Source organism: Panthera tigris, chromosome C1 (assembly GCF_018350195.1).
Source record: "Panthera tigris isolate Pti1 chromosome C1, P.tigris_Pti1_mat1.1, whole genome shotgun sequence".
In the NCBI taxonomy this organism is placed as follows: Eukaryota; Metazoa; Chordata; class Mammalia; order Carnivora; family Felidae; genus Panthera; species Panthera tigris.
The window spans coordinates 16,547,362-16,616,964 of record NC_056667.1 but is presented as its reverse complement, the minus strand read 5'-3'; the positions used below and the strand labels follow the sequence as shown (position 1 = coordinate 16,616,964).

The window sequence follows — 69,603 nt, the reverse complement described above, 5'->3', positions numbered from 1 at the left end:
CCAGTGCCCAGTGTAGCAACTCAACAGACGCTCAACAGACATGGCCTCAGGTATTTATTGTAGGAAGGGTTCGAAGAGATCAATCTCCTTACAGCGTGCAGCCAGCGGCAAGTTCTAGGGGCCCCGGGAGCCAGCCCTCTCCCTTCAGACAGCTCAAGCAACAGCACCCCCAGGCAGAGCAGACCATAGCAACCAGAGAGGTGGAGTGAGCGGGCCAGAGTCACACAGAAAAGGAAGCATGTGAGGCCAGGGTCGGGAGGCTCCTTCCCTGGTTCAGATGGATGGGAAGACGAGGAAGCCACTGAAGACGCTGTCCACCTCAGGGCCCTGGTAAATCCGGCCCTGGGCGGGGTCTCTTTCAATCCAGACCCGATCGCCGCGCTGTAACTTGAGAACCGTGCTCCCGGACAACACCTGGAAGATTCCCTTGCCGTTGGCGTCACAGAAGCCCAAGGAGCGCTGGGCCTGGTCCCTCCCAGAGGACACGATGGACAGGCAGATGTCCCACTTGGACACCACCTGGAAAGTGAAATAGTAGTAGCCGGACACAGCACAGATGAACTGGCCCGTGTTATTGTGGTACGGGCCTTCCTGGTTGGTGACGACCGTGTCGAAGATGACGACGTTGCCACTCATTGGTGGGTTCCGCCTGATGGCCGAGAAGGCTGGCCGTGGCTGGTCCTTGATGTTGCCCGGGTTGCCCTTGATGCCTTTCACTCCCGGGGTGCCAGGGAGACCCAGGGAGCCACTGGGCCCAGGGAAGCCCATGTAGCCAGGGTTTCCAGGGGGCCCAGGGTCCCCCTGGTCTCCTTTAAGGCCCCGGATGCCCGTCCGGATGCCAGGTGCCCCTGTGGGGGAGAAAGGCCAGATCTGGAGTGAGAGTCCGGTGTTCCCTAGTCCTCAGGGAGATGGGAGCTGGGAGATGGCCCGACTGCTGTGCAGTGGAGGATGGGGGAGTGCCTGGGCCTTTAAGACCTTGACTCTGGCTGGCTGTGTGACCTTGGGCAGATGTTTCAACCTCTGAGCTGCAGCTTCTTTATCTATCAAGTGGAAAGAAGTGCAAACAGGCACTTGGGAAGCTGTCAGGTCCTGGCAAAAGCAGGACACTGGCTCGTCCACTGTGCTTCTGGCCGGCCGTGAACTCCACACCCCACTGGGCCACTGACCCCGATCCCTTTAGGTCAGGACTACGTACAGGACGCCTGGATGCAAATGCTTGCAAGTGTCTCTGCAGATCTCTCTGGCCTGCTGCCGACTGGGAGGTTCAAGAGAATTCCCTGAGACTTCCTTCTCCCACTCTGGGCACGTCCTCCTCTCCCTTCTCCTTCACCCCCAACCTGTTTTCTAGACTGTGAGTTTCTGATGCCAGAAGGGGCTGGCAATGGGGAAGCAGGGACAGAGTTGGGTGTGGGGGGCTGGAAGGAAGCCGAAAGGATAGTTGCCATCAGTCGATCCTCTCTGTGTGCCAGGTGGGGTTATTTCTTCGGTTTACAGATGAGGAAACTGAGGCTCAGAGAGGGTCAGTAACTTGCCTGAGGTTACAGAGCAAGAAAAGTCTCCTGAGTCTAAAGGCTAGCACCTTATTCGTTCTGGTAACTTAACAGCCCAGGAGTGTGCACTTTTCCAAGACCTTTCTCATTCATTGCTTGTAGTGGTCCATCCTCCAGGGAAGGAAGGTGAGGCCAAAGAAAGAGGACTCAGGCGCCTGGGTGGCTCAGTTAAGCGTCTGACTTCGGCTTGGGTCATGATCTCACGGTTTATGAGTTCAAGTCCCACATCTAGCTCTGTGCTCACAGCTCAGAGCCTGGAGCCTGCTTTGGATTCTGTGTCTCCCTCTCTCTCTCTCTCTGCTCCTCCCCTGCTCACTGTCTCTCTCTCCTTCAAAAATAAATAAACATTAAAAAAAGAAAAAAAAAAAAGAAAGAGGACTCAGGCAGTAAGGGGGATATGGAGGGGCCTGGCAGGCTGGGGACATGTCCAGAGAGAAGACTAGGCCCCCTCAGCCTCTGGGACCAAGTGTAGAGTGAGCAGGCATCACGTGGGGGCCCAGGTAGATTCCCGCTTCTTGGTGCCACCCCCAAGTCTCCACCCTGGAGGCCAGGCCAGGCCAAGGGAGGAGGGGCTGGGGTCCAGAGGGAGGTACTCACCTGGCTCCCCTTGCTCCCCCTTGAGGCCTGGCCGTCCAGGTCGGCCAGGCGCTCCTGGGGCCCCAGCCTTCCCATCTGGTGCTCGGCACACATCCTCGGTCACTGTAAAGGTCAGGGATGTGGCCAGCACGCAGACCACCAGCCAGCCCCATGGGGCCTCCATGATGCCACTGTGGAGACATGGGCCAGAGTGGGCATCACACCCTCACACACACCCAACTCATACATTGAACCCTACGCCCACAGTGTTCTGTACACATCCCCCCACCACCGAGGCACATACACTCCCTCGAGGGCCTCCGAAGTCTGCCTTCCACCCAGCTCCAGGGACCCCGCACACATACGCAGAACCAGAAATTTGCCCAGACACACACACACACACACACACACACACACACACACAGCTGAGCACACCCACACAGTTACATACTCAAACACACAAACACAGCCTCTCATCCCACACCTGCACACCACGGCGAGCGAACTCAAAATCCACTGCACGCTCCTGGAGGCACAAACCGACACCCAAATAGACTCCACCTCTCACTCCCCCAGACACACACATTCATATACTCCTACCGATGATCAATCCCATTGAACAAATATTTATTGAGCGCCTACGCCTTATTTAATTCACACTCTCTCACCCAGATGGCAGAGCTGTGCATACGCACAGGGATTCACAACCCCCTGACACAACACATGTGCTCACTCCCCTACACATTCGGCCCCTTTCAGCACCCGCTGTACCCTCTACGGGGACCCCTCTGCTGGCTCCAACACCCCTAGCCTCTCCCCAGCTTCCTGTGTTTTGGGGGGGCCGAAACCTGGGAACTCTGGCTAGAGCTGATGTGTCTATATTACCACCTCCCACCGTCTCCCAAACCCAAGGAATAAAGGTCCCCCCACTCACTTATTCCGGATCTTGGATCAGTGCCCCTTGCAACCCTGTCCTGGCATAGAACCGGCTGGCAGTGTTCTTCCTCCCTCCCGCCTCGATTGTCCAGCCTCCTAGGTCAGCTCCCCGGGCCCCCACCCCCTCAGGCGCGGGCCTCACCTGCCTCAGCTGGCAGTCAGTTCAACTGGATGCTCCTGTCCTCCACCCAGGGACCCCTGTGGGACACCCAGCAGGGGTGGTGCCTGTCCGGCTGTGGCCAAGTTTCACATCCCTTCTGACTTCCCCTTCTCCTTCCCTGGACCTGCCCCCAGCATGGCCCCAGGGGTCAGAAGCCTACCAGGGACATTTTGAGCAGACCTCAGCAAGACTGGGACACTGAATGTCCTACCCCAGCCGCAGCTGGCGTGGGGGCAGGGACAGCAAGGCAGGAGTCTGCAAGGATGGAGGCGGGGGGGGGGTGGGTACTGGGGGGATGTGAGAACCAGAGAGGCAGAGAACATCAGGGCTGAAGGAATTTTTTAAAAAGTCAGGAACTTGGACTGATCGTCAAAAGCTTGGAAAATACAGAAGAATACAAAGGGCAGTGTGGTAGTGATGGGAAGCTCAGTAATCAGCTTCCTAGACCTGCCACTTCCTAGCTGCCCTTGGGAAGTTACTTAACCTCCCGGGGTCTCAGTTTTCTTTTTTCTTTTAAACTTTTTTTTTTTTTTTTAACATTTATTTAGTTTTGAGAGACAGAGCATGAGCGGGGGAGGGGCAGAGAGAGAGGGAGACACAGAATCCCAAGCAGGCTCCAGGCTCCGAGCTGTCAGCACAGAGACCGACGCGGGGCTCAAACCCACAAACCGTGAGATCATGACCTGTGCTGAAGTCGGGGGCTTAACCGACTGAGCCGCCCAGGCACCCCAACGGGGCCTTAGTTTTCTTAATCATAAACTGGGAACGACGGATTCTACCTCATCGGATTATTATAACATTTTAATGACATAAAGTGCATACAAAACTTGGCACATGGTGAATATTTAATAATTAGCTTTTATTGACATTTAAAAAACAGCAACAGGGGCGTCTGGGTGGCTCAGTCGGTTGAGCCTCCGACTTCGGCTCAGGTCATGATCTCACAGTCTGTGAGTTCAAGCCCCACATTGGGCTCTGTGCTGACAGCTCAGGGCCTGGAGCCTGCTTTGATTCTGTGTCTCCCTCTCTCTCTGCCCCTTTCCCACTCACACTCTACCTCTCTCTCTCAAAAGTAAATAAACACTTAAAAAATTATAAAAAAACAGCAACAAAGCCCATGAATTCTACCATCTAGAGAGTTACCGTTACCTTTTGGCCGGATCATCTAGCCTTACTTACTTATGCTGACAGGGTGCTCACCACCTGTCAGCCCATCTCACTTCACCAGTTTGGACCTGGGAACACTCTTCTTCGGACTGAGCTACTCTGTCTCTCCCAGACTGGAGACCGATGTGTTCAGTCCTCGGCTGACCATGTCTTTCTGCTTCTTCCCATGATCATGTTTGGTTTTTGGGTTTGTGTGTGTGTGTGTGTGTGTGTGTGTGTGTGTGTGTTTTCTTTCCTGAGTATTTTACCAAAGGGAAGAGGGGAGGAAGAGGAAGAGGAAGAGGAGAAAATGGAAGGCTATTGACCTGGTCAGATGGAGATGGGCTAGAGCCGACATTTTCAAGCTTCTGGGACTCCTTTTTCATTTGCAATCTTGAGTGGCACCCCCAGTATGTATTCGATAGATACAAATGGGGGTTCTCTGGATAAGAGTGTGGGGGCCCAGAGCAACTCCTGCCAGCCCCTCTCTTGCCCCCGGGGATTCAGGAAGTTAGGAGAGATGGAATCTCATGGGCCATGCCCACATATAATCACCGTGTGACCTTAGGCAAACCACATCATTTCTCTAGGCCTCAGTTTCTCTATCTGTAAAACGGGGATGATACAGGCTCCTCATTGGGTGGCTGAGGATCCTCTGGGGAAGTTGATGCTATCAAACACCACATTAAAATAAGTCACCATTATGAACCATGCCTGTGTGACCTTGGGCAAGTTACCTAACCAGTCTGAGCCTCACCTTCTCCATCTAGCAAAGCGAGGGAGTGGTGGGAGGCAGGAAGATCGCGCCGGGTGGTCTGTGACCCCTGATCCAGCGCCACCTTCTTTGATTATAGTGTGTCAGCCTTGCTTTCCTGCAAGAGGAGTTAGAGGGCACCTGGGTGGCTCAGATAGGTGTCCGGCTTCGGCTCAGGTCATGGTCTCACGGCTCGTGAATTCGAGCCCCGCATCGGTCTCTCTTCTATCAGCACAGAGCCTGCTTCAGACCCTCTGGCCCCTTTCTTTCTGTCCTTCCCCCGCGTGTTCTCTCTCTCTCTCTCAAAAATAAATAAACACTAAAAAAAAATTAAAAAGAGGGGCACCTGTGTGGCTCAGTCGGTTGAACGTCCGACTTCAGCTCAGGTCGTGAACTCATGGCTCATGAGTTCGAGAGCCCCAGATGGGGCTCTGTGCTGACATCTCGGAGCTCGGAGCCTGGAGCCTGCTTCAGATTCCGTATCTCTCTCTCCTCCTTTCTCTCTGCCCCCCTCGCTAGTGCTCTGTTCTCTCTCTCTCTCTCTCAAAAATAAACTTAAAAAATTTTTTTAAATAAAAAGCAATTCGAAAAAAAGAAATATCACACGTCACATAAAGACCAGAGACAGAAACACTCGCCCAAGGTCACAAAGGAAGTAGCAGAGTTGGCATGAGGAAAAACCAAATACTGCGAAAGGCTTCTCACAGCATAGTTTTCAAAACTTGAAATACACCATCCTTAGAGAAATACATAGTGACACACGTGAATGGATTTTTTCCCCCAGCTTATTAATGAAGGAAACGGCAGGACAACCAAACCAGTTCAATGAAGGATGTGAGAAGAAAATATTTATATGTACCTATGTATGGAGAGAGAGAAAAGAGAGATTCAGTAAAAACAAAACCAACAATAACCCCAAAACTAGAATTCTGGAATATTCATCAGCTTGCTAAGTTAGATGCAAAACTGGTTAATGTTTATAGGGCAATAAAATCGTAACGTTGGGGGGTTGTCTTCTCTATTGGAAAGAAATCATTTGCATGATTTCTTCACTGGCCAAAAATGATTTGTAACTTATCAGTCTTCTACCAGCCAACGGCGATCTTTACAGAGCCTGGACCCTGATCAATAGTAAATAATAAGTCAAGTGAAGTGACATTCCCCTAGAGTGTCAGATGACCCTTAGGAGGACTTGTTAGACAATGTTTTAATTTGACTTTGAAAGGACGCTGGTTATCTATTTGCCTTATTTCCAAGTGTTGGATGATTTTACTTATCAGGCTGTTGCAAGAGTATAAACACTGCTAAAGAAATAAAAGTCATCGATAGTAATGAACATATCATTAGTGTGAAAGTAAACGGGTCAGCGATAGCCCTGTGAATGTCACAACAGGGACACCTTCAACCAGAGGGGATGGATGGTATTCCTCCTCTTTTCCCGGAGCTCCGACTCCCGGAGGGGAGGCAGGAGAGGGAGGGATGAGAGCCCCCGCCCTGTAATGCCTGTGGAGTCACAATCCATGAGGCCCAGGTCTAGTTAGGAGTTCGAGTAAGAACCAAAATCTCCATTTCTTTATGGTAGAGTCACTTCTCACCCGAGGGTTGCTTGGGTTCCAAAAATCAACATATAAGGCAAAAATTGTAAATGGTCAATATTACCACTGGAGAAAACGATCTTAGGAGTGCAGCATGTTGGAGACCATATGATCACTTCTCTATAGCCCTATGCTGTCAGTTTTGGCTTTGACCTTAGAACAGAGTTCTCTTTCTTCAGTTGGGTACCAGCTGGCTAATGTATATCCCCCTCACCCCCCACCCCAGAGCAGGAATTGAATCTTTGAAGACTGGAATCACACAGTGCTGAGGTGTTTCGACCATGGTGGGGAGGGTGAGGGGGGCGCTCATGGGATCTGGGACACACTTGGGGACAGCGGGTCCATTCGGGTCTCCCTGTCCATGCTCATTCCAGAAATAGGCTCCTGGAGGGCGTGAAGTGAGGGCGGTACCCCCGCTACCTTATTTAAATTGGTATTTGTAACTCTTTCTCTCTCTGAATCTTATTAGGCAAAATGCAGACAGTCAACTGTTATAAAACGTGGCTCTGAAGTTCTTGTATTTCTTTTTTTTTCATTAAAAAATTTTGAGGTATCATTTACATACAGTAAAATGCAGAAATCTTAAGCGCACTGCTCAGCGGCTTTCCGTGCACAGGAATACATACCCTTTACCACCACCCAGATCGAGAGACGAACACATCCTTCACCTCAGCAGGTTGCCTAGGGCGCCCCCTACCGCCAAAGCGAACGGCATTCTGACTTCTGTCGCCACCGGTCACTTCTCCCTGTTCTTGAACTTCCATGTAAATAGAAATCATTCAGTGTGTGTTCTTTCGTGCTGGCTCCTCTCACGTCATATGCTTGTGAGACTCATCCGTGTGGTGGCGGGTCTGTTCGTTTCTTATTGCCGAATAGTATTCTTCCATTGTATGCATTTATCACACCTTACCTGGCCCTTCTCCATTGGTGGGTATTTTTGGTCATGATGAATAAAGCTGCAGGAGAACCTGCTGGTACAAGTCTCCCCCCCGCCTGTCCAGCCCCTGAGCCTACAAGCCATCCACTCTGCTGTGCTGTTCGAGCACCACGAAGGAGGCATAGCGTTTACGCCCATATCTTCCCCTTCCCCTGCCTCACACCTCTCTCTTCAACACCCCGTCCCTCAAAAAAACGCAAACCTCCTGGACCCTCTTTGCCTGAATTTCTTTTTCTCCTTCTCCCCCTCTACTCCCCTTGCTCTTTATTATGGAGATGGCCTTAATCACCTCTTTGTGGGGGGCTAACTCCTTCCCCTCCTCCTGGGCCTTCCCGGGTCTCTCCTCGTATTCTCCTTCTTCCCCACCCAATAAGATCAGGCTTCTCCTTGGCAAGGTTGGGGGGAGGGTTGGGAATTGGGGAGGGAGAGCTGTCAGAGGCTGACACTCGTCTCCAGTGCCCACTCTTTATTCTTTGCCTCTCTCGGCAGATAAAAGCGCTTTGGGGGATTGTCTTCTGAAAAACGGAGGGGATTGTCAACAACAAATAATTTGTCGGGGGGATGAGAGGCAGCATGGGTTCAAATTCAGCATCTGCCCTCTTTTTGGTATGTGCTTTTGCATGATAGAACTCCTGTGTCTGGGGTGGCAATTGGCCCCTCGAAACTGGGACAGGTGTAGCTTGTCCCTGGTGTGGGGCAGGCACTTAGCAAAAGTCCTGTCTCCTTCTTCCCTTACCTGCCAGACAGGGGGCTGGGGCGCACTGGCCAGTTGAGAAGTTTGGGAAAGAAAATGTGAAAGGGAGACAAAACAAGGCAGAAGCAATTTTGCTGGGGAAGGGTGAAGAAAAACAGGGAGAAAACAAGCCCCCTCCAACGCTGGTGCCAGCTGGAGCCCAGCATCCTGGACGCCCGGAGGGGCCCGGGGGAACCCTGGGAGAAGCCCCCCACGACAGGAAGATCTAACAGGGACAGGCAGGAAAGGTGTTAGTGGAAGCCACGAAGCATGCAGGTAGGTGAGAGGTGAAAAGATTAAGGGGATTAAGAGAGTGTGGGACACAAACAGAGCAGGCTGTGGGAAGCCTCAAGGACATAGAGCCTCTGCCTTCTGGTGGTCTGGCCCTGGGTCCTGAGGGCCATGGGGACCCACCGCAGGGGGACGTGGCACCTAGAAGGCCAGAGGGATGCCCACTTCCAAGGAGCTCGCATAGATGCAAGGGTTGCAGGAGACTGGCCAAGGAAAGCGCCCCCCCAACCATGCAGAAGTGATCTCCCCCATTCTGCAATGATCAGTCTTGGGGTGTTTTGAAATTGGAGCTGTATCTTGGTGTATTTGCAAGGTGTTAACTGTCACTCCTTAGTAAGCCCAACCACTAGGCTTGCAGAGACAACTCCAGGCAGCTAGTACTAGGACAAGCACCTTTTATAGATGAGGCGACCACGGCTCAGAGAGGGTAAGTGATTCTTATAAGGTCACACAGCCAGTAGGTGGAGAGTTATTTCTACCACATCAGAAACCTTTTTGAAAATGTTCCACTGGCACCCTAGGGATCGGGGCTTTACAGGAGAGACTCTGAAAGGGAGAGGAGCATGGAGGAGAAAAGGATTGGGTAGGGGCACTCTGAAGGCAAGATTTGCCTTGTCACAAATTTACCTCCCCTGGGTTGGGCATTTTACATATATCATCCCACTTAATTTGCACAGTATCCTAACAGGGTAGCATTTCGATTCTTTTTCAAAGGTGAAGAAACTGGTGAAGTGACTTGCTCATGAGTCCAGGGTTGGCAGATTTTAACAAATAAAAATACTGGATGTTCAATTAAATTTGAATTCAGATAAATACCAGGATGCATAAGATATACCTGTACTAAAAACTATTTGTCCTATATTTTCTCTGGCAGCTACAGAGGCCCACAGCCTGGTGGCCATTGTCCTGCATCTCCCAGAATCACTAGGAAGCCAATCTTGGGAAAGAAGTGTGGACTGAAGGAATGGCTCCTCTCTGCCTCCCAGGTGAAGATGAGCCTTTGTCCCTGCCTAGGGTCCCCGTTACTGCCGTTGTGGGCCAGCCAAGTTTCTCCACCGTGACCCCTACATCATTGCTATAGCAGGCTGTCCTCTGGGGTCTCTCTTCCTGCCCCAGACTTTCATCAGGAGAGGCCACAGTGGGCTGGAGGCAGGGGGTTTGGGTTCTATTTCCAGCTCTGCTGGGTGCCATCGGACAAACCACCCTTCTGGGCCTGTCTTTCCGTCTGTAAAAAAGAGGGAGGAGGGGTGTCTGGGTGGCTCAGTGGGTTGAGTTTCTGATTTAGGCTCAGGTCATGATCTTGCCGTTTGGGGGTTTGAGCCCCGCAGTTCATGGCTTTGAGCCCTGCCTCGGGGTCTGTGCTGATAGCTCAGAGCCTGGAACCTGTTTTGGGTTCTGTCTCCTTCTCCCTCTCTGCCCCTCTCCCCCCTCCCTCAAAAATAGATAAACATTAAAAAATTAAAAAAAAAAAAAAAAAGGAAGGTGGAGTTGAACCAAAGCAGTGGTTCTCTCCGGTCAGAGTCAAGGAGCCGGTTATGGATACCGTTGCCTGAACTGCACCCCTCCCTACTGCTTCAGAACCTCTGGCTTCCGCGTTTATCATGGGTACCCCAGGTGACCCAGGCAGGCAGGTCAGCACCTTTCTGGAGCTCTGACTGCAACTGAGGATCTTTCCAACCTTGACACATTGGCTGGGTCCACCTTTGGACATGACATTTCTGCATCTGACAAGCAGAGATCGAGGGCTGAAGGGTCTAGAAGGGCCTCGATGAAGCAGGAGAGGGGGGCAAGTCCAGATATACTGGGTCGGGGCATGAGGGAGGGAAGGTCACTAAATCTCCCCTGGGGATGAGACATTTCCGGCCTGGGAATCCAGAAATATTTCTTACATTTGAGTAGAGATTTATGTTTTTCGCAGCCCCTGCCTGGCTCATATGATTCCCCGCCAGGTTGTTAGTCCCACTGATGGGAAGACCAAGGCTCAGGGAGGGCAGTGGGTTCCCCGTGTCACACAGCAGAGCTGGTCTCCTGTTCTAGTCTCTGGGACCAGGACTCCACCCACGAGCCCCACCTTCCAGATGGAAGGTCTCTGGAATAGACAGTGTCCTGTTCCAGTCCCTTCCCTCCCCAGGCTCCTGGGTTCTGGGCACTGCTTTCTTCCCTGTGATGTTCTGAGGCCCGACTCTTGTCCCTCCGGCAGCTCACTGTGTCCCACACCCCCCTGAGCTCAGGTCCAACCACCAATCACCCTATCTCCTTTCCCTGACCCGGGGCATGCCCAGGGTCACATGGCGAGCCCCCACGCAGAGCCGGGATCGGGTGCAGGTCTGGGGTGCTCCAGCTCACACTCATTTTTCCACCTGCAGAGCTGCTCCAGAATTTAGGCTAACGACAGCTGCTTCTGCCCTGTTTCCTCCCCCTCTTCCAGCCCTCTGCTGATTACAAATAAACACCCGGTCTACGCGGGAGAGTAATTAACTCTCCAATGTGGGGAGAACTAATCAGTCTGGAGTTTGCTGCAGGTGGGAAAAGCGAAGGCTTTTCCTAAGTAGTATGCAAATGACACGCGTAGTATGCAAACCAACCTCTCTGGGCTCCTGGGAAAGGCCGCCAGAGCCTCAACCCCTGGCTGCAGAGGAGAGGCTCTGGGAACGGTGGCCCGTGGCCCGAGCGGCTGGGGACCTCAACCTTCAGGTTTAGGGGGGCTGAAGGGGTCAGAGTAGGAGTGGGGGTTCACCTTCGTGGTTCCCCAGCACCCCTGTGTCTGGAGCACTGGGGGGCGGGGGGGGGGGCTGGAGGGGAAACGGGCTCAGAGCTCAGAGAGGACTGGCTTTCAATCTGGGTCCCGCTGGTCCTCACCTATGTGACTTGGCCAGGTCACTTCCACATTCCTGAGCCTCGGTTTCCTTGTTGAAAGATGGGGATAAAAACGCATACCTTTTAGGCTTGTACTGATAACTGGACAATACATAAAGTGCCTAACATGATTGGTACTTAGTAGGTGTTTAGTAAATAGGAACTCTTTTCAGAAAGCATCAAGATATATATGCCCATAGCATCCCTGTGGCCATGTGCTGCCTAGTCAGGGCCCAGTCCCCCTGGGGGCTCGTTTTGGGGGCATGGTCGGCCTTGTGATATATGACTTGAAAGCCTTCAGGAATGGCCCTCTTTCTCCCAGGCACGTAGGTCTCCTGTCTTGGCTGAAATTCTGCACTGGGCCTACGGTAAGAGAGTGAAGCTCCCTGAAACCAAAATTTCCGGAGGCATTCTCTCTCAGGATCGTGCAAGCACAGAATCGACCCCAAGAGTGAGCACCTGCTTAAAATGCTGTGCTCCAGGCATCTCGCTCACTTCCCGCTTGTCTAGGTCCTGCTGAATCTCCATCATCTCTCAGCATTAAGCATTGCCCTTTAACATTGCAGGCATAGGGAGCATGAGGATATTTTCGGGGTCATAGAAATATTTTATATCCTAACCAAAGTGTCAGTTGCATGAATGTATACCTTTGCCAAAATTCATCAAATGGTACATTTAAGTTATACGCATTTCAACATATGTAAATTTTACCTCAATAAAACATAATTTAGAAGTAAATAAAACATAGGTATCTTCTGGGAGATACCACACATTAATGTACAATGATGATGTTGATGACCAAAGTGGTCATCCAGCTTCTGTTGTATACCTCTTGTGATGGGGAGCTCACCACCTAACAGAGCCAGGGCATCACTTGTTTGGCAGTGGGATTGGGATTTGAACCCAGATCTGACTCCAGGGTCCAAGGCCTTGGTGTCGACTCTACTTATTCTCCTAGGACTGTATGTGTTCTGGAATTGTCATAGGTGTGATGTCTGAAATGCCTGTCACTTGTGGAGACATATTAAGAGCTCTTGCACATCTGGAGACACAGGTGAATTGCACTTCCCCAGCCCATCCTAGTGGCCAGGTAGGGTCTGGGCTAGTTCTGTGCAATGACGTCGAGCAGAGAGACATCCGTGATACAAATCCTCCAACATGCTCTTGCCCTGCCGCTGTTGTAGAGCCCTCGTGTTGCAAGGGTGGAGCCACAGGACCCATGTGTCCTGGCTTGCTGAGTGTCTTCACGGAGGACAACTATCCTGGAGAGTCATCTCGACCACAACAGGCTTTGCAGGAGTGATGAGCAAACGTTGCTGGTGTCAAGCCACTGAGGTGTGGGTTGTCACTACAGCGTAACTTATCCTGACCGATGGACCCAACATAGAATGGCATGACATTGATATTGTTGCTGAGCTCATAGTCTTAGTCATTGCCCTCTTCCTTTTCGTGTTTAGGACTGCCATTGTCATAACAACACGGTTATAGAATGCTTCAGGTGGCTGATCTCTGCTGAGCTGTCCAGGGTCCTGTCCATGGCCTGAGCCCCCACCACTGCCCGGACTTCCATCAGTTCTACGCCATCCAGGCTGGGCACCCGGGATTCTACAATGAAAAATACCCAGACCCACCTTTGGAGAGCTTACATTCTGTTGGGGGAGGCATACATGAATAACTCCCAAAGTGAGCAGGTCATGGGGTGCCAGAGACACCTAGAAACCAGAGGTGGGAGCTCCCAATGGGTAAGATAAGAGTCTCCCTAGTGCAGAATCTTGGGAAACTCCTTGGAGGAGGAGGAAGGGTTGGAGGAAGAAGGTGGCAGCAGTGACTCCCTTCCTGGGTATTCATAGGATCTCATCATGACTCAGGTCTGAGTCCTAGTTCTTCCACTTCCCATCATATGATGCCAAGCAGGCATTTTCCCTCCTAAAGCCTTGGTTTTCTCATCTGTAAAATGGGGACAATAGAAGTACATCTCATAGGGTTGTCATGAGAATTGAACAAGTTAATATACATAGGGTGCTTTACTCAGTGCCTGGCATATAGCAATTGCTCAATAAACAGCTGTTATTACAACCTCATTGGGCCCTTGCAACAACCCTGCAAAAGAATAGAAATAACTAGGATTATCTGCTTTGCAGATGGGAACAAGAGGCTCAAAGAGGGCAAATGAGTTGTCTAAAACCCACAGCTAAGAAGTGCCTGAGCATGGACTGGATGCTGGGGCTGCCTTTAACCAGAGCCCGTCTGGGGTTGGAATTTGTATCCTCAGACCTGGAGCCTCACTGCTCCCTCCCTCCCAAACTGAGACTCCGTCCTCATTAAATACTAACTCCTCTCCTCCCCTCCCCCAGCCCCTGGCAACTACTATTCTACTTCCTGTCTCTATGAATCTGACTACTCTAGGGACCTCATGTAAACAAAATCATACAACATTTGTCCTTTTTTGTCAGGCTTATCTCCCTTAACGGCCTCAAGTTTCCTCCATGTTGTAGCAGGAGCCGGAAATTCCTTCCTTTTTAAAGGTGAATAATATTCCTTTGTGTGTATATTTCATATTTTATCCATTCATTCACTGATGGGCACTTGGGTTGCTTCTGCCTTTTGGCTATTGAATGATGCTGCCACGAATGTGGGTGTATCTACTAGAGTGACCCCTCACGTGAGACCCCACTATAGCCACCACCTCAGTGCTTTGCCAGGATCCACGGTTGCCAGGGACCCAGGAACCAGACCCCCACCCAGCCCACCACACACTTGCTGTCCTGTCAGCTCCATGCCTTTGCGGTCATGGTTCCTCTCTGCCTGACCTGCCCTTCTACACCATCTCCATGGTCCAAATCCACCCATTGCCCAAGGCTCATCTCGAATTAACCACCCTTCCGGGAAGCATTCTCTGCCCTCCGTTGCCCTCTCCCGTCCCTAAGTACGCAACCCTCCATCTATCCCTTGCTTGAGTCCCTGAATGCTTTAAACCTTAGATTGTTGTTATCTGTGCCTGATCTCACCTACAGCCTCCCTTCCAGAATTGGGAATTTCCTTTAAATATTGTTGAGATGATTTCCCCTTGAAGCAAAGCAAAAATGAGAGTTCCCCCCACCAAAATGTGTCCAGCGTAGGTGACCAAAGAATCTTTGGTTTATTGCACCACTGCGACAAATTAGAAGTAATGTGGTTTCCTGGGTCTTGCCACACTCTGACTTTTCAAGCTAGAAAAGGCAGCAGAGCCAAGAGTTAAGTACTCCTCTTCTGAATGGGGCTTAGAACTGAACAAGCCCTGGGGAGGTAAAGGTGGGAGCCCCCTGGGAGCTGGCCCAGCACGGAAGGCCAGAGTGAAGGGAGGTGAGCAGGGAGGAAATGGTGGGCGAGAGCTTCGGTGGCCTCATCTTGCTTCGTTGATGGGGATCTGAGCCCTGGCTCCACCCCAGAGGCTGGTCCATAAGGCGTGATTGAAAATGGGGCCCAGGGGGCGCCTGGGTGGCGCAGTCGGTTAAGCGTTCGACTTCAGCCAGGTCACGATCTCGCGGTCCGTGAGTTCGAGCCCCGCGTCAGGCTCTGGGCTGATGGCTCGGAGCCTGGAGCCTGTTTCCGATTCTGTGTCTCCCTCTCTCTCTCTCTGCCCCTCCCCCGTTCATGCTCTGTCTCTCTCTGTCCCAAAAATAAATAAATAAAAAAAAAAACGTTGAAGAAAATGGGGCCCAGGCATAACCAAGTTCCCATCAAGAGAGCCTGTTAGCTATGTCCTCCCCAAGAGAAAAAATGGGGGAGAGCAGCGGTGGGGGGACAGGGGCACAGACTCCCCTTTTTCTCTGGCCTAGCCCATGATCCCCAGGTAAGAGACTCTTATTTTGTTTGAGATGCCTGGAAAGGAGGATCCTTGTGACTAGACCTCATGACAGTTCAGGAAGGGTCATAACGGACATTGAATTCCTTGATCCACATAGAAACCTCAGCAGACTGTGAATCCTGGAGGGTAGGGCCTGTCAGATCACCTCCCTGCCACACCCTCCCCTCCTCCTCCCCCAGGCAATTCGTGGTATGTAAATGGCACCTCCCCTACCATTTCTTTCCTCTCACTTCCTCACCCCCACTCACTTGCCGCAGAAGCAGCCTAGACACCCGGGTTCAAATCCTACCCCCGCCCCTCCCTAGCTGTGTGATACCAGGTAAGTTACTTTATTCCTCACTCTCCTGCACCTCAGTAACTCCATCTGTAAAATGGGGATAGTAACAGAAGCCGCTTCGCATGATTACGGTGAGGAGGAACGCAGTCAATATGGTAATGTCTTTAGAATAGTGCCAAGCACATAGCAAGTGCTTACAAAATACCAGATTTTATTTATTCAAGAAATATATAGTGCTTGCTCAGGGAAGCGTGGCCAAATTAATGGGAAGGCTGAGCCTGCAGAAGGAGCTTGCGTTCAAAGTCAGCAGGTACCCGGGTTGCCTTGAGAGAGCTGCTTCGTTCCTGGGAGTCTCCCTGTCTCCTCCGCAACACGAAGAACACGATTCCTGTTGCCTACACTGCGAGGCTGTCACGGGCATTAGTGGGGGGCTTGAGGTGCAGGCACGGGGATGGGGAGATGAGACAAGCAGCCCCTGGCTCAGCCCTTGGCTCCCCTGCAAAAGGGGCTCCTGAGGAGCCCTCTCTGAGGCCCCTGCTTGATTTCTCCAGCTGCGTGGCTCCAGGCAGATAGGCCGTTGTTGCTGGGATGCCCTGGGTGGGGAGTGGGCTCGTACTGGGGCAGGGAGGTAAGTACCCCTCACTTTTTTCCCACGCCTCCTGTAGGAATGAGTCTGCAGCCTCTCCAGAGGCTGGCCTGACCTGGTGGGGAGGAGAGGAAGCAAAGCTCGTGGGTTGGCCTCTGGGGTCAGCCTGGGCATGGGGTCTGCTATTAAAGCCAGGCCAGGGTAGCAGCTGTGGCCAGAAAGGGCCCTGGCTTGGGAGCTTGGAGGCCAGGTGCTCCGCCTGGCTCTGTCTATGCCCAGCCTCCTCCTCGCCTTCTCATGGTGTTGGCATCCTCATCTGTAACATGCACTATCCCACCTGCCTCGTGGGGCTCCGTGGGAGGACGCTTATCAAGGAGCGTCCCAAAGCCAGACAGATCCAAGGGCATCAGAGTCTGGCCAGTGTGTAACTTGCTCAGGGTCCCCCACAGACGTCAGCCAAAGGCAGAGGCAGGTCTGACCTTAGAGGTGTTTGTGGCTGGCAACCCTCTGCTCCCTCTGCAGCCCGTCTGCTGGCCTGGGGTCAGTGACCATCTCAGCCTCAGTTTCCCTGTTGTTGATGGCAATGGCAGCTGGCCATGCTGCAAGGAGGGCAGGCTTTTTGTTTGTTTTTTATTTATTCTTTTCTTAAAAAGTTTATTTGTTTTGAGAGAGAAGGAGCGTGCTGGGGAGGGGCAGAGAGAGAGAGATTCCTGAGCAGGCTCCACGCTGTCATCACAGAGCCTGACTCGGGGTTCACACTCATGAACCATGAGCTGAAATTAAGAGTTGGACGCTTAACTGACTGAGCCACCCAGGTGCCCTGTTGGGTTGTTTTTCTAACATCTAAATGTTCACAACTTTTCTGCACGGTAGATATAATCACTCCCAGTTTACAGACAAGAAAATGGGGGCTCTGGGAGACGGTGTCACTTGCCCCAGGCCACGGGCTGGAAGAAGACTAAGCGAGTAGAGCTTCCAGCTACACTTTAGCCCATACAGGTGTATGGCCTTGAGCAAGCACTCTGCCTCTCGGAGCTTCGGTTTCTGGATCTGTAAAATGGGACTGGTAGTCCCCCCCCCGGGCAGACGCTAAATAGTGGTAGGCATTAAAAGTCCCAGGAGGCCTGGCTGAGGTTTGAACCAGGGGCTGCATCCCTCCTTGGCACTTGCACACCAGGCTGCCTCTGTCACCGGAGAGGTGGGACCGGTTGGACTCCAAGAGCCTTGGCAGCTTGATCGGGACATTCCCAAGCCTCATCTAGGCCTCGGGGTTCCTCGAAGGCCTCTGCCCGGTTTCATGTGGCCCTGCTGTCTGATTTTGCTCAGAACCCAGGCCGCAAGCCTTGGGCTGGTTTTGGGGACATGACAGCCCCTCTCTCCCGGCTGCTTTCCAGAGCCCATGTGTGCATGGAGTCTTCTGTGGCAATGAGGTGGTCACCACTCCCAGCCCTTTAATATCCGTGAAAGGCTAACTGGGGGTGCCACTCCACAGCACCCCCGCTCTGCTTCTCGGCAGGAGGGGGCGGCTCGGTTATTTTTGTGATAAAAGTTTAATAAATTGAAAGGCACGGTTTTCATTCTGTGGGTAATTAGCTGCCGCCGCTGTGCTCCCTCCTAATTGTCTCTCTCACTCCAGACGGGCGGAGATCAATAGGAAGCGGCCGCTGCACGGTGAAAGTCACAATTAATTAATTGTCGGGCGTGTGTGTGTCTCCATCTCTGTCACATCAAAGGCCCAGGGGCAGCAGCTGCCCACGTTTCTGGCTCTGCTGGGCCAGCCCCGCCCAGAATCCCCAGAGGCACGTGACTGTGAGCCACTGTGCACGCTTCCTCTCTCCCTCAGGCAGCGGGAGGCTCCTGGAGAAGGGGTCCCCTGAGACCCCAGGCTTTAGGGGCCTTCTCTGGCAGCCAGCATTTTCCTACCACCCCACCTCGAATGCAATCTCTGCTATATCCCTGCCCAGATACCTGCTCCCTGGTCCCTTCTCCACCCACCCCTCCTCCCCCCCCCCCCCCCCCCGCCTCACCTGTGCCTGTCCAATCCATTCTCCTGTGTGCAGTCTGACCCCGCAGATTTTCTAGACTAAAACTCGGGCTGTATCCAGAATAGTGTTTGGCTCTGGTGGTAGGGGGAGGTATTAACCGGGAGACAGGACATTCTGGGATTCTGGGAATGCTCTACATTTTATTTTGAGTGGTGTTTTCATAGGTGTATGTAATAAGTCATTTTGCAGTACACTTAAGATTGGTGCAAACCCTTACACACACACACACACACACACACACACACACAAATGCCCCTCTCCCACTCAGTAACAACTACTCACATTTGTATGCCAGTATTAAGACATCGGGATGACTAGGAATACAGCCCCTAATGCTGCATCTTTCCTAATCTTCCCCACAAGCCTTGGAGCTAGGTAGCGTTATCCCTGTTTTACAGATGGGGAAACAGAGGCACAGAGAGGCCTTGGGAGGGAACCAAGGAGAGAGGAGGAGAGAAGAGGGTGGAGGGTGGAGGGGAAGGGCCTGTGGACACCAGGGGGCTCGTGTGTGCCAGCACGAGCTCCCGCGCTTCGCTAATCTCCACGGCCCCCTGAAGGCAGAGGGACGTGTCCCATTTCACAGACAGGAAGCTGAGGCTTGGAGAGATGGGGTCCCTTGTTTGAGGTCGCATGGCCTGGGAAGGATGGGAGGGGGACAGAGGAAAGTGAGGGGGAAAGGGGCCCAGGGGTGCGATGAGCTATGGGGCAGTACTAGCAAGGTGCGATATGAAGGACGTGGCGCTGAAAACCTGCGTGTGAGAGCGTGCGCGCACACGCACGCACACTCACATACATGCACGCGCGCACACGCACCTGTGCCCCCCGCCCCCTTCTAGCAGGGCTTCCTCCTGCCTCAATGGTGTGGATGAATCCAGCTTCCCCTCCTCTGCAAAGCGAGAGAGGAACCGTGGGGCCTCAAGCTTGGCTGTGGCCGGGCCTGGCACGCGTGGCGGGGGGCGTGGCACTTGGACCCCGGTCTTTCCTACCCTCTGGCTCCGCCTGGCGGGGGCACGCAGGGCTCCCAGCCGCCCACCCTCGGCCAGAGACCCACAGCTCCGCAGGCGCAGCTTGGCTCTGGGAGGGGTCAGGCCCCCCTTGTCCCGGACGCCAGGCCTGAACTCTATTCTCCCGCGGCCCCCAAGCAGGCGCATCCACCCGCTGGCACTCGGGGGTGGACAAATATTGTAAGAGCTTCCTCGCTGGTGGGGAGAGGTGGTGCCTGTCCTTCTGTTGGCTGTTTCTCCGTGCCTCCCCTCCATGGCTGGTCGTCAGGGGAGGCCACCTCCGTGCTCCTACCTCCGCTGCCGCCTGTCATTGAGCCTTTGAAGTGGCGCCTGATTTTCCAGTCTGTCTGAAGTCGCTAGCTGCTTATACAGCAGCTGGTCCAGAAAGTCCCCCCGCCGGGCCTTTCCATGACGGTGCCAGCCGCCAGGGACTCCGAGAGACAGCTGCCCGGTCTCGGGGGGGAAGGGGGTGGGCAAGAGGAAGCCCACATGCCATTTCTGTCTTCAGGGTCTTCTAGAGTGAGTTTGCTTATTTTTTGTTTAAAAGGATGAAAAAAAAAAAGAGTTTTCAAGAACCCCAATGTTTTATTCTCTTCAAAGATAAAGGAGTAAAGATTTTTAAAAAGAAAAAAACTAAGGGCCAAAGGTAAAGCTTTTAAATTTCTTTGAACATTTTTACTGCTGTGGCAGCCATGTGGGGGAAGGTGCTGGCCTGGGAATCCTTTCCTGGATGCTAATGTGCGGTGTGACCTTGGGCAAGTCACTTCTCTCTGGTCCTCAGATCCCTAATGAGGACCTGGTTCTGTCCCACTCCACAATTTGGGACCTTCTCACAGGCTGTGCTGTTTGTTTTCTCTGAGACTCACTGCCACGGGCCACCTCCTCCTTCTCAATATAAAAGTCTTCCTCAGCCCGGGGAAGTCAGAGAGACGGGTGGCGGGGCCTCCGGGGATCAGGCGAACAGGATGATCTCTCAGACGTCGGTGCACAGATCTCCATTTTAAGGATGTCACAGCTGGGGATCAGAGGGGTTAAGTGGCTTGCCCAAGGTCACACAGCAAGGGAGTCTGTGGTAGAAACAGGATTGAATCTGTGTCTTCTAACTCCCCAATCTCATTAAGCTGCAGGAGAAGGTTTCCAGAGACCAGAGCCCGTGTTTATGTGACTTACATTTTTCAACTGACGCTCTTGAGAGTGGAGTTTAAGGGCGAGAGCTTGGAGTCAAACAGAACTTGGGCTTGCATCCACTGCTCTGTTTGTGTGACCTTAGGCAATGGATTTCACGTCTCTGAGTCTCAGTTTCCCTAACTGTAAAATGGGGCTATTCCTCAGGCCTCCTTTATGCATAGTTGTGAGGGCAAAGGATAGGGTGTGCGTGAAGTGCTCAGCACGCTGCCTGGCACGCACAAGCCCTAAATGCCGGCAGCTACTCTTGTGAGCCTTTAGCGTGGGGTGGGAATTGCATCTGTTTCCTTCGGTAAGCACTTGGAGAAGGAGGGCACGCTGGGCCGGTCTCCGGGGCCTGGCTGTCATGCCTGCCTTTCACGCCACACCCCCTCCCACTAGAGCCCCCTTCCTGAGAGAGACAGGCAGCCCATGGCAGGAAGTGTCAACCTCATCTCATGGAGAGGCCTCTGCTGACACTGATGAGACCCCAGGCAAGCGGTGTGGGCAGGGAGCGGCCCAGGGCCTCGCCTCGCCCCCCCTGGGCCTGCCCTTTCTTGGTCTCCCTGTCACAGCTCTGGCTTCAGCCCCAGGAGGCCACCCCGAAGGTTGCCTGGGGCCAGGGAGCCGTCATTCCAGGGGCCGGCCTCAACTGGAGCTGGTGAGTGGGCAGCTGGGTGGGCTCAGCTTCAAGCAAGGGGTGCAGAGGGCAGGTGGTCGGTGCGTACGGGCTCAGGGCTCAGGTACAGAACGCACTGTGTCGGAATCCTGTCCCTGACTCTACCACTCGCTAGCTGTACGATTTGGCGCAAGCTGAGTCACCGCTCTAAACTCAGATTCTTTGAGAACGAGGACAGGATTCACACTCTCCCCACAGAGAAGGCTGGAGTAATGCCAGTGTCTAACACATACAGGAGGAACATCGTAAGTGGGAGGTGCTATGAATGTTGTTACGCTCTTGCCCTCACGGGTTGGCATGGGGCTCACCATTCACTCCTTATTCAGTAAGGCTTTATTGCACGCTTACTATAATTCGCTCGCCCAGTGCCAGGCATGGGGGAGACATCAGTGAACACAGAAAGGATCCCTGCCCTCATTGACTTGATATTCTAGTAGGGGAGGGTGTGGAAAATCAGGGGCGCAGAGAGGACAAGGGGTGGGGCCTGGGAGCAGCAGGAAGCAGAGGAAAGAACATACAAGACCTGTGCTCAAATTCTGACTCAGCCACTAACTTGCTGAGTGACTTTGGAACAAGCACTTGCCCTCTCTGGGCTTTCGTGTCCACATTTGCAATCACCCAGCCCCACATCACCAAGAGATGAGTCTCCAGCAAGAGCAGTCTTGGGAAGGCACTACGGGAACCAGGTTTCTCTCTCTGTGCAGCTTCCCCGCCCTGAGGATCAGGCTGGGCAACTAGCTGAGGATGGGCGCGTGCCACCTGCGACACTTCTGCTCAGCCTGGACGCCCCAGCCCAGCAAACCCGGAAGCTATGAACCTGGCAGTCGCTGCTCCACCTCCTGAAGTCTGGCCCTAGGGAAGGAACAGGAACTCCATATGTCTCCTCCAGCCCTAGATCTTCTGTACTAGGACCCCCTCCTTGAAGTTCTGTTTCTTCTAGTTACGCTCAGGATACGATTCTGGGAATCTAGGCAGCCATGCTGCTGGAAAAGACCAGTGACATTCATTCATTCATTCCTTCATTGTCAATCAGTTGGTCAGTCAACAAACATTCATCCAGCATTTACCATGTGGCAACCTTATGTTAGGCACAGGAGATTGGGGTGTATCAATTTCTTTAGCAAATAGTAAGCACCTCTTTTGTTCTAGGCTCTAGGCCTGGCACGGGGGAGAAAGTGATTAATTGATTTATTTAATGTTTAGAGATGTCTGCCATGTGCTCTGGGCTGAGTGCCAAACAAATATTGAGGGCCTACTCTGTGCCAAGGCCTATGATGGGTATAGGGAACAAAGACCCGCTTGTTCCCTGAACACCAGCTCTGAGCCAGGCACCACATGCCTGGGAGAGAATAGAGGCTGGCGTTTTGTATGCGGACGTGAAACCCAGCATCTCCCTGTGGCTAATGAATCATTGGGCTCATAAGAGAAACGCAAACGGGCCCCCTTGTCCATGAATTTGCTAATTGAGCTCCTCGAACTCAGACATTAACCTGTATTACCATAAATACTGCAGAGAACAGCCATTCTCAATTGATGCTCAATGATAATGGAGAAAATCAGTAGAGGAATAAAGCTGAAATGGAATCATAAAACCTTATTTTCACCATTAATTTGAACCGAGTCTTCCCCAAATACCTTTCAATAAATCTGTTAACACCCCAGGGCTGGAGAGAGGAGGGTGGGGCTGAAGGGAGAGGCTGTGCCATGGAGGCTGGGGGAGGGGCAAGCCGGGGCTGGGGGGCTGGAGGGGGCTCCTGGCGTGCCAGCCTGCCTGTTCTGCTTTGCTGGAGACAGCCAGCCCTGGTTTGTGGCCAAGCGAGGTGGCTTTTGGTGATGAGTGAACCCAGCTCCACACATGGAGAGAAATGGGGGTGGAGATCACAAGGTGGATACAGGCAGACAGATAGGAAGACAGGACACCGCAACTGCCTAGACAGAGGAAAACACAAACTGACAGACAGATGGGCAACCAGGCTAGCCAATAAAAGAATAGCTAACAAGCAGACAGACTGACAGTTGTGATGACAGACTACAGGTAGACTGAGAAATGGGAGGCCAGTCTGGCCGTTGACAGGACAAACTTAATGGGAAAACAGAGAGGAAGACGAACAGAAAGACTGACAGCCAGTCTGACCCACAAGAAGCCTGACAACCAACAGGCAGACCGACAGGTGTAGTGACAGTCTAGGAAGCAGAGCAAAGGAGGAGCAGGCAACCAGTCTACCCACTGAGAGGACAGATGGACAGATGGACCATCAGGGAAGAGAGGCTGGGGTTGGAGCAGAGGCTGGGGAGCTTCCCTAGGTATGCTTAGGGGGAGGGGGAAGAGGGAGGAAGAGGCCTGATAGATGCCTTCATATTGCATGTCAAGCCCCTTACGTGAGGGAGACTGGCGTGCGGGGTGCTCCCCTGGGCCTCGGGCTTCCCGGCTTCTTCCCCTCCTCCTCCTCCTCACAGCCCCATGCATTGTCTGGCACGCGATGCAGGGAGGTTCAGAGCCACTGCTGAGAGCTGCTCCATGGTCGGGGAGTGGGGGCAACTCTTGGACCCCTCTGTGGGTCACCTGTGCCCAGGTGTCTGTGGGAGGTTCAGACCCAGTGAAAGGCCCTACCCCTGGGAAGGTGGGGGTCAGGAAGAGTTGGAGGGAGCCGTCTGTCTTGCTACTCCCCTGCCTCATTTGCACCCTGTCACTTTGGCTACAGCTCTATGTGGTAGTTTCTGTTATTGTCCCCATTTCACAGAGTAGCCAACAGGGGCTCAGAGAGGGGAAGTGCTCAAGCCAAGGGCTCTCAGCAGGAGGGTGGCGGGATCTTTTCTTCTGGGAACCAGGCTGCCCACAGGAAGCCCATGTGTGCCCTGCTCCTCTGTGGTTGGTTGGGCTGCTAGGGTCAGTGCCCTTGAGTCTGTGGGACCCTGGGATTCACCATAGGAAACCTACTAGTCCTAAGATGTAAGCCTCATTGTCCGGCATCAGCTTTTCCAGTGATCAGGACGCCTTTGGTCTCCATCTGAGGGATTCCCACTTATATCAGGTACAAGGTCAGGCCAATAACTGGGAAAATACCCAGTAACTGGGGTCTGGTCCATCAGAATCTCCGCTGCTCACCCCCTGCTGCCCCTGGCGAACATGACTGGTGGAGAGAAATTGGGGGCTTCCCTTAGGAGTACATGTCTCCTCTATGGATGGGCCTCACCTCCAACCACCTTAATTTTCATCCATGTCCTGTTTTGGTCATCAGCACTCAGGGTAAGAAATGCTTCCATTCATCCATCCAATGATAGTAGTAGCAGTAATGACCATTTGTTGATCATTAACCAAGAGAAGATAAGCTATGTTCGAAGCCCTAGATATATTAACTTGTCTTGCCAAGGCTCTGTGAGGCAGGCATCTTCCCCATTTTACTGGAGGAGAAGCCAAAGCTTACGTGGCTTCTCTGAGGTCTCCTAGGAAAAGGCAGAGCCAGGATCTCCTAGACTCTGGTCTGATCCCAAGTATGGGCTTGGTTTGCTGCCCCAGGATGTCTGGGAGTTGCAGCGGGAGCTTGGTGGAGCTTCTGAGAGCTGTGGCTGGGCCATGGGGAACATAGGAGGAGGGGAAGGTGATGGCAGGTAGTGGGGCAGGGTGGCTCGGAGGGCCTGCAGAGCCAGGAGGCCTTGATGATTTGCAGGCAGCTTCTTCTACTGCCCTGGGCTGCAGGTGAGAAACACTGTCCCCTCCCTCATGAAAGGAACATCAGTGTTAATCGGATCAGGCCCCAGACTCTGGGCTGGGTGCCTCATCCCTTTTGAATTTATTTCGTCTTTAAAACTCAACCCAAGGGGAGAAGGAGGGGAAGGAGCTGAGAGAAGGCTGTGGGGAGACATGAGGGAGAAGGTAGGAATTCCACACCTTCTGGATAGGTTCAGGGAGCCTTTGTAGCACAGAGGTTAGCAGCACAGGGTTGGGATCACGTGCCTGGGTGTCATTTCAGCCCAATTACTTGCCAGCCACATGATCATGAACAAGTTACCTCCCCTCTCTGGACCTCAGTTTCCTTATCTGTAACACGGGGCTAATGGTATATATTTCTCTAGGTCGTGGCAGGCATATGATAGGTGTTCAAAAAATGGTAATCGTTGTGCCTAAGGGCTGGTCTGCTGTCATGATTACCCCAGAAAAACTGAATGTTTTGTCTTTCTCACCTTTTGGAAGCTCATCTCTTCCTGAAGTCACCACTGTCTGGTTCTTGGAAGAGCTGGTCTGAGTCTCTTTCCCGGGCCAGTCCCTCCAGGATCTAAAGACAATTGATTGGTGATGCTCTAACATCCTCACTAGGGTCTCCCCTTGATATGGCTCCCAGACCACCTCCACCATGGTATCCTCCCATGGGCCCACTCAAGGGCCTGGTTTTTTTTTTGTTTTATTTTGTTTTGTTTTTCCTTTAGCACAGTCCAGCAAATACTATTGAACCAAGACGTGGGTTGCATCAGCCTTACCCAGCCTTTAAGAAGCTCCATGAGAAATGTTCAGACAAGAAGAGAGATGAGGCTCTAGATGTGCCAGGCCAGAATGGTGCATGGCAGGAAAATCACCTGTCCTGATCATGACTCTATGCTTCCAGTAGTTCAGCTTCAGGTCCTCCCCAAATCCAGAGGTGATCCCAGATCAGGCCTTGGAAGACGCCCGATGTGGAGCTTCAGTACCAAGGACAGCTCCATACCATTGCGGGGCTGCGAGAGTACCCCCTTGGATTTGAGACTCAAGGGAGTCTGGGGAAGATGACTGCCTAATCCTCAAAGAGTTGGTTATAGTTTGACAGACCCTGACGTCTGGTCACATGGTGGAAGTGCTGAATAACTGTTGAATGAATAAGTGGTTGTCTTCATTTCACCAGGACAAGAGTTAGGCGAAATTATGGAGCATAAAGCTCAGAAAATTAGGGAAGCTAATTTTGGGGAAAGCAACTTAGGCCTAAAGTTGCAGGCAAGAGTCTTAATTTGTCTGAGCCTCAGTTTCTCCAGCTATGAAAGGATAGGAAGAAGAACACACACACACACACACACACACACACACATACACACAATCCTTCTGAGGCTTGCCGTTTCTTTTAAATGTTTTTTAATGTTTATTTTTGAGAGAGAGAGAGAGAGAGAGCACAAGTGGGGCAGGGGCAGAGAGAGAGAGGGAGACACAGAATCTGCAGCAGGCTGCAGGCTCTGAGCTCTGAGCTGTCAGCCCAGAGCCCAACACAAGGCTTGAACTCATGAACTGTGAGATCGTGACCTGAGCCAGTAGGATTTAACTGACTAAGCCACCCAGGTGCCCCAAGGCTTGGTCTTTCTTGAGAATAGAGCCAGGAGTGTCTGCCTTGCCTGGGAGGGACACTGGGAAGACCTCAGGGGAAGAGCCAAATGCATGGGTTAAGCAGGGCTTTGGGACTCTGCTGTGCATCTGCAGTTAAAAATTCCATGTCCAGAATGCCCCCCTGAGAATCCTTATATTGAGGCAAAATGACTCCTATTTTGAGCATTTTGACAGACATTCAATTCTGTCACTGGGGAAGAGACTGGGGGAGGGAGGGTATCAGAGGTGACCATCTGGTCTTGGCACACACACACATACACACATGATCCTACCTCCCTCTACACACAGGCACACCACTCATATGTCACACACTGGCTCATGTTACAGTCATGGAAATGCTTATACTCTTCACACACACACAAGCGTATATACAATAATATATCTATACCAATCACATATATTTGTGCATTTTATGTATGTTAATCACTGAATTCTACATACAAAAACATATCTGTAAACCTCAGCCATCCTCAGTTTCATAGCATATGATTACCCATCACAGTCATACTCACACAGACACATGCACATGCAGTCATATACCAACAGTCATACACACACTTGAAGACAAAGCCACATGTGCCCTTTTCTACAGCCATATGCCACCAAGTGAACAAAAGTGTCCACACAACCTCTCATGGTCATCCACTTACATCAAAGCAAAAACATACAGCAACAGATTTCACCCCTTTATCCCATCACTCATCCTCTATGGCCAATGAGGTCTTGGAGTCTTAGATGCTTTCCCCCAGGAGCAACTGTCCAGAAGACAGATACAGGAGTGAACTGCTGGTGATTCCTGAGCTTAGGACAAAGCCCACATTCTTAACCATTCCCCTCAGCACAACCCACCATTACCACTCCCCAGGGAGTCAGGCTGACCTGCATTTAAATCCCTAGACACCATTCATTAGCTCTGTAACACGGAGCATGTTACATAACCTCTCAGTGCCTCGGTTTCCTTATTAATGAAATGGGGATAGTAATAATAACACTCTCATAAGGCTGCTGTGAGGACTGGAAGGTGTAATGCACAGAAAGCACTTGTCACTGTCTGGTATATGACAAAAGTGCAGTAAATAGTGATTCATTATTATTAATAACAATAAGCCACCCACTTAGGCTCCCATTAAATGCCATACAGACAACCTTCTCTTCACAGTCCTTTTCACAGGAGTGTGTGTGTGTGTGTGTGTGTGTGTGTGTGTGTGTTGGGGGTGATTGTTACATTCAGCATCCCAAAAGAATGTCAGCATTGGGAGGGAGGGGGCTGCACCCGGAATCTCCTCCCCTCACTGTCCCGTTCTCAGCCCTTAGGTCACCTTGGCCATGGTCCTCTTGAACTTCTTTCCTGATGGTTCCCAGCTTCCTTCACCTGACTCTCTACATTTACCCAAGGTCCCCAGGTCCCCTTCTTCTGTTGGGGCCCTGACATATCAAAGCAGAATGGTGGCTTTCTGGTTTATTTTGGTTTATTTTGCATTTGATACTGGACCCCTTATTTTTGGTATTCAGAGAGGAGCTCTTGTGCTAATCTCTCCACTCTAAATGCTCGTCACATTTCTCTTAAAGCCACAGGACCTCCCCCCATTCCCATCTTTTATTCATCACCTTCCACCAGCCCCAACAGAGGAGACATGGAAATACAAACTCTCCAAGGACTGTGAATTTCACACCAACAGCTGACCCTTCTCCAGCAGCCTGAGGTGGGGGAGATGGAGGTGTCCCTAATGAGGTGCCTGGGCATTGGGGGTGGAGTATGAGAGGTGACCATGGGTCTAGGTCATCACCCCCTGGGTGATGTGAGAGATAGAGGAATCACACAGTGAGGGCTGTCCTGGAAGGCAGGACTCTAAACTACTGGGGCTCTCCACCCCTTCCTGCTTCCAAGACTTCACCCGCACTCACCAACAGCCTTGCCCTTACACCATCCCAGAGACACCCAGCCACCCTCCTCCTGCTGTAGTGACCAACACTAGGCACTATCCCTCTGTCTTACCTTCATATTATCCTCTAATCCTCAAGACAAGCCTGTGCAGTGTGTTTAAGCACTGACCTCATTTTACAGGTGAGGAGTGATTAAATGAAGCTCAAAGAGGCAAGTGACATGCTCAAAGTCACATGGTAGGGAAGGAGAAAGAAACTGGCCTGACAATAGGGCAGATACCCAGGACTCCAGGAAGGATTATTTGCCTGTGCCTTTATCAGTCACTGAATCCTTACCATGATCCAGCCCTCGGCTGGGCACTGGGGTTCTCTGGCTAAATAGGGACAGTTCTGACCTTAATCAGTCAACAGTGAAGGTGGAAGATCTATTACAGTGCAACATAAGTGCTTTAATGTGGAATCCTGGGGTCTGTGGGATCTCAAAAAGAAAGAAATCCAACCCTAAATTAGGGAGAGGCCCCAGAGGTTGAGAGCTGCAGCATGAATAGGAATTACCCAGGGTGAGAAGAGAGGAGGAACATTCCTCTAGTGGAAGAGACACATGGCACAGTCATGGGAGAGGGCCAAGAGTATTTATGAGTCTGCAGGTATTTCCTCATGGCTGGAAGGTCCTCTGTGGGTTTGTGGGGGAGTAAGAAGAGGGGATGAGACAAGAGACATGGGTGGCACCAGTTTTGCTTGGCATCTTGGACCACCTCTTTCCACACTTCTTCTAACCCCCAACCATATTATCTATTCTCTTCTCCCAGTGAGTCCCCTCATAGGGGTAAGAAGGTTTGGCTGGACTTGTCCACACTTGGGGCTCAGAGAGTTGTTCTTCTAGGGGGATTTTGCGTTTTCTCAGGGAAATCCAAAGACAGCAAGTCTTCTTCAAAGAGATGAGATCCTAATGGTGAAAATCTAGGCGTTATGTTTGATCAAAAGGTAAGGCGTCCATCTGCCTGAGGACTTCCTGTTACTCCTCAAATCACTCTTATGGGAATTTGTTTCTCTTCTGCAGGCGGTGCCTAGAAGGGCAACCAAGAGCCAGAAGGTAGAAGAGTGTCTGAAACCGCTTTGGGGGACCTTTCTTTAAACACAAACTATAGGAAGTTAGGTGAAGAATCTCAGAGCCAGATTATGCTTCTGATGCCAGGTGAATTTGGGTGAGTCCATTTCCCTCCCTGGGCAAGGCTGGATTTCTTTACCTAAGAAAGAAGAAGCGTGTGGAGAATTACCAAGCTGATTCCCCTAAAGTCCTCTAATCTATAATAAGAGCAAAGGGACTTATTCCAACATTCCATGATCCTGTGATTTGGCTTCTATGTTTTCTTCAGTCTATGAGCATCTTGAGGGCAAGAGTGATCTTATTTATTCTAGACTTCATATCCTCTGCCAAATACAGGGTCTGTCACAGAACAGGTGCTCGGAAGATATACATTCATTCTTTTAATAAATATCTGTTGCACATGAATGAGGGCCATCACTGTGCTGTGTACTGTTGGTAAAGCACTGAGTAAATTAGATGCAGTACCTGCTTCTTCAGACCCTACTGAATTATGGGAGCAGAAAATAAGCAAGTAAATAAATGATAAATAACTTCAACTGGCTGTAAACGCTATAAATATAATAATATTAGGTAACATAGTAGAATGTGACTCAGGTGGAAGGTGGCCACACTCAGGCTGAACCTTTTATAGACATGGAAGAACATCCCAGGCAAAGGGCAGGGCTAATGCCAAGGCCTGGTATGTTCAAGACATAAAAGGAGTGAGGGAGATGATGGTTAGAGGGAGGGAGAGGAAGGTTGGAGGCAGATCAGGGAGGCCAGAAGGAGCAGATCATGTAGGATATTGTAGGCCAGGTGAGGATCTTATTTTATTATTTTAAAAATTTTTAACATTTACTTATTTTTGAGAGAGCGAGAGAGAGAGAGAGAGAGAGAGAGAGAAACAAGTCATGGAGGGGCAGAGAGAGGGAGACAGAGGATTTGAAGCAGTCTCCGTGCCGTGAGATCTGTGAGATCATGACCTGAGCTGAAGTCAGTAGTCGACTGATCAATCAACTGAGTCACCCAGACACCCCACGATTTTCGATGCTATTACAAACTTGATAGGAAACTTTTGGAAGGTTGTAATTAGGGAAGTGGCATGGTCTGGTTTTTAAAAGATTCCTTCATTATGGGGGTGAGAGAGGAAGCAGGGAGACCATCCCCTTAAGATGTCCAGGGGAGAGGTGGTGGCGGCGTCTCAGACCAGTGGTAGGTGGGGATAAATGGTTACATCTGGAACACAGTTTGGAGAGAGAGCTGACAAGACCTGCTGATTTTTTTTTTTGCAGCACACCAGCTGCTGCCATTGAGGTTCAGCACCACGGACAGCGCACACCTGCACGTTCATCCAAAGTCCGTTCCTGTTTGTCGGGAGACACTGAGCGTCCTGAGGGCGACTCTCAGACCTCTACCCTTGAGGTTTTTAGTCTTTATTTTTAATCATAAAACATTTCAATATACAGAAAACTCATAAATTAATGTAACAGACACGGATGTGCCCACCAAGATTAAATGGGTGTTAACATTTTACCAAATTTGCAGTCTATTTTTAGACTTTCAGGAGAAACACACCAGCTAGAAGTCTATTTTAAAAAGGAAAATAAGTAAAACACTGTCAATACAGCTCAGTACCCCTTCCTTCCTTGCCCTTCTTCCCCAGAGGTAACTAAGCTGAAGTTGGTGTTTATGTTTATCTGTTGTATTGTCATTATCTAGTTACGGATTAGAAACCTGTAATTCTATTGTTACACATGTTTTTAAAGTTTACATGGGGCGCGTGGGTGGCTCAGTCGGTTGAGTGTCTGCCTTCGGCTCAGGTCATGATCTCACGGTTCGTGGGTTCGAGCCCCGCGTTGGGCTCTGGGCTGACAGCTCAGAGCCTGGAACCTGCTTCAGATTCTGTGTCTTCCTCTCTGCCCCTCCTCCACTCATGCTCTGTTTCTCTCTGCCTCTCAAAAATAAAGAAACGTAATAAAAAAATGTTAACGTTTACAAAAATGGTATAATACTGTATATATGCGGTTGCCATTTATTTTTTCACTCCATACTGTGTTATCCTTATCCCTATTGGTACATGTTGATCTACTTTGTTCATTTTAACTATGGTAGATGATTTCATTGTACTTATAAAACAGCTTATTTTCCTGTTTCCCTGCTGAGAGCAGTTAGGCTGCTCCTCATTTTTCTATTATATACCAAGGTGCAATGAATATCCTTGGACATGTATCCTTTTGCATGTGGGTATGAGTTTCTCTAGGATGTGTAGAAAGCACTGTGGGTGCCCTGCCCTGATTCCTTTGACCTGCAAGTGCTGTAACAGTTAGCTGCCAAGGGCTCATAGCTGCTCCCTTCTTGGGAACGTCCTCACCCAACAAGATATACAACACCACCCACTTTCCCGCAATGGGGCAGCCTATAGGCAATCAATGACCGACACGGGGTACAAGTCTGACCTCCTTGCTTTAAGGCAGATCCACTCTGTGGTATTATTAATGCTCCAGAGTTCCCTGTGGCATCAGATTGAAGATAATCTCCAATGAGAACATATCGTTGCCTAGCATTTACTCCCACCCTCTCTGCCTTCCCCTGTCTCTTTCACCTGGAGTTCTCCCTCGATAAATCACCTGCACAAGAATCTCAGGCACTGCTTCGAGAACCTAATCTGAGCACACACTAAGGTGGAGCTGTTTGGTCTTAGATTTGCTCATCTTAAAATTTACTGTTTCCAAATTGCTCTCCAAAGTAGTTGCACCAATTTGCATCCCCACTAGTGGTTTACAAACACTCCTATTCCCCCAACACCTTCATGAATACCAGCATTAGAGACTAAGTTTGCCAGTCAAATTGGTGCAATACCTATCTCATTACTGTTAACTTGCATTTCCATGTTTACCAGTGATGTTGAGAATCTTATTTATATTTTTATTGGCCATCCACATTTCTTTCTCTGTTTCTTTGTCTGTTCATATCTTTTTCCCACTTTCTTATGTTTCTAAATGTTTTGGTAAATTGATTTTTGAAGTTAAAAAATTTATTTTGGAAGCTAATTCTCTCTTGGTTGATTATACAGCTTGCAAATATTCTCCCGGCCATGGCTCTAACAAGTCTATTTTTGTGTGTATGTCATGGAAAAGTTCTCAATTTTATTGAAATAAGGTTTCTTAGTGTCTTCCTTTATCATCTGTGCTTTTATTTTCTGCTCTAAGGTCATAAAGTTATCTTCCTGGTTTTTTTTTTTAAGTCTTTTTAAAAGTCTTATTTTTTTTAAAGTCTTTTTAAAAGTCTTATTTTTTTCTTTTAAAAGTTTTATAGTCTGCTTTTTACATTTAAACTTTAATCAGCCTGGAATTTATTTTGTGAATAGTACCAGCAGGGATCTAATTTTATCTTTTTCTATGTGGGTATTTAATTGTCCTAATGTCACCCATTAACTAGACTATCCTTTACCCCTGTCATGTTTCAAACTCTCAAATACATTTGGATCTGTCCATAGGCATTATTATTCTCTGTTCTTTTTCTCTGTTTCTGTATTCCCAGAACCAAATAAAACTATCTTAATTATTGGAGCTTTATAGTAATTATTGATATCTGGTAGGGTGAGGCTCCCATTCTCTTCCTCCTCTTCTTTAAAATTGTCTTGGCTCTTCTAGGTTATTATTCCATATACATTTGGGGATGACCTTGTCAAGTTGCAGAGAAAACCCCTTGTGAGGTTTATTGGAAACAAAATATATAAACTGGAAGGGACTAGCTGACTTCATGACAGCGAGACTTCCTATGCATGAACCCCATTTGTTTTTTCTGTGGCTGTTAGTCTTTCTTCCTCTTCTCTGCATCCATACTCACACAGGGGAAATGAACCTCCAAACCCTTCTCATCCTTCAATGCCCAGCTGAATGCTTCCTCCTCCAGGAAGCCCTTGGTGACAATCTTGGCCCTCCAGGCTTTCTCTCCTCTGACCTCCTCCAACCCTTCTGCATGCCCCCTTTCCCGGACACTTAGCATAGGGTCTGCCTTCACCTTTGTATCCCCCAGTGGCACCCAGCACATAGTAGGTGCTCCATAGGCTCTGATGATTAGCCCTTAGGGAAGGAAGTGTGTGGTAACAGGTTCTTCCTCATAGGAAATGTCTGGTCCTGGGGCGGCGGGGTCGGGGAGGCCCAGAACAGAGTTTATTTGTAGAGTTTCAGGAAAAACACACCTGGCTAGAAATCAGACGGGTCTAGTTTTACACGGTTGTTCTGCCAGTTGGGACACTGGTCTCTCTGAGCATGCTGTGCCCATCTGTAAGATGGAGACAATACTACCAATCTCATAGGGCTGCTGTGATTATTAGTGAGATAACATAGGAAACACAGCAAACCTGTTTTCTCCCCGGTCCTACGTTTCTAATTCGAGGGAGGTGCAGGAATGAAGATCTTCCTTCAGCTTGAGGGCTTGCTCATCAATAGGACCCCCAGGGGCATCTTCCCCAAATGGACATAGTTGGGCTCTGCTCTGCCTTGGACGCCACTGTCCTGGCTCTGCTGCTGTCCCTTCTTTCCTGGATCAGAGGTGGGTCCTCAGCCCCTGATGTAACTAAAGCAGATGTTTTCATCCTATTGTCCCTTCCCTGCCCTGTGGCACCCACGTCTCTCAAGGGACCCCTTGGTCCCAAAGAAGTCGTTCCCATGAAATGTTCCTGCCTTATGTGTTCCTCCTCCGGAGAATGTCTTTCTTGCACAAAAGAGCTTGAGGCAAGGGCAATGCCTGCCTGCAAGGGATTGTGCCCCAGTGTTAAGCACCATCCGCACATCTTGGGAGGGAGAATTTGGGGCCTGTAGGGGTGCTTCCTAGCAGAGCATGGGCTTTGGAGTTGGACAAGCCAGGGTTCCGACTCAGCTCCCCACAAACTTGAATTTATAGGCGAGTTGACTTCTGTAAGGTTCAGTCTCCCTATATCTAAAATGGGTGCATGAATCCTACCTCCCAAAATAGGTAAGACCAGAACAGAAAAAAATGTATGGACTGCATACACTAGGTGCATAGCGTAGGCTGCTCTTCACCAGGTGACGTCAAGGTTGAAAGGACGGAAAAAGATGGGGGACACAGGCAAAGATGAGGCAGAATTTATTCTCATTGTGGGTACGTTCAAGACTCAGGATGAAGACCACAGAGAAGCAGATCCTGGGACCCCAAGGCTACCTCACGCTCGGGGCAGGGGCCACACTTTTCAAGTGCCAGGCTCACTATGTCCCCCTCGACGGTGAGGATCAGAGCCCAGGACCTGGGTGAGAGTGGGCTGGGGGTGGGAGGAAGACAGGGTCCTCCCCAGATCGTGTTCTGACCATGTTTCCGACTTCCATAGGAAGAAAGAACAGCTCGGCTATATAGTAATATAATATATAGAGGTGCAGAGAGCTGGCCGCGGCACCTAGGCGGGGCTGAGACTCCCCAAATTATTGCAGGAGGGAGGGGGGACTCAGTGCTGGTGTCTCTGCGGAACAGCTGTGCTGGCTAGGGGGAGGGCTGGGCTGGGGGTGGGGAGCTGGGTTTGCCCCTCCCTCTGGGGCCGGCAGGGGGCCCAAGGCATCCTGCCTGGTGGGGTTCCTTGGGCCCTGCCCGCCAAGCTTCCCCTGGTATGGTGCTTTCTCACCCTGGGTGCTTTTTATGTGCTTTGAAGACCATTTTTGCATTGTCAGGAGTGAGGAAAAAATATTCTGACATGGTAGAAAAAAGATATTTACATACCCTGGTGGGCCGTAAAGGGGAGGGTCAGTTTGGGGATGGGGGAGCTCCTGAAGCCCCCTCTTACCCACGGCTGGCAGTGTGGGATGGGGGGGTGGGGGGGTAGAGCGCTGGGCTGGCAGGCAGGTGGCCTCAGCTCTGAAACTTGGTTGCTGTGTGACCTTGGACAAGGCACAACCCCCCTCTAGGCCTTGGTCTCCCCAGGTGGTACGAGAGGGGTGGACAGGGGGCTGAAAAGCTGGGATCTTATGGCCCCTGATCCTAGGATGGGGACACAGGCCAGGGACGGGCAGTGAGAGGTTGGCAGAGGGTCTTCCAAGTGAGGAGCCCTGGGCCAGGGAGGGGCATCAGAGCCCAGAGGGAAGTTCATGTCCCCTGGTCCCTGACCAGGCAGCCAAGCCCAGCCGAGGGCACCTGGCATACTCTGCAGTGATGCCTACACGGTAGGTGGCCAGAGGGGCTGGCCGGGAACCCTGTTTTCCTGTCGAAGCAGCGGTGGGAGCCAGGTGGAGGCTGCAGGCGGCCCCTCACCAGCTAGAGGGAGGGCGCAGACCTGAGATACAGCCGGGAGGGGGCTCACCCGGGCGGAGACAAGGGTGGGCCTCGTGCTGGTGCAGTTCCAAAGCGGTCCCTACTCCCTGCCTCCAGGTGTAGGGGGAGGTGGGCATGGGCCTCTCCCTCATCCCTGTGGGTGCTGGGGCCTGGGTCCATGCTCAGTGGGCAGTGTCACACGGGTCACAGGCCCGTGACACATGTCCTCATTCATGACGTGCCATCCATGGTCACGCACATATGCCCCCCACCAAATTGGATAAGCACGCACACCACAGGCACACGTCCGTGCTTGGATCCGATGGGTGAACACACACACATGATCACAAATGTTCACAAGGGCTCCCAGGACCTCATGAAAACAACCCCTACAGCATGTGATCACACGCGCACACACACACACACACACTCTCTCTCTCTCTCAGAGGCAAGCGAGTGATGTCTCTGTTAGGCTCAGTGTCACTGAGGCCTCAGCCGGGGACAGATGTCCCAGGCACGCTGGGCACCAAATGCCGCTTCCCAGGCAGACTGACTCCGGCTAACACCAGGTCCTGTGGCGGAGCTCTTGGCCTCCCTGGCACCTGAGAGGAGGGACCAGAGGCTGGGAGCTGCCCGACCTCCGGCCAACCCTGCAAGTCCTCTGATGGCCGACATGACCCGGCGCAAGTCCTCTGGTGGCCGACGCGACTCGGGGCCACTTTTAGTTGCTGCCCGGGCCCCACCAGCCTCAAGTCAGAGGTGCCGACGGGGCCCCTGGGTGCTGGTCAGCTGGGCCCTCATGGTCTGGATGCTGCCCAGGATCTTCTTCTGGTGGCCCATGAGGGTGATGCCCAGGGCACGCACGTCCCTGTGAAGGAAGGGCGGTGCTGACTGGGTTGGCCTGGGAGGCCAGGTCCCCCTTCCCTGGAGCTGCCAGCCTGCCTCTGGTCTCCTGCCCTCTCCCCCTGTCCCCGCCCCCACGGGCACCATCACCCGGCCCCTCCACTCACTGAGCGTTCATACGCAGCACCATGCCCAGGGAGGAGTAACCGCCGGCTGCAAAGTGGTCCCGGTAGCGGCCCATGCGGATGGAGTCCAGCCAGTCCCCGACGGTGAGGCCCCCGCCGCCGCCCCCGCCCCCACGGAGGTCAAAGCAGCTCTGGGCAAAGGCAGGGGGCGGGCACCTGAGGCACAGGGGTCCTTGGTAAGTGGCCTGCCAGGGCCTCTCCCTCCCTCAGGGACCCTCGCACTAGCCGCCCTCGGCCTCCATCCAGGCTCAGCAGTAGGCAAAGGGTCTGAGAAGCTCGCCCCCAGGCTGCAAGGAGAGGGCTGAGGAAGGCCCAGACAGGGCAGGGGTCAGAGGCCCAGGAAGCTCAGAGGTCAAGGGTCCAGGCAGGACAGCAGTCAGGGGCCCAGGCAGGACAGGGGTCAAGGGCCCAGGCAGAATAGCCGTCAGGGACCCAGGTAAGGCAGGGATCAGGGGTCCAGACTTGGGTCAGGAGCCTAAGCAGCACAGGGGTTTGAGGCCCAGGTTGGGTGAGGTCCAGATGTCAGGGCTTACACTAAGTCTGAGCCTTATCTCAGGAAATACTGCGAGGGCAGCTGGGCTTGGGCAGAGCTGGGGTGGGCACCAGGCACCTGTTGACAGTGGCCGTGGCCCTGAGACTCTCAGGGCTCCGGATGAGGGCATCGAGAACACTGACAATCTGGGAAAAGCGAGGCCGCTGGGCCCTGTCCTTGTGCCAGCAATCGAGCATGAGCTGGTGCAGGGCGCGCGGGCAGCCCATGGGCGCAGGCAGGCGGTACCCCTCCTCCACGGAGCTGATGACCTGGGGTGGGGGCAAGCACAGTGCTGGGCTGGAGGCCGTCCCTCCCTCCAAGGCCCCCGACGGCCCCTGCCCAGCCAGGGTCCCGCACTCACGTCACGGTTTGTCATGTTCCAGTAGGGCCTCTCCCCATAGGCCAGCACCTCCCACATGACCACACCGAAACTCCACACATCGCTGGCGGAGGAGAAGGTCCGGAAAGCGATGGCTTCGGGTGCCGTCCAGCGGATCGGGATCTTGCCTCCCTGCAAGGCACACAGGAGTGCTGAGGGCCTCTCCCCAACCCGCAGTGGGGAGCTAAGCACTGGGTCCAGGCTGGGAAACTGGCAGTCCAGGAGGGGAGACACGGCCTCCACCTTCCTAGAGCACCTGTTCTGGTCCGGGAGACCTGCACACACAGCTGTTGTGAAGACTGAGCGAAGTAAGTGTGTGGCGGGCCTGGAACATAGTAGGTGCTCAGTAAGTATCAGTCACCAGGCTGATGCCTAAGCAAGAGACCAAGCCCACGGAATGTGGCTTGCTCATCACCCTAACTGCTCTTCCTGTCTTTCCTTCTTCTTGGGTTGGGTTTTTTGGGTTTGGGGTTTTGGTGTGTTTTTTGTTTTTGTTTTTTTGTTTTGTTTGTTTTTGCCACAAAATCCTTTCTCTAAGCGAAACTTCATTAGGACGCTCAGTGGGTGAGACCTAAGGGAAGGTTCTCCCTGAGGCAGGGTGGGGGGCCTGGGTCCCTGCCCACTCAGCCTCCTGCCTTGAAGGCGGCCCCCAGGGCACCTCTAGAGAAACCCACAGCTCTATGGAACACGTTCTGAAAATGCTAGTTTCTAGCCAATCCTTACAGACAGCTCTGGAGTGGATTTGTGATTCAGGGAGACGCCACCCCTCCCCAAATCTCCCAGAGAGTGAGTGACGAGGGGGAGACCAGCCCTGGTGTCTGCCCAGGCCACCCAGGGGTACAGAAAGGGTGGGAATGGGGGCTCGCATTTCCCGGAGGGAGAAACAGCTGCAGAGAAGAGGTAGGACGTGCCCCAGATTGAAGGCAACCCTGACAACTTCACTTGACTACGTGTGAGGAGCCCCCACCCCCACCCCCTGCCACCTTGCCCCTCCCCGGGCCTCCTGGGAAGGGGTGTGGACTGCGCACCGTGGTGGTGTAGGCCGCGTCGGGGTCGTCCTCCAGCACCCGGGAGAGCCCGAAGTCGGACACCTTGCAGACCAGGTTGCTGTCGACCAGCACGTTGCGGGCGGCCAGGTCTCGGTGGATGTAGCCCAGGTCTGAGAGGTAGCGCATGCCGGCACCCACACCTCTGAGCATGCCCACCAGCTGCATGATGGTGAACTGCCCGTCGTGAGTCTGTAGGGGGACATGGCTGGGCTTCAGGAAGGCTCTGGGCAGTTTGCGAAGTATAGGTGGGGCTCTGAGGACTTCCCACCCCTTTTGCAGAAGGAGAAATAGAGGCCCAGAGAGGTTAAGCCCTGCGCCTGAACGCTCAGCAAATAAATGGTAGGGTGGGGGCTGGGAGTCTAGCGATTTCTACCACACCCACTATGCCTTCCAGCTGGCTGGAGCCCTGGGTCCCCGCAGAGGCACCCCTCTGAGCCTGTGTGCAGGGCAGAGGACCCGTGCGGCAGAGGGACCTTCATGTGATGGGGCCCTGAAAGGTAATTTGATTGGCTGCCCCTTAAGACCCCTCCCCATGCCTCACTCCCCTTCCCCAGGTCCACTGGGTCCAAGTTCCTAAGGGTGTTTGGAGGCCTCACATGCTCTCCCAACACCCAGCCTGAACTTCCCTCCCCCCGGCCCATGTGGAAGGACGGGTGGGGCACGCACCCTCAGGAAGGCGTCCAGGGAGCCGTTCTCCATGTACTCAGTCACGATCATTGCCAGGCGGCCTGGGGAGGGACAGAGGCGGGGGGGGCTCTTGGTGGGGGGATCAGACCTGCTGATCGGAGACCCCAGGAACATGCCCCCTCTGAGAACTGCCAGGAGGTGGGCCAGCACTTGACAGCTTCAGAAAGCCTAGGGTTCCCCCTGGGGTCCCGGACTCTGGGCCCCCTCCCAACCAAGTCATCCAGGGACCTGAACCAGGGGGACGGGGCAGGGCAGGGGCAGAGCACGGCAGTCCAGGGATGGACCCAGACTCCTGGTCCTGGGCAGGAGGGGCCCTTCAGGGTGAGGCTGGCCTCGCCTGGCACCTACCACGGGTGACGACACCTTCAAGGCGGATGATATTGGGGTGGTCAAACTGACCCATGATGGATGCCTCGCTCAGAAAGTCCCGCCGCTGTCTCTCTGTGTAGCCGGCTTTGAGGGCCTTGATGGCCACGGGCACGTCCTGCTGCCCTGGCACCCGCAGCCGCCCGTAGCAGACTTCTCCCGACTCTCCTGTGGATCCCGAGCAGGGCAGGCAGGGGAGGGCTACGGGACCCTCCTCTCCACACCTGGTCCCTGGCACGCCCCCTGCCCCACATGTCTGCCGTACGGGCTCCTTGGTTCCCCTCTCCCTCTGCCCTGGGTGCCCCTCCCCCGGGCACCCCCCTGTGCTGTCCCCACCTTCACAACCCCCGAGGCTCACCAGAGCCGATAATTTTCTCGATGTGGATCCTGGAGGCTTCAATCTCTCTGGTGAAACCGCGGCCCGCCCGGCCTGGCTCCTCATAGTTATGGGGTTCTGCATAGAACTGGGGCTCTGGGATCTTCCCTGGGGGGTGGTGCAGGGGCAGGAAGACAGGTGGGGGTGCTGAGGGACCAGGAAAGAAGGGCCATCAGGAGGGTGCAGGAGACTTTCTTTTGCAGCGTTCTTTCTATGGGCCTGGGAGAGGTCTGGGATGGGGGCTGGAGGGTAAGGAGCATCCCTGGGTATCTCAGGATGTGGCGGCAAACAGTAGGTGCCTAATATGTGCTTACCGAGCGACAACAGGGTCTCTGTGGAGGAGCTATGGGGTCTCTAGAGGACACTGGGGTTTCCAGTGAGTTCTGAGTATATCTGCTGTTAGGTTTTCTGGGGTCACTGCTAGAGTCTTTAAGGTCTTTCTAAGTCGTTCTGGGGTAGAAACGTAGCAAAAATGTTTTCATCACAAAGGCCAATTTTGATTCACAGCAGTTCTCTAGAAGACTGTGTTAAGGAGGATTCTGATGTTGCGTTCAGCTCAGTGAGAATCAGTACCATAATACTAATGTCTACCGTGGGCACAGAAGTGCGGTACGGAGGTAGGCTTTCTCCTAATTATCCTTGTTTTCTGGGGCCTCTGCAGGGTCCTGAGAAAGCTCTCGGTAGCACAGGTTCTTATCCAAGAGCATATGATGCCCCCCTGCCCCCCACCAGTGTGCAGAATTGTGCGTGAGCGCACAAACTTGTGCATTTCCCTGGGCGGAGGGTTTCTAGCCTTCTCAGCGGGGTCTGCAAACCCAATAAAGGGAAGCAGCACCTGAGGCCTCAGGTCTCTATGACCTCGCTGTCTTCCCCCGGGGCTCTGCTCTTCCCTGTGGGCCCTCGCTCCCCCCACCCGTGCCCTCCCCGGGCCGGTGCTGGTTCCCACTGTGACCCCACGTCCCTGGGTCCCCCGCACTCACCCTGCCCGTTCTGATACTGCATCTTCTCGTCAGAGTCCTGGAAGGCCTTGCTGTAGCCACAGTGCCTGTGGAGGACGGCCCTAGCCTCAGCCCTGACCCCGTGCAGGGCCAGAACTCCTCCCTTCCAGCTCCTTCCCCTTCGGGGTCAGCCCCTGCAGAGGGGAGTCCCTGCCCTCCGGCTCTCAACCCGGCTGGACCGTGACATCTTTGACAGTTACAATTTGCAAAGTCAAGCGCACTCGGCCCGCACAGCAGTCTATGCATCATCAGCCCCGTTTTACACGAAACCACCCTCGGTGGGGTGGCCGGGAGGCGAGGCCTCGGGTGTCTACCACACTGTGTGACCTTGGCAAGCCCCCTCCCTCCCCTGGGCCTGTGTCTCCAGGAAATAGGACAATGCTTCCAATTCTCACTGCCTGTGACAGGAAGTACACAAGCGTCTCATCGCTACCTCCCTCTGCGATGGAGTCAGAGAGAGAACGACGGCTTCGGTTTTGGCAGACCTGGGGTCCCGTCCCAGCTCTGACATCTACTTGGTGGAAGAGGCCTAACGTCTCTGGTCCCCAACTAGCTCCCCTGCAACACAAGACCAGGATCTCCACATCACAGGCTTAAACAAGGTGGTCACCCGAAGTGATGTCCACCCCATGGACTGCATGGGAGCGCAATTCCAAGCCAGGGGCCCTGATAAGGTCCCTCGGGAAAGACGGACCTGGGTGAACAGGGAACAGAGGAGGGTCCGGGACAAGCCCGGGGTCCTCTAGCCTTTCGAGGTTGTTCAGAGACGAGGGGCTAGCAGAGAGGAAGAAGGGCAGGCCAGAGAGGCGGACAGAAAATGGGGGATGTGCGGGGCATGCGGGGGAGGGGGGCGGGTAGCGGGCAAGACAAAGTGAAGGAGGAAAGAAGAGCAGGTTTATATGAGGAACCTGCCCGCAGGCGCAAGGGGAACGCTGGCTTGGTGGGGCTCGGCACAGGCTGGAGACACAGGGCTCCAGAGGAGGGGCTTGGGGTGGTTGGGGGCAGGGACCACACACCTCTTTTTGCAGATAAGCAGGAGCAGAAGCACCACCAGACCCGTGATGAGCGTCAGGCAGATCCAGACAATGGTCCTGGTGTCATAGCGGGGCCCTGCAGAGGAGGAAAGCGGGGTGGGGCACCAGCCTCTCAGGCCCGGGGGTCTGGTGGCTCTTCCGGGCTCGGTGGGCAGCGTCCTCAGCTGTGAGTCAGCCCAGAGTCCGGTCACAGGCCACCTCCCCCTCTGCCCCCACCCTCCGCTAAGCTTCCCTTTCAAGACCCTGCTCACCCATGCTTCCTGGCTTCCTGCCCCGGTGCCACCACTTCCTGGGGCTCTGTGAGCCGCAGAGAATCACTAGACTTGTCTGAGCCTCAGTTTCCTCAGCTGTAACGGGCCTGTCCTGCCTGATAGTCAAACAGTTAACAAAGCCGAATGTGCTGAGAGGTGCGGGTTTCGCTCCCAATTACAGGGCAATCCCAGGGTCATCTTGTGTTTAGACAAGAAAGGTGTGGCTCAGAGAACTCAGGGAACTTACTCAGGGTCACACAGTAAATGGGACCGAGCCAGGCAGGATTCCTATCCGGCACAGGAGTGCCAAGGCAGTGCCAGTGGAAGGGGGTCATGAACTCAGCCTTGAACCTTTCTATCCCAGTACCACCCTGCGGAGGGTACCCGAGTGTAGAGCTGAGAAAGGACCCCAAGCAGCTGGAGACAGGGGCAGGGCGTTTCCAAGCCTGAAGGTGCCTCAGAATCACCCTGAGGGCTTACTAAACGCTGCATGGCTGGGCCTTTACCCCAGGGTTTCTGATTCAGAAGGTCTGGGGTGGGGCCTGAGAACCAGCATTTCCAGTACCTTCCGGGTGATGCTGCTGCTGATCCCAGACTACGCTGTGGGCACCACTGTTCTGGAGGCTGGGGGCAGGAGGATACTGCGGAAGGGGCACAGAACTCGTCCCCAGACCGACCAGGCTTTAATCCTGCCTTGCTGGGTGACCTCGGACGATTCATTTTACTGCTTTGATCCTCATTTTCCTCATCTGTGAAACGGGGATGTGGATAACGGCAACGCACTAGAGGGCCTCTGGGACGGTTATAAGGTGACCGTGCTGGCAAAGGGCGCCATGGCGCCTGCACGTCACACCGATACTCAGGAAAAGCCAGTGGCAGGTGGGCCGTGATCAGCTCTGTCCCTTCGGGCAAGTAACCTCCCTTCTCTGAGCCTCAGGCTTTCACCTGTGAAAATGCCAACCCAGCACAGGCACCCGCTCAGCACATCCCCTTCCTCTCACCCCCCACGGCCCCTGGCCTGGCCCAGCTCCCTCGTCCTCCCCTGCACTCACGGGGTTTCCCGGTCTCCACCTCCATGGCCTGGCTGAAGCGGCCGCAGCCTGCAGAGGTGCGGGCTCGGACCTGGAACATGTAGCGGGTGCCCGGCTTGAGGCCCGACACGGTGGCCCTGGTGGTGACGGCCTTGAGGGTGGAGTAGCTCTGCATCTCCTTGTCCTGCCCAAGAGAGGGGTGGTCGGCCAAGGGTCCTCCCGCCTGCTTCCCCTCCCCCCTCCTCCCTTCCCTGCTGGTACCTTCTCGTAGTACTTGATCTCATACTCCAGGATGATGCCATTGGGTTGCTCTGGCTCCTGCCACAGCAGGGAGACGCTGGTCTGGCCCGCCCGCTCCTGGCGGATCACCACCACCTGGGACGGGGCTGGGGGCGGGAGGCCAGCCTCGGTCAGATGGGAGGGTGGGTGATAATGGAGCCCGGCCTCTGTCCCAGGGACCCTGGTTTGGGCCATGTTCACCTTGCCGACAGTCCTGCCCCGGCCCTAGGCCGCCCGGCATCCTCCAATCCTCCTAGCAAATCACCGGCTGCCGCTCTGGTCGGTCACCCGGGGGGCACAGCCTGGTTTCGGTCCAGGGGTCTAGGAAGCTGGGGTTGGCCTGACCCAGAGGAGGCCTGACTAGTCCAGCTTTCACTGCCTCCACCTCCCCGCTGGCCAGGCCCATCCACTGGCAGCGTGCTGGAGCCCCGCCAGCCTCATCCAGCAGACACCCTCATCCACGTGGGGCCCCACCACCCGATGCCTCCCACCCCGAGCCCAAGGCCTGGAGTGGAGCAGGATCTCAGGGGGAGATCCTGAGGAGGAAGAAGAAAAGGAGAAGGAAGGGAGGGGCAGGACGGAAGGAACCAGCGTCCTCACCGCCTGGACTTGGAGAGTGTGACTACAGCAGTTCTGACACTCAGGGGAAGGACCTGAGCTGAGCCCATCTGAGCTCAAGCATTCCCATGTCACACTAGGTCCCCAGTGCACCCCCGTTACTCACTGACTGAGCCTTTCAGTCCCTCCCTCCCTCCTGCGTTCGGCGCAGTTACCCCTGATGTGAGTCTGCTGGGAAGTACCAGATACAGACCCCACGGCAGCCAAGCTGACTCTCGGCCCCACACCCCCAGGGTCCCCCGGCTGCCCCCGGCTGCCCCCCACGCCCAGTTCTTGCTCCCTATCAGGGCATCCTGTCTCCCCGGAGCTCCCTGAAGGCAGGGACTACGCACAGCAGGTGGCCAATAAATATTGCTGGGTGGCTTTGACGTGACAAATTAAGAAGTCCAGAGTGAAGTTGGGAGAGCGTGGCACAGGGGGCCCCCCACCAGCCTGGGAATCAGGCCTGGGTTCACAACCCGGCCTTCTCTTGCTGGCTGGGACCGATACCATCGGGGGGGGGGGGCACTTTCCCCAACCAGAAAGAGAAGCTAGAAGCAGCACCAGCCAGGAGGAGGTGAAGATCAGATAAGACCATCGTGGTGCCAGCAGTATGTGGGCGCCTCTTAAAAACCAAAGAACTTCCAAGGCCAGAGGTCCCGTGTGAGTGGAGCAGACACAGGGGGACAGAGCGCAGAGGTGGAAGGAAAACAGGGTGGGGTCACCTGAGGGCTCCAGGAGGAGGTGGCTGCCGAGAAGACAGAGTGGGAGGGAGGGGGGGAAGGGGAGAGGATAGAGGGAGGAGGGAGGGGGAGAGGGAGGAGAGACGGGGAGGGGCCAGCATTCTGTGAGGCTAGACCTCACCCATTTGCTCAGGGCTGTTGTCTGCCCTGGCCCCCTCGGGATTTCCTGAATGCCTTCCCCACATGCCTTGTGGTCAGCTAGGACCTGGGGTTCCTGTAGTGACCACGGCAGCCCTCGAGGAGCTTACGATCTATGACAGAGGCAGAAAGCAAGAAGGTAAACCGACATGCAGTCACAGGTTGGTGAAGTGCCATGAGGGACAGAAGAAGGCACTGCGTGTGATGGAGGGAACGTTGTGTGCAGGGGCCAGGTGGAGTCAGGCCATTTTAGCTGGGGGTGGTCAGAGTGGGCCTCCCCAAGGCAGGGGTGACAGTGGAACTGAGGACTGAAGGAGCCAGCCACTGGACATCACAGGGAGGGGCCTGTCGCTCAGAAAGAGAGGTAAAGCCAAGGCCCAGGGCAGGGCAGGGCAGGGGGAAGCCAGGGTGGCTGCAAGAGAGGGAGCTGGGTAAAAGTGGGCAGGTGAGGCTGGAGAGGTGGGTAGGGTGGGTGGCATGGGTGTCCCTCGGCCCTGGGAGGATCTGAATGGGATCTGAGCTCAGGCTGAAGCTGGTAAAGGGTTCGTGTATGACCGGGCCTCGCTTACATTTGGAAAGCTCATTCAGGACGCAGTGTGAGAAGGCGTCACGGGGCGAGGGGAAGGGGGCCCCTGTGGTTGCCCACACAGCACACGCCGGGGGTGTGGACAGTGCTGTGGACTGAATTGTGTCCCCCTCCCAAATTCATATATTGCAGCCTTAACCCCCAACCTGGTAGTCTTTGTACGTAGGGTCTTAGGGAGATAATTAGGTACAGAGGGGGTCACGCAGGTGAGACTCTCATGATGGGATCAGTGCCTTTATAAGAAAAGACACCAGACACTTCTCTCTTTCTCTGCCTTGGAGGACACAGCAAGAAGGCAGCTGTCCACAAGCCGGGAAGAGGGTTCTCACTAGAAACCAAACTGGCCAGCATCTTGATCTTGGACTTCCAGCCTCAAGAACCGTGAGCAAAAACCTCCAGGGTTTAAGCCCCCAACCTACGGTACTTTGTTACGACGGCCTGAGCTGAGTAAGGCAGATGCACTGGAAGGACTCTGAGGGGGCGGCGGTCACCTGAAGTGAGGCCCAGTGGGGCCGGCGGGTGGTGGAGGAGGGAGGGAGGGAAGGAGAGTCAGGCTGACAACGGGGTGTGGGGCTCCAGCATCCCCCTGAACAGTGGTGCCGTGTCCTGAGACGGGGGGCCTCTGGGAGGTGCAGGTCTGGGGGTGCTGTGTGGCTAAAACACATCCAAGTGGGGGGCGGGAGTGGGCAGCTAGGCCTCAGGGGAGAGGTCCAGGCTGGTACATTTGGGGGATGTCAGCCTGAGAGCGGATTCCAAGCCACGGGCCCCGATAAGATCACTCGGAAAAGATGGACCTGGCTGAACAGGGGAGGGAGGAGGGTCTGGGACAAGCCCAGGGTCCTTCCAGCCTTTTGAGGTTGTTTGGGGAAGAGGGGCTGGCAGGATGGACAAGGGCAGGCCAGACAGGTGAACAGAAGATGGGGGATGTGCAGGGCTTGGGGGCAAGACGCAAGTGTTCCACCAATGAGAAAAGAACAGGGAGAGAAGTCCCTGCGGCGTGTGGCCCGGTGGGGGCACTGGACTTCAGGGGCCAGGTGGGGAAAGATGCCTGATTGGAGCCGCCCAAAGAGGCTCACCGAGAGAGGACGCAGACAGCTCTTTCAGGAAGGTTTCCTGGGAACAGAAATGGTCTGGGGGCTGGAAGGGAGCGTGGCTTCAAGGGAGGGTTTCTCTTTTAACGATGGAGCGTACTGATGGTGTCGGGAATGCCCCTGGGTTCTACCCCACCTGCACCCCGGCCGGCCAGCCACCTGCCCCAGTGTCCCTGGAGACCAGTGGCCGAGGGCAGGGCCCCACGCACCAGGCACACAGGCCTATTCCCCACTGTGTCGCCAGCCCCGAGCACAGAGCTGGGCATTCGGTGCGTGCCCCACAAATGCCGGTTGGAAGAGGGTCTCTTGAATGGACAAAGCCTGGCATCAGGGAGGGGGTGCCCTGGGCTCACCGTTGGATCTCCCGTTTCACTTGGGTGCGAGGCAGACCTGGGTTTGAATCCTGCCTCTGCCACTTCCTGTGGGGGTGACACAGAGCCTCAGACTCCTCCTCGGTGACATGGTGAGAATAGTGACTGCTGGACCAGGCCTGCGTGGTGTTGGGGGGAGACGGGGTCGGGGCCACGGTGGGCTTAGATGTGTGCTGGGGTGGCCGTTAATGGAGAAGCTACTGTGGTGGGCTCTTGGGCCGGGCTGTCACTTGACAGGCAGGACTCACCAGAATTTGGAAAGGGAGGGGCTCCAGGGGCTAAAATCAGCCCGGCAACTGTCTAGACACACAGAGATAAATGGCTGTTGTCCAAACCAGTGCAACCAAATCCCTCCCAGGGGCAGCAGTGGCAGGTGTTCTGGAAAATGATAATCAGAGTGATTTTATTTTTTAATGACATTTATTGAGCAGGTACCTTGGGCCAGGTGCTGGGCTCGGAGTTTTCATTTCTCTCACTTAAGCCCCCAAATAGGACCTGAGGCACGTACAGAGGCAGAGAGAAAGCTCTGGAACCCAGGCCTACGATGGCCGTGGAGGCCCGTCTCTGACCTTGTCGGATTCCTCCCACCTACGGGGCAGGATCTACTTTTCTAAGGGTGTGGAGAGCCTGCAACTCCCAGTCCTGGGGAGGAAGGCAGGGCCAGGAGGGGCAGGCACTTGCCCGAAACACCACCGCGTACGGGGCGGTGCTCCGATCCTGCGAGGGCCAGGGGCCAGGGAAGCCGGGGCACGGAGCATCTCCGCCTACCTGCCTGGTTCGTGGTGATGTTGACAACAGCCGCCCGGCGGGGCTCGGGGCTCAGGTCGGACACGCCGTTGACGGCCTCGATCCAGAAGGAGTAGTTCATGTGAGCCAGCAGATTGGCCACCAGCAGGCTGGCCCGCACCAGGCTTGTCTGCTGGGGCACGAAGCGGGTGCCACTCCCACACGTCTCGCAGTGGCCCAACGCCCAGGGGCAGCGGCGGCACACGGCGTTGTAGGTGATGTCGTTGCGGCCGCCTGGGTCCAGGGGTGGGGCCCACTCCAGGGTCACGGATGTCCCATTCACGCTGGAGATCAGGTTCACCGGTGCCGAGGGCGGCCCTGGGGAGGAGAGAACGGCAGGCGGCCGTGGTGGGAACCCCCTGCCCTGTCCTGCCACAGGACCTACAGGGATCGAGGTTTGCGTTTCCCAGCGTTTTCATGCAGAGCAGGTGGAGAGACTGACAACCCTGGGGGGGGGGGGGGGGGGGGGAGGGGCCCACAGCAGCCACCCTGGGGGCGGGTGCGAAATGCCTCTGTCATTTGCCTGCCGCATTTCACTCCTTCACCCTGCGCTGGACGTGAAACACAGACCGCTGAGCACCGCTTGGGCGTAAAATGGAGGCTCCAGGAAGCCCAGGGGAGGTCTCTGCAGCAGTGTGTGTCCAGAGCCCCAGTCTGGGAAGCGCAGAGGTTTTGGAGAGAAAGGTGGGGCTGGGGTAGGCTCCTGGGGGCGGGGATTCGAGTCTGGAGGGACTGGGGGTGCTGAGGGGGGTGGGCCCTGGGGCTCAGAATTTCAAGCCTCAGCATCTCAGGCGGAGACTCTCAGATCTCAAGAAAATAGAAGAGTAGAATCTCAAAATCATAGAGAATAGTAGAATCTGAAGGGTGCGGAATACTAAAAGCTTAGTCTTTTACAGTCGTAAGATTTCTAGAACCTGAGGGCACTGAATTGTGGATTTGGAGAAAAACTGGAGTCCGGCTAGCTGAGAACAAGTGTCCGTGACCTAGAGCTGGGATCACTTTGCCTGCAAAGCCCATGGTAGGCACCACATCGCTCAGCCATCCTTTCTGTATCGGCAGGTCCCATGTGGGGAAAATGCATGGGTCTGGGCAGGACAGTGGACGGAGGGAGGGAGGGACAAAGTGTGTGTGTGTGTGTGTGTGTGTGTGTATGTGTGTGTGCACGCCATGTACAGGGAGCCCGGGAGCCGGGTGTGGTGGAGGTGGGGGGAGGGGGAGACTGGAGACTGACTGGGGGGCAAAACCAGTGAGAAGTGCCCCTCACTCCACCTCAAGAGACCAGCACTGGCAAATGGGGTAGGCTGAGCTGGCTGCCACGCCTCCCAGCCGGGATGTGAGAGGTCCCTTCCGGCCAGGAGAGGAGGCGATGAAGGAGCCCCCGCCGGCAGCACGCAGAACGCCCAGGCACACAGCCCTGCAGGCGCGGTGTCAGAGCCCCTCGGAGTCCCCTCAGGTGCACAGGGCATGAGCACACGCAACCACGCCCTCTCCGGGCACACGCGCCTCCCCTGCTGGGCCACGTGCGCACACGCTGGGCTCACAAGGCACATTCGTCCAAGTTCTGCGGGGACCTGGGAATCCCCTACAGGGACCCACATGTGCACACGCACCCCTCAGAGTCCTTTATGTACGTGGGCACGAGACTCTCACGCTCGCGCCCAGGCACACAAACACTATGCGGGCCCCTTACGGGAGCAGCTGTCGACACAGACACACACAGTGTTCTGATCGCTGCCGGCCTCCCAGGGCACACCCAGAATCAGACACACGCATGCCACATCCAAGCAGGCGGCCACACATAGTTCCTATACACACTCACCCCACACCCCACACCCACTAAGGCAGCTCAGGCAGTCCGTCGAGGACAGCAGTGGTTAGGGGGCTCCTCTGACGGGCCCTTGTTTCACGGGAACCCCCTGGCTCGCCCACCCCAGCTCCCAGGGCAGCAGTATCACTGCCGGATCAGAAGATGACCCAAAACGCCTGGTACCGGGCGGGGCATGAGTCCAGCTCTCTTCTACTCCCCGAAGCAAAGAGGAAAGACTGAGGGAGGGAAGGAAGGAAGGAAGGAAGGATTTCCCTGTAGAGATGGCAGGTGACATGTGACAAGAAGTAGGGACCTCAGAGAGGTCAAAGCCACCACAGAGGAGTCAGTCGGAGTCACCCCCCCTACCCCAGACTGGCCCCTGGCCCAAGAGAGCCACCTGTCCCTGCCTCACCCACAGAGCACTGACTGGGTCCCTGGAGTCCTGGGAGCATGCGGTCCTGGCCCGGTCTTGATCTCCAGGATGCTGGGGCTCGGGGTGGTACTCACGGGTGCAGGCTGCAGATGGTGGGTCCAGGGCCGCACGGTAGTAGCTGAGGTCACAGTGGCAGGCCTGGGCAGCGGGGGCTGCAGAGTGGCTGTGGGGAGGGCAGCGGGCGCAGAGCTGGTCCCCAGGGGCCGACTTGTAGAAGCCCAGCTCACAGGCTGCGGAGGACAAGGCGGCTTCAGGTGAGCCAGCCGGGCCACCCTGGCAGGCCTCGGGGCAGCTTTCCCTCTGACCCAAGGCTTCCAGTGGGATATCCCGAGGGACACGGGTGTAGCCCTTCAGCATCACCAGGTCCTACCCTCATCTGCAGATGGAGGGACCGAAGCGCAGAGAGAGGGCCTGTGACTTACACAGGGTTGCACAGCTAGTCGGGGGCAGAACTGAGGCTGGGACCCCGATACCTGAGTCCCGGCCCCGAAGTCGGCACAGGAAAGAGCCTCGTCAAACCAGAGTCACGTCTCCTGCTGCGGCCCTTCCCACCCAGGCCTGTCTCCAGCCTGAATCTGTCCATCACCGGACACCGGGCCCTGAGTGAGACACTGCCTCGGGTGTGGGGGTCAGGAGGCTCAGCATCCAAGGGTTGGGGTTGGGACTTGGGTAGGAACGAAAGCTGGAAGGGAATGGGGCGGGTGGGAATGTGACTGGAAAAGAGACCCAGGTGATAGGACCCCTATAAAAATATAGATTCCAGGCCCCACCACGGCCAGCCAGTTAGAAGAGCCAGGCGTGGGGCCTGGGGATCTGTTTTCCAAGGTCCCCAAGCAATGCTGACTGTCCAGGACTCGCAGGCTCCCGCCCCTCCCAGAGCCTGTCACCGTGACCGGGACTGACCAGTCTTGTACATGACCTTCTCCCCGGCCTCCGCCACACCTGCTTCATCTCTCACCTGGATGACCCAGCCTCCAGCCTTGCCTCCCCAGTCCCCAGTCCCAGCTGCCAGTGTGACTGCCATTCATTCTGCCCTCACAGAGCCAGCACCTTGGAGTGTGGTAAACGAGGCCGTGATCATTGCCAGGAAGGAAATAAAGCGGGTGAGGTGGCAAAGGGCAAATTGTGCGAGGAGCTACTTTCTCAGGGAAGGAAATGGTATTTGAATCGTGTCTAAGCAGTAAGAAGTTGTCAGCCACACAGGGAGCGGGGGTATTCTACGTTATGGAACTCCCTGAAACGACACCTGACTTGGTCACTGCCGGTTCACACCCTCACGGCCTAACAATAAAGCGTGGCAGGCACAGCCCTCCCGCAGCCTCCTCCAGTGTCACCTCTCACTCGCCATCCACAGGCCAAACTAAAGGACCGGCCACTCCCCACACCCAGCAGGTTGTTTCCTGCCTCGGGGCCTTTGCACGTGCTATGCCTTCTTCCTGGGATGGCTTGTCCTTTTTGTCCACCTGTCAAACTCTCAAGATTTATCTTCCTGTCCCTTGGAACGAAGCCTTTCTCCACACCTCCACGTGTATGCACACACACACATATGCAGGTGCGTAGAAACAACTCCTCCCTGCCCCACTTCTGCAGTCCCTGCTCAGTATCGCCACCGATAACACTATGGCTGTACTCGTGTATCGGTACGTCTGGCCCTCCTCCTAAACCGGAAGCTGCTTGTGGGCAGCTCCTGGTGAACAAGGGCAGGGCTGCCCTATTCATCTCAAACTTCCTAGAGTCTGGCTCGGAGCAGAAGCGGTCAGCGCCACGTTTTCAAAGTGAGCTAATCCCGCCGTGATCTGCTCTGCAGCAGGGAGGGATCCCGGGAGTTCAAGGAGGACCAAATGCCACCTAGCCGGGTGGTCCTCAGCTGTACCACGGACCTGACCTCCTTTGCAACAGGGACCACCGGGAAGTTCACTGTGTATTATAACAGCTAAAATCAAGTTAATTTGTAAAATGCTGCAGGCTTGAGAGAAGACCCGGCATCGGGAGAAATGATACCGCTTCCCAGACTCAGAGGGGGTGGAGCCAGAAGGGGCTCACAGGTTGGAGAGTTGGGGAACGTGTGCCTCAGTTTTGAGACTTCTTCCCTCCCCCCTGGAGAGACCCACGAGGGCTCAGGGCTCCCTGGGAGCTCCGGGTTTTGGGGCTCCTAGCTGACACACTGTGATCTCACCTCCTCCTCCTAGAAGCCCTCCGGGAGACAAAGCCCTGGGGCACAGCCTAGGAGCCTTCCTCCAGGCCCAGGAATGGGGCAGAGGAAGGTTTTGCGCTTCATCGGCAAACAGCCTGTTGTTGAGCTGAATGACAGTGACCCATGTCGGCTAGCAGTTTGGGGACCATTCGCTCATTCCTCCCCTCATTTATTCCTTCACCCACATTTATTGAGATTCTACCATGGAGCCGAGATACGAAGAGTCGGTCCTGCTCTCAATGTGCCGTCGGAGCAGTGAGAGGCACACAGCACACGTATGGTGACACCCTGGGGTGATTCATGGCATAAAGCAAGCACAGCACGACAGCCTGCGGGTCTTGAGCCCCTGGCCGTTCAGAGTCCATCTGGTTCTTGTCAGTTAAGAGCGGAAACTTGGAAGCAGGCTGCCTGGGCTCCTCTTCTGCTCTAGGCGAAGGGACGCTAGGCAGCCTGCTGGGCCTCAGTTTCTTCATCTGTAAAACGGGGATAATAATAGTCCCCCACCTCCCAGGGCTGTTGTGAGGATGGCATGAGCAAATGCATGTGAATTCATGTCAGGACAGCGCCCGGCACTTATCACGATGCTACGTGGCTGCCATTAGTACATCTGTTTGGCAGAGAGGAAACCGGCGGAGTGCCTTGCTCTAGGCTCCTCGCTGGGCCAGAACGCAAACCCAGGACCGGGACTTAGAGATGGCCTGGCCATTCTGCCGCTCACCGATGGGCGGTTCTCACGCGCTCTGCTAATACCCATATGGCTGTAACGTGTCAGAGCCAGATTAATCCGCGCAATGAAAATAAAATAATCTTTAATAAGAATACTAATCACCAGGCCTCGGGGAGCCCGGAGACCTGGAGGCAGAGCCGGGAATTAATGGCCGAGACAGATGGAGCGGCCCTGGGCAGGGGCCCGGCCCCGCCCGGCGACCCAGGGTGCTTCCGGAGTCTGCGTGGCCCGCGTGTCGGCCGGGAGCCAGGCGGGGCTGCTGCCCCTGCCGAGGGCACCTTGCCCAGGCCGCCTGTCAGGCCGGCAGCTGCCTGAGGCCCCACCACCTCTCCCCTCTCCCCCGCCAAGAGCCTGAGATTTGACAAATAAGGCGTCTGCCGGTGGATGACCAAAGGAAATTAATTCTAAATCAGATTTTAAACACAGTCAGGAAGGCAAAAGAGCTCGTCGCTCACGCTCCCCCTCCGAAACGAGACGCTCTGATATTTATAGAAAAATGATTAGGGCCTCGGAGGGTGGTTTGTATTCTGCGTCCAGGTGACGGGAAGGACGGCAACCAGGACTTCAGACTCGGGGCTGCTGCTCTGCTGGGTGATGTTCTGAGAGGTCTCTCCCCTTCCTGGCGGGGAGGGGGCTGCAGCCAGCTGTGGGGGGGTGGGGCCTGGGTCTGGAACTGTGTTATGAGGGGACCGCTCTGCTCAAGGAGTTGGGAGATCTGGGATGCAATCACACCCCTAGCTGTGTGCCCTTGGTCCAGTCACACCACCTCTCTGGGCCTCCATTTCCCCACTGGCAGACTGGACGAGCTCCGCCTGGCTCTGACGTTCTTCTGTGGGTCTCTGAGGCCTGAGGGGTCTCGGTGAGGCCTCAAAGAGCCGGGCGACCGGCTTGGTCCCTTTCCCATGGGCTTTCACTGTCTTCTCTGTCAAACTGAGTGCTTCCCGGCCACTTCTGAGGAGAGCGGTGAGGGTGAAACCAGGGGGAAGGGAGGCCGGGAGGGAGGCCATTGCCGTGGGCCGGCCCCTGCTGCAGGCCTCAGCTCTGGATCCCCTCCTTTTGCTAGAAGGAAGGTGGAGGGTTCAGGCTGGGCAGGCGGGGACCCCAGGGCCCAGCCTTCCTCCTCAACAGTTTGCTCAGAGACAATAGTCCGATGGAGAAGCCAGGGGCCCACGGTCCTCAGGGAGTCCCACGCAGGTGGATCGGCGGTGGAGGGGAGCCGCAGCTTTGAGAGGACAACTCAAGCGGCCCAGAAGGGCACCCCCAGTCTGTTCCCAGCTCCTGCTTGGCCCCCCAGCCTCCTCACTCTCAGGGTACCCACCCAAGGAGGGATGAGGATGGGGACTGCTGGCAGGGCCTCGCATGGGGGGGGGGGGCTCAGTTTCAGACCCACGTTGCTTCTTCAAAGGAGGTTACACAGACCATCACAGAAACCCGCGACAGGAGTGAACGAAGTCTCTCCCCGTGCCACCTACCACCGGCATCCCGTCCCCAAACCTCACTGCCTGCCGTGCGTTAGGAATTAATATTTTTTATAAAACCTGTAATTATCTCGCAACTGGCATAATTATGTTGTATTGTGATTTAGATGTAAAATTCGAAACGTGCCGCCATTGCCTAACCCTGCTTTGACATTTCTTTGTTGTTTTTTATTAATGTGCCAGTGCTGCCAGGAAATGAGACTGGCCTCGGCCTCTCCCAGCCCTGGGACGGTCCTGCTGCTCAGGACTTGGGAGCTTCTTTTTTTTAATTTTTTTTTATTTTTATTTTTGAGAGAGAACAGAGCTATGAACGGAGGAAGGACAGAGAGAGAGGGGGACACAGAATCCAAAGCAGGCTCCAGGCTCCGAGCTGTCAGCACAGAGCCTGATGCGGGGCTCGAACTCACAAACTGAGATCATGACCTGAGCTGAAGTCAGACACTCAACCGACTGAGCCACCCAGGCGCCCCGGGACTTGGGAGCTTCTACCAGGAGTCCTGCCCTTGACTCGCTGTGGGACCTTGGGCAAAACACTCCCTCTCTGGGCTACACTCCCCACCCCTGTCAAACAAGGGGGCTGGAGCAGCACCGGAGACCCCCGATCCCCCAGTCAGGAAGACCAGTCTCCCTCCCACGAGCAAGTGTGTCCCACGGCACGCTGGACAGACAAGGGTCTTACTTGCACCAGAGTGGGGGCCAGCGGCTGACCTTGAGCAGGTATCCGCTGAGCAGCTGGCCTGATTATTATGGCCTGTGCTATGCCAGTTCCTAACTGCTCTGATGTTACCCCAGAGAGGAGGGCGGTGGGGTCTGGCAGAAGGCTCTAGGGACAGAGGGAGCAGCTGAGGGCTCTGGAGGGAGCCAGCCTGGGATCAGAGCCCTACTCTGTGACTTAGGTGGAAGGGGCTCAGTTTGCTGCATCTGTAAGATGGGGAGACACGACCTCACTCAGAGGACTTTTGTAAGCATGAGAAAGTCTGTGAACTCCCCGGCTGCACGGACTCCCTGTGCCGAAACCCCCGTGCCTGGGCCACACTAGATGCTCAACAAAATGAGTAACTGCCGTGAGGAGTAAGAAGCGCTCATTCACGTGGCAAACGTTCAACAAACTGTCGCTAAGGGACTTCATTATCCGCACCAGAACGAGGGGATGTTGGAAGCCAGCTCAGGCAGGGAGAGCGCTGGTGCTGGGCCAGGCATAGGTTACGCACCTACACATGGCTCCGAGCAAGACAGACCTGACTCAGGCCCCAGCTCTACCTGTCACCAGCCGAGAGGCCTATGCAGCGACACTACCTCTTAAGCCTCAGTTTTCCCATCCGTAAAATGGAATGGTAATACCCGCCTTGCTACAGTGAGCCAATGAACTGATGTGTGAGCATCCCTTTGTGAGCTGTAAAGGCAACGGGGGTGTTTGTTATTGTAATTACCCAGTGGGAAGTTGAGAAGCACAGGGATAGCTGTGATAGGAGCCAGGAGAGGCTGGGAGCCTGGGAGCCTGAGAGCCAACTAGGCCACAGGTGATAGAACAAGTCCAGAAACAGGCAAATGTCACAGAAGGTGCTTTGGGGGTTAGGGTTCTGGAGAAGCAAAGACTCACAGCAGTTGGGAGTGCGAAGAAGGACTTCTTAAGGAAACCAGAGCCCCCCGAGAGGGGCTGGAAAGGGCCTAGTGGCTGCACGGGAGATCCTGATCCCACAGAACTACCTTGAGCATCACCTGAAATTGTCAGCCTGTGCCCTCCTCAGTCCTGTGAGCACTAAGGGGCCCTGCCTGCCTGCTGGGGCAAAGGGATGGGCCCCGTCCCAATTCCTATCTGGGGCCAGGCCCTAGTCTCTCTGCTCCCTGCACAGGAACCTCCTCCTTCCCCAGGAGAACCAGTGGTCCCAACAGCAGGCTTCACTATGCTCTGAGTGGCTGAGCTGCCGTGTGCCCAGCCCCCGGGGAGGCCAAGGAAGGGCAGAGGGCAACCAGGAGGAGACCAGTACAGCTGGGTCACCAGCTGTCTGTCCAGCCGACTCTCCCGGTGACCCGGGTGCTTGGGATGCCTCGTGACACTGCCCCCAGAGGGGCACAGTGGAAGCGTGAGGCACGTCCACGCAGCCTGGGGTGTGGGTCCTGCTCTCAGTCTCTGGCGTGGGAACCCCAGCAGCATGCTCATGGGGAGACAGGTGCCACGCTGCTGCCTTCTCCGCCTTCCCCTTCACAAGGACCTTGGCTGTCCCCTCCCACAGGTCCCTGGGTAAGATCCCCCTCCCCCCCAAACACCGGCAGGCTGGTCCAGGTGCCCCAGTGACACGCCCAACCTAGAGAGTACCCCCTGGGTGCCCCAGACTGCACTCATTCACCCACGGACTGGTTCCACTTCCCTCCACTCCGTACAAGTTTGGCGGTTTTAAGCACAGACTCGGGTGCCAGACTTCTGGGTTCAAGTCACAGCTCTGCCACTCCCGCGCTGTGTGCCCCCGGGCAAGTTCCTCTGCCTCTCTGTGCCTCCGTCTCCTTGTCTATGAAACCAGGATAAGAGTAGCTTCTATGTCACAGGGGAGGCCCGGAGACTAAATGAGTTAATATGTGAAAAGTGCCTAAAACGATGCCCGACGCACGTGAGCTCCTAGAATCGTTCCCTCGCACAGGTATGTGCCCGAGCACACGGGCGTGCTTAGACGTACCCCTCCACGGCGCCCACAGAGGGCGCCACCCGGCTGCGGCGTGCCTGCCTCCGTTCTCTCTGCCCTGCTCCCACGCACACGCTCCCACGCACGCAGGCGGCCTGGTGTATTCGCTGACCCACGAACCCTGGAGGGTCACCCATCTTCCCAGGTGCTGAGCTCGCCGCCCGGATCCCTGCCGACCGCCACGGCCCCCACGCCCCGCCCGGACTGAGCCCACGTGCCCCCCGCGTGGCGCACTCACCCACGCAGGCGTCCCGCCGCTCCTCGTAGCCAGCGCTGCACACGCACTTGCCAATGGGCACCAGCCACTCGCCCTCGGCGCTGCAGTACATCTTGGGCGTGTCCCGCTCCTCAGAGTGCCGCACGCACTGGCCCCGCACCTCCACCAGCGAGGACGAGTCGGCCCCCGTCACCGCCTCCGAGAAGGCAGCCAGGTTGCGCACCATGGTGGGGCACTTCTTGTAGTAGATGCGGAGAGACAGGATGGCGAGGCACGCGCCGATGTCCTGGAAGGCCAGATAGAAGCCGCGCTTGCTGAGGGGGCCCACGCCGCGCACCTCCGTGTTGAGCTTGAGGCGCCGCACGCCCAGGTCGGCCCCCGTGAAGCTCTCGTCGGCCGCAATGGTGTCGATCTTGAGGAACTTGCTCTCCTGCGTGCTGGCGCCCAGGTCACGGTCCGACTCCAGGTAGTAGAGGTTGAAGGTCTCCTTGCAGGTGCCCAGCACGCCGGGCATGCTGTTGCAGTCACGCAGGGTGAACTTGATCTCGGCGTAGACCCGCCGGGCACCGTCGCGGGGCACCCAGCTCGTGCGCAGCCAGTTGTTCTGGTTGGGGCTCATGACGTTGCACACCTGGTACGTGTGGATGGGCTGGAAAGACTCGTCCACCTCGTTGATGGAGTCCCACTGCGGGCAGAGAGAGCACAGCGCTGACTCGAGAGGCAGCACCTCGCCCTCTCCTGCCGGTCGCCCCGGCCAGGTGCCACATGCAACATGCATGGCCCCGGGGGCATCCTGGGGAAGAAGATGGAACTTGGGTCTCTGCCCTTGGGTTGCTGACCTCCTACTGGACTGTCACAGACGTCAGGCACTCTAGAGAGCTCCACATCCTTCTGGGAAAGCGTGTTTTGCTGCATTGGAGCAAAGACAGGCTCAGACGTGTGAGCCACATGTCTGAGGTCACCCGGCTGGTGACCGGTGGAGCCAGCACTGGAATTGATGCCAAAGCTACAAAATCCAACCTTGTTTCTACATGGTGACTCCAAACACTCCCGGAGGTGGGGGGGAGTTTGGGGGTATTCTGTTTGAGTGATTCAGGGAGCCCACGGGTCCAGTTTCCCTATCAGTCGCCAGAGGGATCTTTCTAATTCGTGAACCTGACTATGCCTCAGATCCTTGAGAAAGGGAGTACTAGGATGTGGGGACATTGAACGTGGTGGTTTCTGGGCCAGGCGCTAGCCAGGTTATCAGTGATTCAGAAATAAATCAGACACAATCAACAGAGCGAAAGGCAACAGCCCTGCGCATCACGTGTCTGATAAGGGATTAATATCCAGAATATATAAAGAACTCCTACAACTCAACAACAAAGAACCAAACAGCCCAATTTAAAAAATGGGCAAAGGACTTGAATAGACGTTTCTCCAAAGAATATATACAGATGGTCAAATACTACATGGAAAGATGCTCACCATCCCTAATCATGAGGGTAAATACAAATCAAAACCACAATGCAATACCACTCCACACACACACACACACACTAGGATGGCTACTATCAAAACAACAGAAAATAACGAATGTAGGTGAGGATGTGGAGAAACTGGAGCCCCTGTGCCCTGTTGGTGGGAAAGTAAAATGGTGCAGCCACGGTGGAAAACAGTATGGAGGTTCCTCGGCAAGTCAAAAACAGAACTACCCTACGGTCCAACAACTCTACTTCTGGGAATATATACACAAAAGAATCGAAGGCAGCGTCTCAAACAAATACTTACACACTCATGTTCACAGCAGCATTATTCACAACAGCCAAAAGGTAGAAATGACCCAAATGGGTCCATCGTTGGATGAATGGGTAAACAAAATGCAGTATATCCAAACAATGGGATATTATTCGGCCTTGAAAAGGAAGGAAAGCCAGATGCATGCTACGACATGGGTGAACCTTGAGGATATTCTACAAAGTGAAATAAGCCGGTGAAAGAACATATATTTTATGATTCCACTTATACGAGGCACTTAGATCCACGGAAACAGAAAATGGAATGGTGGTTGTCAGGGGCCGGGGGGGCTGGGGAACGGGAGGCTGGTGTTTCATGCGGACAGAGTTTCAGTTTGGTAAGATGAAAGTTCTGGAGATGGATGGTGGTGATGGTCACACGACACAGTGAATGTACTTAATGCCACTGAATTGTACACTTAAAAAGCGGTTAGAATGTGGTTCGGAAATTTTATGTTATGTGTATCTCACCACAATTGGTTTTTTAAACCCAGTTCAACGGCTTCATTAAATTTTTTTTTTTAATGTTTTAGAGAGAGAGTGAACGGGGGGACGGGGCAGAGGGAGAGAGAGAGAGAGAGAGAGAAATCCCAAGCAGGCTCCACACTTAGAGCCTACGCGGGGCTCGATCTCACAACCCTGGGATCATGACCAGAGCCGAAGTCAAGAGTCAGACGCTCAACCAGTTGACCCACCCAGGTGCCCCTACCACAACTTTTTTAAAAACAAGGAAAGCAACATGCCAGAAATACTCCCTCCCCTTGACCGTCTCACAGCGCATCAGACAAGGTGGTTGGGCGCCCTATGCCAAAGACGTTGGGCATCCAGAGGGGGGTGGAACTTCCTGCAGGCTGAAGCAGGAAGCTCTTGCAGGGGGAGTATGAGCAATGTCCCTCGAGCACCAAATAGCCCAGTTTGGACACAGAAGATTCACCTCCAAGATCCAGTGTTGACAAATGAGCCAGGAGCCAAGAGATCAAGACCTCTTGGTCTCTAACCAGCTGTGTGACCTCGGGCAAGCTCCCATTCCTCTCTGGGCCCCAGCTTCCTCAACTGCAGAATGCTGGTTGGCCAGAAGCAGTTATTGTGGGCTGAGTTCAGTGGACTCCTGATGGCCCCAAGGAAGGGCTGGGGGCTGAAGGCAGATGGAGGGGAGGGGCTCCGGGTCCCTGCCTTGGCTCGGCCAGAGATGCAATGCCTTGCTGTCCTTTCTCGGGCCTCTATGGGCAGTTGCCCTTGAACTAGAGATCCTCTTACTTAAGGGGGGTGGGAGGTAAAAACTGCTCCTCGTGACGTTCTGAGAATCTGTGGGGCTCTGAGTAATTCACGAGGGTTGGAGTGGGGCCTCGGGGGTCTGAAGTCTGACAAAAGCCCCTCCATCTCTCCTTGTCTTGGCCAGCCACGTGGTCTCTACCCTCAGTGCCCACCCGCGTAAAATGGGGCTCAGGCAGGCCCGCCTCAGTGAGGCTCGAGAGGACGAAAGACGTAGGCTGCCAAGTGCTTTGGCTTGGGCCTGGCCCAGCAAGGCACCAGAGGAACAGCACTCCTACAACGCCGACCCAGCAGCATCTTCCTAGCCCACCGGCGCCTGCCTCCGGGCCCCCTGGGGAAGAGGTCCGCGGTGTGCCAGCCTCACCCGAGAGTTGATGCCTCCTACACCCCCTACCCCTACAGGGCCCCCCTGTGCCCCCCACCGCAGCCAGGGCCTCTGGGCAGCGTGGTGTCACATCTGGGGTTAAAGTCATTGTCACAATTAACGGAGCACCAAAGAGCCAGCCAGCTGCTCCCTGTCCGTTTCCTGCCGGGAACCTGGATAAATTAATCAGCTCCATCTGAGTCCGCTCCAGCCGCCCTACCGGTGCCGATGGCCTGGCCTTGCCCTGCCGGCCCCAGGGGCTGCCGCAGACACCCAGAGAGGCACGAATTCCTGGAGGCTGGTGCAAGGACGGAATGAGCCCTGTTCTCCACCCCGGCACCGGCCCCCACCCCTGCTCTGCAACTCCGTCCTCTGTCTGGAACAGAATGCCCTGGACCAGCTGTGCAGCCCTGGGCACATCACCTCCCCTCTCTGAAGCTTGCGCTCCGGTGAAATTGGCGGGGAGGGGCCGATTCCAGCCCCTCCCACCTACTCCAGGGGACCAGGTGAGACAACAGAACGTGACTTTCATCCCAGGGCAGCATCACCGGTTAATTCACCAGAAGAGGGGGAGTGCGTCCCAACGTGTGGAGGGAGGGGCACATCCTGATTAAGAGTCTGGGTCCTGGGGCCAGACTCCCCCCAACCTTAGCAGAGTTGCTTAACTTCTCAGGGCTTCCGATTTCTCACCAGGAAATGTCCCTTTCATGCATCCTCATTGATGGCAACTGCGATCATCCCCGTGTTATAAACGGGGAGGTGGAGGCGAGGTAAGTGACTTGCCTGAGTCACACTGATTAAAGGCAGCAGCGTAACGGCTCATCCAAGACCCAGACTCTTGGCTCCTAGGCCGTGCAGCCTTGCCTGACAATCTGGTCATTTTGCTGACGCTGGAGACAGCCCTGGATGACCCTTGTTCCCAGGCTATTTAGGAAACTTCAGAATCAGAGGGGTGCCTGGAACACAAGGACCACGTCCACAGGCTCCCTAGCCAGCTGGGCAGGAGAATCACCTGGAAAGTTTATGAAACAAAAGATTCCCAGGCACCTCCCCAGACCCCCTGGATGCAGGGATCTGTATGCCTCACCTGCTAGCCTGGAACAGGCTCGACATCCAGAGTTTGGGACCCAGGGATCTCACCCAGCCTTCCTTCCTCTCTGGACAAGCCCATTCTCCAGGTCCCATAAAGGTGGAAGGTGGCCCCTGGCTGAGCAGACAACGCTGGATTGCCTCCCACCCCCTCACAATGAGGACACAGACCAAAGAGAACACCAGGGACTCAGCACAGGCTCCGGGCCAGAGAGACTGGAGTTTGAGCCCACCATTTGGAACCTGCCTGATGGTGGACAAATTATTTCTTGCTGCTCTGAGCCTCAGTTTCCTCATCCGTGAAATGGGGTGGCTGTACCTACTCACAGGATGGGTTGTGGGGATTACGAGATAATGTCTGTGAATTATTCAGAGCTATGTGAATATACGTTATTTGTTCTAACTCCTAAACAAGTAAGGTAACTCTGAGCCGTGCTTTAGAGCATTCTGCAAGCACACAAGCCTTAGATTTCCAGAAAATCATCGACAAGTCTGGTCATGCTCCCCACCTGCTTAAAACCTTTACAATTCCTTGTTACTCTAAAAACCAAGTCCTAAGTTCTGAGTAGGACAGAGGGACAGAGACCCCCAGAGCCAACCTGGGGCCAGGCCCACTCCTTCCTGGCTGCTGAGTCTCAGGGGAAATGCTGACCCAGCCATCAGCCAGGCAGTCACCCACTCAAAGGTCGGCCCCCCGCCACTGGCAGAGCTGGCCCACTTTATCAAGCCCTTTCTCACCCATGCTCACCCCTGGGAGACAGCCATCTGGGGGCACACACAGAGGAGCATTCCACAAAGAGAGACTGAGGCCCAGGGAGGTACAGAGATACCCCAAAGACCCAGCCTTTACCCTCAGGCAGGGCTGACCTGCTCTGGCAGAAAGGAGTTCCCTCCTGGTTCTTAGGCCCCTGTGGCCTGCCTGAGAAGCTCCCCGAAGCCTGCTGCATGGGGGCTGATGACAATGGACTCAGCTTACTGCTGCCAGGACACGAAACCTCCAGGGAGAGAAGAGGGGGGCTCTGGCCTGACCCCAGCCACAGGCCACAAATGACCCGGACGAAAACACCACCCTGGGGTGCCTGTGTGGCTCAACGGGGTAAGTGTCCAACTCTCGATCTCAGGGTCATGAGTTCAAGCCCCGAGCTGGGCTCCACACTGGACATGAAACCTACTTAAAACAAACTAAAACCCTATCACTTGAAACCTACTTAAATAAACAAAAACCCTACCCCAAAGTGAAGACATACCCCTACTCCCTTCATGAACACTAACTCTTGACATCAACATCGCCCTCATCATCATTAATATCATTCCCCTCATCTCCAGAGCCGCGGAAGCCAGTGTTCATGAAACAAGTCATGCGTACTCGATGTGCCTGTGTCTATGGCGGGGATGTGAGGGTGCGTTTCTGAGCACCCTTGCAGGAGGACACGTATGTGACATGCAACTGACACACACTAATAACGATGACAGTGCCCAGTGAGGGCACACCATGTGCCAGGCACGGTGCCCAGACCAGGTGTCACCTCCCCTCACCCTTGCAGCAAACCCCATGACACTGTCACAGGCACATCCCTTCCAACAGCTGGGGAACTGGGACTCAGGGAGTGAAGTGGTGACCACCAGGGCCACCCGTTTGTCGATGGCAGAATCGGGCCTCTGCCAGGCTCACGGGTTCACTTTGGCTTGACTGCCCTGCTCACCCTGGGATCTGGATAAGACACGTGGAGGGACGGGGACGGTGCAGCGTTGTCCCTGGACACCCTGAGGTTACCGCGCCAGCTCCCCGGGAAGATGGGAGGGGCCCCCTGCCTGAGAGCACACAACCCAAAGAGACCTGATGGGCTCAGCCCAGGGTCACCGTGGAGGCCATATGGGCCTGGGGGTTTGGCCACAGTGGGTTCTAGCAGTGCCATCCAGATGATTCTTTTTAAAAAATTTTTTTTTTCAACATTTTTTATTTATTTTTGGGACAGAGAGAGACAGAGCATGAACGGGGGAGGGGCAGAGAGAGAGGGAGACACAGAATCGGAAACAGGCTCCAGGCTCCGAGCCATCAGCCCAGAGCCTGACGCGGGGCTCGAACTCACGGACCGCGAGATCGTGACCTGGCTGAAGTCGGACGCTTAACCGACTGCGCCACCCAGGCGCCCCCATCCAGATGATTCTGACAGAAGAGAGAGGCAGGTGGGGGGGTCCAGGGGTCTGGACAGCTCCTGGCGAGGACGGGGCGTGAGAGGCATGAAAGGCCTGGCTGGGGCCCTTTCCTGGCCGCTCCTGGCCATTGGCACGTCCCCGGCGACCCTGGGCCCAGTTGTGGCATGTGACTCTGTAGGCCCAGACCCCAGATATAAGGATCCCACACTTGGGGCCTTACACTTAAGGACTGGCAGCCCAGCACCAGATGGTTCTGTAATCCCAAGGGTCTGCACACAGGAAAGGAAGGAAGGTAGGAAGATGGGAGGAAAGTAGGAAGGTAGGAAAGCAGGAAGGCAGAAAGGTGGGAGGGTAGGAATGAATGCATAGTGGATGGATGGAAGGGAGGAAGGAAGGGAGGGAGGGAGGGAGGGAGGGAGGAAAAAAGGGAGGGAGGGAGGAAGGAAGGAAGGGAGGGAGGAAGAAGGAAAGAATCAGCAGCTCTGTTTCTAACTGCTGTGTGGCCTTGGGTAAGTCCTTTCCCCTCTCTGGGCATCTGCTTCCTTTTGATCTATCTGATGATAAGACTGTGAGTCAGAGCCTTTCTCTGCTCATAGAGGATGACGCTGGCCCCACTGCCTATCACCTACCCCATGAGCCGGATACGTGAGCCAGCCCCAGTCTCCATGGATGGTTGATGTGTCCAGCAAGTTCACTGTAAAACAGGAGACAAGAAAGCATCAGCCCCTGGGACACCCTTCCCCTGTCCCACAGAGCAGCCCCACCTGGCCATACGGGTCTTCACTCAGGCCAGCCCACACCAGCTCTGTGTCTGTGGTCTTTCTCATTTCCCTTCTCCTTCAAGGCTCGGTTCGAGTTGTCCCTCTTGCCCGAAGCCTCCTTCCACCACCTCGGCCAAACCCCCAGAACGCAAGCTGCCCCAAGCGCTGGGTTTCCCTGGTTGGTGATGCAGCGGGATGGTTAAGAGACGGGCTCGGGAGTCCAGGAGGCCCGGGCCAGAATCCCAGCCTTGCCACTTTAGGAGCTGTGTGTCCCTGAACAAGTCCCTGCCCCTCCCTGAGCCCCAGGTTCCTCCTGTGAAAAATGGGCGTGACAGTGGATCCTGTCTTACAGGGTGTTGTAAGGGACAACCTGATCCCCGTCTCTCTCGTGGGACACGACAGCATCCAAAAGCACCCACCAACATTCACACTCTGCGGTCATTTGTCCCACAGGAGGACTGGCCCCGGCTTTGCAATCACCACCGTCTCGCTGGAGATGCCTGGCACCTAATAAGTCCTCCGTGCACGTCTGATGCGAAGAGATTGGGAGGAGTAAGAGCGGCCCCTCGGCACCTACTATGTGCCGAGCTCTGCGAGGGGCGCTTTGGACGCCTCCTCTGTGACCTGCACAACTGCGGAGAGGTGCTGATTCTTATCTCTTTACCAATGAGAACACGGAGCCTCGGGGAAGTTCGGGAACATGCTTGGAGCCCCACAGGCGGAGCCGGCAGGGCTGGTGTTCAGAGCACCTGCCGAGGCAACCGCAGACAGCGCCCCCAGCCCTGGCAGGACCCTTGAGCAGTCACCGCGGTTGAGAAAGGAGTGCTGGCCCGGAAGACGAGTCTATTCTAAGCCAGATCCTCCAAGGGGAACCTGCAAAGCCTCCACAACACAACAGAGAAGAGCTTGCCTTTGGAACCAGACACTGCTGGGCTCATCTCTCAATGCAGCTACACAGTAGCAGGTGACCTTCACTTCTCTGACCCTCAATTTCCTCCTCTGTAAAATGGGGATAATAATACCCAGTGCTGACAGAGGGTAAACTGTGGAGCCCGGAGTCAATGCCTTATTAACGCGAATTCCCTTTCCCGAAGTCCTGCCCCTCCCGCCTCTCTCCTTGGACCTCAGACCTACCCATTCACTTTGAGGTGAGGAAGCGGCACTAACCTGTTCAGAAATCAGGGTTTGAATCTCAAATGCTGTGTGCCCTGGGTAAGTCCCTTCCCCTCTCTGGGCCCCTGCTTCCTTTGATCTATCTGGTGATGACTGTTCGGAGGGCTTTGGGTTCCACCTCCCCACGGCTTTCCATTTCGCTCTCTCTTCCCACGCACCCCCTCTCCCAGCCTTCGATCATGGGCTTCCAACTAGGCTGGCTGGGCCACGTTACAGAGGGTTAAAGCTGGGGCCCTCCTGGAACTTTTCTGCAGGGAGGCTGGGTGTCCTTCTGCCTGTGATTTGCATAGCTCTGCGCCTGCCCCTCAAAGATGGAGACAAGTGTCTTCAGGAAATGCTGGAGTGAGGATGCTCTCTCTTATTTGCTGATTTTCTCCCTCCTCTTACCCTCCCACCCCATTGTCAGAGCCCCCAGAGGGAAGGCCGGCTGGAGAGAGAGCTCGGAGAACGAGGGTCGGGCCTCTGCCCGCCTCCCTGGGTCCCCAGGGGTCAGGTGGGATCAGGCCACGGAGCCAGCGTCCGCAGAGGGATCTCCCCTCCCCAAGCCGGCCCCACGCCAGGGGCGCAGGCAGAGAGAAGCCCTCCCGCCTCCTTCCCTTCCTCTCAGGCAATGGAGAGAAAACTGGGTCAGGCAAGCTCTCTCCTCCTGCTGGCTGGTGGGAGGGGGAGGGGGCCGCACTGCAGTTTCCCCCAGACTAGCAGAGCCTAGTCTGGGGAGATGACGGGGCCGGGGACCCGGGGGCTCCCCCATTCCAACCCACATTCCAGATGGGGTCTTGGAGCCGGAGGGCCCTTTCTCCAGCTTCCCCTGAATGCAGCTCAGACCTGCCCCGACCCAGGGGCAATCAGAACAAATGTCCACCACTCAGACTCCTCCCCGCTGGAGGGTCCTGACTCTCAGGGTGGGTGGGTGTCTGCAGACCCTGCTTTCCAGACCCCTCCCACCCCAGGAAGCCTCACCACATTTGCTGCGGATTCTTGATCAGCCAGCCAGGGGGCTCAGATAATCCAAAGAGAAGTCAAAAGTCGATTCTATCGGATTCAGGAAGAGCTATAGGATTCCAGGGCTGCTTGTTGTGACTCCTTCCAGAAGCTTCCCTGACCCTGCCCTCCTCTCCTCTCCCTTTGTGCCCCTCCTCCCTACCTCACACACCCTCCTAGGGGGGTCCGGGGGTGGGGTGGGAATGCAGGATGTCTGTCCAGGAAAGCTCCAGGCCCACCGGAGGTTTCTTCAGACTGGAGAGAATTCCAGTATGAGGCCCACCTGGCCCAGGCCTGAGTCCCCTTGGAAATGCAGACCCTTCTGGTCACCAGGCCTGGGCTCCCTCCTGCCTCTTGCACTGCTGGCCTATGGGTCTGTGTGACATCTGTGAAGTCAGTTCTTCTCTCTGGGCCCGGTCTCCGCATTTGCCAATGGGAGGACTGAACTCACCATCTCTCAGGGCCTTCAGGGAACTGAATCACTTAACCCCTCTGTGCTCAGTTTCCTCATCTGCAAGATGTCTATGGGCATCCCTCTTGGGCCTACCCGCCTGGGCTGTTCTGGGAGATCAAACGGGTCCCTCTCCTGCTCTGAGAAGCACAGATAATTCCTAAGCCTTTCCTGTTCCACTGTGGAAGGCATTATGCGATTTCTTTTTTTCTCCAGCACTGTCACCTTCCCCCATTCCATTTCGCTGAGACTAATACTTAAATTGATTTACATTCCCTGAGGACGCGGTGCATGATGGTGAGGCTGGAGAATTCGGGTGGCCAGGGGATGTCAGCCAGGCTGTGAACGCCTCGGTGATCACCCCAAAGTGGTGGATAATCCACACCAGAGAGTGATAAGGGGCTATGAGCCTGGTGGGGCCTGGGGGGCATCTCTGCAGGTGCAGGGCCCTCCTCTCCCCTGGCAGGAACCTGGCGTAGGGGCACTTGGCCAGGCTGGGGCACTGCCACCTTTGCAAGAGCCCAGCTGGGAATAGACGCCCCTCCCGGAGCTCCAACAGTCTCCCTTGCCAGTCCTGGCACTGTACCAGCCCAGGGATGATCCCAGGAGGGACTCGTGTCCTTCCGGAGGAAGGACTGTCCTTCGTGGAACCTACGCCTCAGGCCGTCCAACCTGCGTGGCTGCCCTCCGCCCCACCGTGGGTACCCTGCTGCATTGACTGGATGGCATGCACTGGCCCCTGGACAATGCCTAGCCCTGTCCTAGACAAAGACTTCTCTCCTGCCTCTCTTTGTGGACCTTGTCTCTTCCCCAACTGCTGCCCCTCCCCTGGACATGTCCTCTCTCTCAGGCCAGTGGCCTGCCTTCGGCAGGTGAGCCTGTTCAAAGTCACCTCTGCAGGGGGACTCTGGGGTTTGCCAGCCTGCAATTCTGGAAGGTGCTGCCTCCTTCCTGGAGAAGATAATGGAAGAGAGGAGTTGAGCGTGTACTGCCCAAAGCCCAGAGCCCGGATCCCAGATGTGGACCCCTCGGCATCTACTGATGAGAAACTGTTCCCCTCCCTCCAACCCAAACCTGGGAAAACTGTCTTCTCAGGTCATAGCTCCGAGAGCCCCCAGGCCCTTCTGCCCCAATGCCGCCCTCCTCCTGGCTCACAGGCCTGACCCTCACTCAGTTCTCTTCTGGTGTCCCAGGAACCTGCACCTCATCACTAGCCGCCCAGCTGGCCCTGCTCTGCCTGCCACCTCGCCTCTTAGCTCCCTTGCTATGGTCCCTGCTCCCTACGTGGTCCCTTTTTCACTGGAGACTGTAAGTTTATCTGTGGGTGCATTTATATGTACATATGCATTTCTGTGGGCATAACTGCAGGTTTGAGGGTCCTCTTAATACGTGGTATCTGCCCAAAATGTGCATATTTTCATGTGCGTGCATCTGTCCCCACATGTGTGTGAACACGTGTACTGGCTGCACTTCTGTGTGTCTGATGTGGGTGACGTTGAAGGTGGGGGCTGTCCATGCAAGTGAGTCTCTACGGGCCTGGGTCTATGTGTGCAAATCCTGATGCGTGTCTGTGTGCGCACGTGTGCTTTCGGGGACAGCTGTATCTCTGAGTTGTTCGTGTGCAAGGGGGTGGATCTCCGGTATATCTGAGCGTGGATGAGGCACACTGGCTCTGGAGCTCCCTCTCAGGTGGAAGAAGTTCATCCTGCCGGGGTAAGAACGCAGCCCTGGACCCAGGACATCAGCCCCTGGACCCTGCACAGAGCACCAGGATACGCATCCTCTGTGCAGAGCTGTAGGGGCAGAGGAGGTCCTGGGGGACAAGGGGTGGGGTACAGAACAGAATCCAGGGTGGCATCCTGGGCTGGACCTGGAGTGTTCAGTGGGACTGACTGTGTGTGTGTACGAGTGTGTGTGTGCAGGTGCGTAGGTGTGCAGGTGTGAGGCCTTGGGTGTTGGGGGAACCTGGTGGGTGCCTCTTCCCAGCTTTCCTTGTTCCCTCCCACTGC

General features: G+C 54.9%; 2 protein-coding genes across 2 annotated transcripts; both read right to left on the bottom strand.

Annotated features, from left to right (window-relative positions):
* Positions 1-37: 37 nt before the first annotated feature.
* Positions 38-3,302, bottom strand: C1QA (complement C1q A chain). Its single transcript, XM_007083712.2, has 3 exons — positions 3,205-3,302; positions 2,148-2,317; positions 38-848 (listed from the first exon to the last, which is right to left on the bottom strand). The coding sequence occupies exons 2-3, from the start codon at positions 2,308-2,310 to the stop codon at positions 274-276; spliced, it is 738 nt and encodes a 245-aa protein (XP_007083774.2). The 5' UTR covers positions 2,311-2,317; positions 3,205-3,302; the 3' UTR covers positions 38-273.
* A 31,253-nt stretch (positions 3,303-34,555) lies between these two features.
* Positions 34,556-64,914, bottom strand: EPHA8 (EPH receptor A8). Its single transcript, XM_042997041.1, has 16 exons — positions 64,858-64,914; positions 57,590-58,253; positions 50,349-50,504; positions 48,017-48,352; positions 43,705-43,829; positions 43,465-43,627; positions 42,144-42,237; positions 41,110-41,174; positions 40,112-40,276; positions 39,736-39,921; positions 39,367-39,428; positions 38,680-38,889; positions 37,634-37,783; positions 37,351-37,541; positions 36,723-36,896; positions 34,556-36,580 (listed from the first exon to the last, which is right to left on the bottom strand). Exons 2-16 carry the CDS (start codon positions 58,185-58,187, stop codon positions 36,466-36,468), a joined length of 2,790 nt encoding a protein of 929 aa, XP_042852975.1. The 5' UTR covers positions 58,188-58,253; positions 64,858-64,914; the 3' UTR covers positions 34,556-36,465.
* Between the last annotated feature and the right edge of the window lie 4,689 nt (positions 64,915-69,603).

Excerpts from the sequence above, each read along its gene's own strand:
- C1QA (XM_007083712.2), bottom strand. The coding sequence starts at position 2,310 with ATGGAGGCCCCATGGGGCTGGCTGGTGGTCTGCGTGCTGGCCACATCC. Across the intron at positions 849-2,147 it reads GGGGGAGCAAGGGGAGCCAG|GGGCACCTGGCATCCGGACG; the intron begins GTGAGTACCTCC and ends TCTCCCCCACAG.
- EPHA8 (XM_042997041.1), bottom strand. The coding sequence starts at position 58,187 with ATGAGCCCCAACCAGAACAACTGGCTGCGCACGAGCTGGGTGCCCCGC. Across the intron at positions 43,628-43,704 it reads AGATCAAGTACTACGAGAAG|GACAAGGAGATGCAGAGCTA; the intron begins GTACCAGCAGGG and ends TCTCTTGGGCAG. Across the intron at positions 39,922-40,111 it reads CGAGAAAATTATCGGCTCTG|GAGAGTCGGGAGAAGTCTGC; the intron begins GTGAGCCTCGGG and ends CGGGATCCACAG.